The sequence below is a fragment of the Coloeus monedula genome, assembly GCF_965178545.1.
Source record: "Coloeus monedula genome assembly, chromosome: 17".
Classification (NCBI taxonomy): Eukaryota; Metazoa; Chordata; class Aves; order Passeriformes; family Corvidae; genus Coloeus; species Coloeus monedula.
Window position 1 is genome coordinate 10,207,143 of NC_138797.1, and position 69,553 is coordinate 10,276,695.

At 50.2% G+C, this 69,553-nt stretch overlaps 3 protein-coding genes across 5 annotated transcripts in view; 2 read left to right on the forward strand and 1 right to left on the reverse strand.

Annotated features, from left to right (window-relative positions):
• Nucleotides 1-1,413: 1,413 nt before the first annotated feature.
• On the reverse strand, nt 1,414-4,045 carry PPDPF (pancreatic progenitor cell differentiation and proliferation factor). The gene is made up of 5 exons (XM_082293077.1): nt 3,906-4,045; nt 3,038-3,126; nt 2,189-2,263; nt 1,928-2,024; nt 1,414-1,728 (listed from the first exon to the last, which is right to left on the reverse strand). Exons 2-5 carry the CDS (start codon nt 3,090-3,092, stop codon nt 1,617-1,619), a joined length of 339 nt encoding a protein of 112 aa, XP_082149203.1. The 5' UTR covers nt 3,093-3,126; nt 3,906-4,045; the 3' UTR covers nt 1,414-1,616.
• A 12,159-nt stretch (nt 4,046-16,204) lies between these two features.
• EEF1A2 (eukaryotic translation elongation factor 1 alpha 2) lies at nt 16,205-30,979 on the forward strand. Its single transcript, XM_082292934.1, has 8 exons — nt 16,205-16,339; nt 17,846-18,068; nt 22,145-22,324; nt 23,362-23,658; nt 27,804-27,954; nt 29,334-29,590; nt 29,677-29,911; nt 30,632-30,979. Exons 2-8 carry the CDS (start codon nt 17,925-17,927, stop codon nt 30,757-30,759), a joined length of 1,392 nt encoding a protein of 463 aa, XP_082149060.1. The 5' UTR covers nt 16,205-16,339; nt 17,846-17,924; the 3' UTR covers nt 30,760-30,979.
• A 12,733-nt stretch (nt 30,980-43,712) lies between these two features.
• KCNQ2 (potassium voltage-gated channel subfamily Q member 2) overlaps nt 43,713-69,553 on the forward strand; it is a gene marked incomplete at both ends in the record, with an annotated part of 64,554 nt that continues 38,713 nt past the window's right edge. For all 3 annotated transcript variants that reach the window (XM_082292643.1, XM_082292644.1, XM_082292642.1), the window contains 3 exons: nt 43,713-44,008; nt 67,592-67,682; nt 68,531-68,657. In XM_082292643.1, the coding sequence (XP_082148769.1) occupies nt 43,713-44,008; nt 67,592-67,682; nt 68,531-68,657 (514 nt within the window). The remainder of the gene's footprint in view (nt 44,009-67,591; nt 67,683-68,530; nt 68,658-69,553) is intronic.

A 69,553-nucleotide genomic window follows, 5' to 3' on the forward strand; every position in this document is an offset into this window, starting at 1 on the left:
TGCAGCCTGGGGGTGAGCAGCACCCAAAGGGCTTTGCTGGGGCATGGGAAGACCCTGGAGAGGTGCCTCAGCCACACTTTGAACCAGCCTTGCCTGCTCTTTCTCAGAAAGGGTCTATTTTATCTTTATTTCCCCATGTTTAGGGAAGTTTAAAGGCTGCCATGTGCTTCCTGGGATGTGCAGCCCTCCCAACAACAGCAGTTTGCTGCCCCACTGGAAGTCACATCCGATCAGTTGCTGCCATGAACATGGGGGGTCACCCTCAGGGTGCTGGCAGCCCCTGGGGTCCAAACTGTTCCAGACTGCTGGAACCCCCCTGAAGCCATTCTCCTTGGATGCACACACTTACACAGGGGGAGCAGAGGTGCCAGTGCTGCTCTGGCCCCTCCAAGGCACAGGGGACACAGACCCTCTGCCCCAAAAACAAGGACCTGTGCCTGGGGAAGCAGAGCTCAGTGAAAAGCTTACTCAACACTTTCCACTGTCAGAAACAACAGAGCTGGAAGTGACCCTGGATGCCCCTGCAGAGCAGACAGAAAACAGAGCAGCCACGTGCCCCCAGCTGCTCCCTGCCCTTTTCCCTGCCTGCCTGGGACACCAGGAGGGAAAATCATGGCTCAAGGGTCCCATGGCCTCAGCTGCAGCCCCTGGTGCACGCAGGGACAGCCCCACTCCTCATGCTGTGGCGAGAAGCAGAGCAGGAACATTTGGCACCTTTAAATCAACCTCTGCCAAGTTTTTTTTACTTTCCAGCAGGAACAAAGTTGCTCCCTTCGTGCAGGCACCTGCAGGCTCTTGTTTTCCCAGCTCTCAGAAGGATCAAACAGCCAAACTGAGTAATTTGAAGGCAAAAATCAGGCAAAACAGCACTCGGGGCAGTGCAGCACATGGGCCAGCTGGGATCCAGGGCTGCCAAACCGAGTGCAGCCCCTGAGCTGCCATCCACACCATGAGCTCTGGCCCGATATCCAGATCCACAAAATGCATGTCCTGAGCAAGCCTTATCTCTCTCATCATTATGGAGGCGTCACTGTGCACCCAAATCCTCCCCCCAGCCCCAGCCACACCTGCTCAGGCCCTGGCACTCGCTCCTGCCCCTCGAGGTACCAAAGCAGAGCAGGGCAGCCACGTGTTTGGGGAGCAAAACAAGTTCAGTGCCAGCAGCGGCAGGCTGTGTAGCCAAGTAAGGAGAGAAGAGGGTGAGGGAAGGCGTTTGCAACACCACCACAGCCCAGCCAGATCCTGCTCACGTGCAAAACACACACGGCCCAGTGAGTCAGGCTAGCACGTGGTATCTGGCACCACTGCATCCTGCTCTGCGGCCAGGAGCCGTGCTGTGTCCTGGTCCAGCCCCACCAACACCCCCAGCACCGCTCTGCTCCCCCCTCCACAGACAATGAACAACCCACAGCGTTTTAAAAGGCTGCTCAAGTTTATTCGTTGCCATTGTACAAGTTTAGGAAAAGCTTTGGGAGGGCTTAGTTACACTGGGAGAGAGTAAAAAAGGCCGGAGTGGAATCGTCGGGGTTGCTGCACTTCTCCATCAGAAAGCAGCACCTTTTCCTTGGAGCAGCCAGCTACTCTACAGGGGCGGGGGGGAGCAGCCGCCGACCCGCTCACACCGAGGGCCCCGCGCTGGACTCGCTGACGTGGCGCCTCCGTCCCGCGCCCGGGGCTGCCACCAGGGCACAGGCCATCGGTCCTGTGGCCACCCGCAGAGCTCCCAAGCTGCAACACAGAGCAGAGAGAGAGTCAGCAATCATGCCAACCCCGAAATGTGGCGTTACTGCTCTGCATTTATTCCTGCAGCCCTGGGCATGGACATGGCCCATTGGGTCAGAATGCACCTTCGGGGATGCAGCGGGGATGTTCCCAAGTGCCCTGGGTGCTGCATTGGTGCTCCCCTGTGTCACCTCTAAGCACTCACCTCTCCTGGGACTCTGACACCGTTGTCATGGCTGGGTGAGTCGTCTTCCCAAAGAAGAAGCTGGCCCACCACTGGCCGGGGTCAGACTTGGGCAGGTCTGGGGAGCAGTGCATGACAGGGAGAATCCAGGTCACTGCAACCTGGGCAGCCCCATGGCCACCCCAGCCTCATCCCACAGGAGAGGCTGGGTCACCTCCAGTAAGATTTCCCAAAGAGGGACTGGGAGCAGTGTCTCCCTGGGCCAGGACAGGTGACACTTACCCAGGCCATGGGGGGTGACCTCCCCAGAGTACTCTGAGCTGCAGGAGCTGGTGCTGGATGTGGAGCTCAGGCGCCCTGTGGAAAAATCATGGCCATCAGAACCACTGCTGAGCCATGGTCATGCCACAAGAAGGAAAGCACAGCCTTGGCATGGCTGTCCCTGGGTGCTATTGCTCAGCCTCATCACTAACTCGCTCCAGTACTTGCCCAGTTTAGGGCCAGGCCAATAAAAACCACTAGGAAGGGAATACTGGGGAGATTCCAAGAGCAGGGAGCAGAAAAACACCTGAACACCTCTGTAGGAAAAAAACTGCAACCCCAAGGACATAGTTTAGTGGCTTTGAGAGGCCTCTGCAGATGAATTGAGGCCACGAGGATGCAAATTCCTGTGTATAATCCATGTGCTTTTAGTACAACAGCTACGAGCTTGCTGCTTGTTTCAGCTCAGGGGGAATACTTTAATTCCCTCTGGTTTAAGCAATCCATTAAACCAGAAAGTCTCCCCTGGATGAGGTACGAGGAGCTACCATTGCCCGGACTGGTTTAGCAGCTCATTTCTGAAGCAACAGTGCAAGGTGAAACCATCCACTCTGGCCCTTACAACCCTCGTAACAAGTGAAGGAGATTTGAGCCCCCTCACCAGCAAGCCCAAAGGGGGGCTTGGGCAGCAGCACGGACACTGCTGGCTGTCCCCTTTTCTCAGCAAATGCTCACATGGGGCTGCAGCTGAAAGCACAGACCTGAGCTCAGCTCCATCTCTGCAGGAGCCACATCCCCCACACCTGGCAGAGATCCCCCATATGCTCACCCACCACCCCAAGCCCACGCCGGCCCCCAGCCTGCCCTTACTTCTGCGATAGTTGTGCGTGGCCATGAGGGAGCCGCTGGATGGAATGGATGCCATGGTTCCTGATCTTGGTTCTTGTGCAGATCTAAACCTGAGAGCACAGAGGCAGCTGTTAGCACCCACCCCTGCACCCCCGAAAGCTGCAGGGGTGTAAATGGAACCAATATGACTTCTGGAGAAAAGGGATGTGCAACCCTGCACTGGGAACGGTGGCTGGTGCTCACTGCACGTGGATTAAATCCACAGAGCTCCAAGAGCTATGTGCAAAACCAAAATAATTCCCCTCATCCACAACCGCCTGCCCAGAGCACAGTCTGCACAGCCCCTTCCCGACCCCCCTTCCTTCCAGGGTGTTTTTCTTGCAGAAATCCAGCTCCCCTCCTTGGATCAACATCTGGAGTTACAAAATCCCAGGCGGATGTTGCATAAGGAGCAAAGAAACATTCAGCTGGGGCACATACCGGGGCTGTTCCTGCAAGGAGCTCCAGCCCCAGCCTGTCCTCAGCAGCCGGTACAAACCACAGCCGGTACATCACCCACAGCCGGTACAAACCTGCCTGCCTTTAATGTGGTGAAATGTTCTGAACTGGGGAAGTTTTTTGCCTCTTCCGGGTACAAACCACCTTCCTGCCAGCAGCTGGCTCTTCCCACAGTCTGACCCCTTCTTCCCCCAGAAAGCTCTTAAAAAGGCTCAGGGGGCCAAATGTCCCAGCTGCCAACAGCTGGCGGACACCGAGCCGCATCCGGGAGAAGCAGCCTTTCCTCAGCGGGGAAACCGAGGCACGGGCAAGTCCCAGCGCAGCCCCCTGGCAAAGCAAACGCGCCGATCGCTCGCTCGGGGCCGCCCCGTTCCCCCCGCGGGCAGCGCACCTGGGCTGTGTGCGGGGTCCGGCGTGCGGGGTCCGGCGTGCGGGGTCCGGCGGGCAGGGCAGGGCAGGGCAGGGGGTCCGGGGCGGCGGCCGCTGTCCGCTCGCACCGCACGGCCTGAGCCGCGGCGCTGCCGCTCCGCCCCCGCTCGGAGCCTTTATCCGCTCCGGCCGCGCCCTCCCGGCGGCCGCCAATGGCAGCGGGGGCGGGGCCGGACACGCCCCTGCCACCCGAGGGGTCGCGATTGTCGCGACGGGGAGCGGGGACAGCCCCCCAAAGCCGCGCGGACCAGCCGCGGAACGGCCCAACAATCCCCCGGAGAGAGGGGATTGGAAATCCTGCCCGCCCTTTGCCTTTGTGGTGGTTCAGCTCCCGTTCTGAGCTGGTGAAGTTTTTTTTTTTTTTTTTCTCCTTTCAAGCGGTGCCGCCTTTTAAATGAGGGTAAACGTGAAAAATAAATAAATACGGATTCGAGGGATTCCAAGCTGGCTGGGCTTTATCAGTTTTGGGAAGGAACGCCTTATTTCAGAGGATAAGCTTGCAACAAGGCCAAAGTACAACCTGCACCACAGTCCAGCTCCTCCGTGTTTGGGCACCGGTGAACAATCCTGCTCCATAAATCACTGGTTTTGTGGGATGTGAGTCTGGGAGAGACAAGGCAGTGGATGTGTGTACAAGGAAGCAGATCTGTGTAAGAGGAACGGAAACTTCACAGAAAATTTCTTTCTGTATGGAATGGAAATGGGGTTGAGAACGAAACACTCGGAGAGATGCCAGAGCCTTGGGGTATCTCTGCAAAGGCAGTTTGGTACTTGATATACCTAAAATGTTACTCATTTTTTTCTCCCCTAAAATTCAGTAATGCTCCAGTGCACAGCTCTGCAGCCCAGCATACTGAAGATCTGCAGTAAAATCCTGCACTTTGAGTGCAGCTGTGGAAAAGAGCATTTTTTTGGGGGGTGATACTTTAACCATTTCAGGGATTGGAGGCAGAAGGGAGCCCACCTTGCAGCCTGGGGTGGTTCTGGCACAAACTCCCAATGCAACAAGGTTCACTCCTCCCCCAGTCTGTGTTTTTTCTCATTAATCTGGAGTTATTCTTTAAGCACCAGAATGAGGAACCAGTGCCAGGGGAGGCAGCCCTGGGTTGCTCCAGGGCATCGATCTCCCTGCTCAGCTCATGGGGCAGTAAAAGGGCCGAGGGTGTGTTTCTCAGTGGGGTATGACCACCCCAGCATGGGGACACTCCATGTGAGCCATGTCCCCAGCTGACCCAAGAAGAAGGCCACACTGTCCACTGCCATGGCAACATCCTGTTCTACTAGCTAAAAAAAAAAAAAAAAGATCTAGTGTGGAAATGTGGAAAAACCCACAAAAACCACAGGACTTTGTGTTGTAACACCTGCTATTGCTCATGGCTTGCAGCAGCAATAATCTACCCTGTATTTGGCACAAATTGTATTGTTTGCTATGACAGTTGTCATGTTCCAATTCCAAAGCGCAGGATTTGACTATTCTCTGATTGTCAGTAACATAAAACAGCACATTAGCTTTATTTTACTTGTTTTACAGAATTCCATCACAAGGTAAAATCAGAATCTGTCCCATTAAATAGGCATTGAAAATCTGGACAAAAGTCTCAAACCCATGAAACAGGTGAAAGTTTTAACATCAGATCACATGGTTTTCACAATTACTTTGGATTAATTTTAGGATTTTTTTCTGTGCCTGTCTGAAATTTCCTGGGTCCCTCATGACTGATCTAAGTAACTAAAATACTAAAGATTTATTGCCATAAAAGGATTTCTGTTTTCCAAGTGATAAGAATTTTATGACACGTATTGATCTACTGAGGTGGTAGTAGTCACTGAAAGATGGATCTTCCCATTTATTTTTTTGTCCTTTTTGCTATTATTATTTTATTGAGAACATGTGAGAATAATTGGCACAAAACCTTGAGATGCTGATAAACTGATAAGCCGTGCACATATCCGAAGCACTAGTTGATCAATGTATATTAACTAAGGTTACTTGGACAAGGAAATTTAATACTTTCCACATCTCCTCTTGGAAATAAATTTAATAGTCTATCTCACCTCCCATGTGTGTCCCACTAATCACCCTGTAATTTTTTTTCCCAATTAATTACAGCCTTTTAGATGATGAACGGAGTCTTTCTCATGGGGACATGAAGTCAGAGTATTGTTTGGAAAATGCAGCCTTACCTACAGATTATTTCTAACCAGATTTTTCCCTGTGTCTCACTCATCTCAATGCATATTTGGAGACTCCAGAATTTATTCCAAGCTAGTTTACAACTAAATTAAAGGAGGGGAAGGAAACACCAGAAGGAAGATTTCATGCAGTTTGTTAGTGTAAGCTCTGTTCTATTGAGTATTATTCCCTTGTTTTTGGGGGTTTAATGATCTTTATTGTGATTTAAGGAGGAAAATGCACAGGATTTTTTTCTGTGTTCTTTCTCTTCTGTTCATGTGACCTCCCTTCCTCATTTTTCATTTACAATGCTCGCTCGGAGAACACACAACAGTGGCAACATTTAGGAGCAGGGAAAGATTTTAATTGTAGTCTTCCAAGGCAATGACGACGACGAACATAAACCGTTCTATGTGAATTATGTTACAGCAGAGAATCTCACTGAGGAATAATGAGGAAGCAAACAGAAAATATTTGCAGGAAGGGAAAATTGGAGACAGACCAGATTGCAGATTTCTGTAGGATCTTTTTCCTTAAGCCATATCCCAGCCATGCTACAAATATATCCTAGAGCAGGAATTAACTGCTTAAGGAGGTTGTGCTAATGGGGATGGTTTTAAAGCATGAGAAATTTTGCTGTTTGTGTTTCAACACCAGGGAAAGAGGCATCATTTGGAGTCCACTAAAGTAGATCTTCACGCAGACATCTGACAGGCATGAATATGTGGTGTGCATAAATAAATGCATACTGTGCAACAGAATTCTTATGGAAATTGCCATATTGCAGACAATATATTTTAAAAATACTCAAGGTATCAAAAGTGCATCACCTCCTGTGCTGTTTAGCTGCTCCTGGGATATTGGGGGAACGTTTGACATCTCAGTGTTCCTAATTCTGTCAGTGGGCCCCACTCCTGGTGTCACTGAGTCCAGCTTTTGACCGTCACAGGTAATTTTTCCCTTTAGTATTGAATTACAGGTCTGAATTTAATTTAGACTGCTTGTGTGATCAAGTTCATTCAGTGTGGGCTTCACTTAATAGATGGGCCAGGGTTACCACATTGATTTGCATAGAAATTAGAATTGATCAAAACTAAATTATTGATTATTTCAAGTTGAAAACCACCCTCTTCAACCTTGCATTCCCATAGAGCACCTCCTAATTGATGAGCTTTTATCATTACAGAAGTGGTAACGTAATAAATGCAGGTAGGGTGGGATTTTCTGGTCATTTTGAACATTGTAGAATGGATAATGTTTGAATCTGAAGAACTTCCCTTTAAATGTTATGAAGACCTGATACATTCTGATATTTTCAACATTATTTGGGAATGAAAAAGGCTTGATTTTCTGCTTCACATTAAAAATGTGGTTTCCCATTTAAAAATTAATCAATTAAGTTTTTGATGTTGGTATTCATGTGTTCTTATTTATTTGAACTTTTTGTGGATATTTTTGCTAGTAATTCCATGGGAAAGTGACCTTGTAATTCAAAGGTACCGTATATTTGCTACATTAAAAGTGAGGCGCTGCTCTGTTTGTTGCTGGGTTGTGTTTTCTCTCAGGATGGCACCACTGAATTTTCTTGGAGAAAGTTCCAGTGTTGCAGTGTGGGGTGGAGGGTGCAGCTCAGCACACCCCGGCTCCTGCCGGACACGGGGAGCCATGAAAAAAAGGGGACAATTCCATCCGGGATGCAGGCTGCAGGAAAAACCCGGACTGGACTTTTCCTGGAGTACGGAATGGGGAAAAAAACCCGGACTGGATTTTTCCTGGAGTACGGAATGGGGAAAAACCCGGACTGGTATTTTCCCAGAACACGGAATGGATTGGGGAAAAAACCCGGACTGGATTTTTCCCGGAGTACGGAATGGATTCTTGGGAAAACCCGGACTGTTTTTTTTTTTAAAAAAAAAGTAATGGGAGAAAAATCCGGACTGAAGATGATAGTACCAGTTACCTCTCAAACTCAGAACAGATTTTCATTCCCTCCTCTCCCTGCACACCACAAGAACTCATCCTCAGAGCTGAAGAAATCGACCCGGTTTATTTGTAACATGTCCCTGGAATGGAATTTAAAGATTCCGAATATTACTACCCTGACTACCTCCCACTCCCATTCAACCTGTGGGACCTGAAGCAGCTGGGCATCTTTGTCCATGTGGAAGGGGAAATGGATTTCTGTCCCAAGCCCACGGGATCTCTAGAGTAATACATCGAGTGCCTGGTGCAGCTCATAAACAAATCAGAAATTGCATACCAGCATTTTGATTTAAAAATGCGTTTTTGGGTGATCAGAACCAGTTCTTAATGGTTTAACAAACAGGAGTGAAACAACCCAAAATTCCCCATGTATGTAATTTGCCAGGCACAGTTTGACAAGCTCCCAGTAATGGCTACATGTTTTCTGCACAATAAATACCAGCCTTGGAGTCACACTGTTACTTCTGTTTGGAATGGCGCTCCAGGTGTCATTCCAAAACTGCCACTCAGCCCCTGGGGACTGGCTCAGGTGACCCTGCCTGGTTCTCTCTGCTACCCTTGGCTTCAGCTGGAGCAGAGGAGACCGACACTGTGCCAGATGAGGATTTTTGGAAGGGCTGTTTCTCACAGAGCATCCAACAATATTCTCCAGGCAAATCTTCTCTCCATGATGTAAACTTCATTTCCCATACATATTTACATAAATTTGCTGGTGTTTCTCTGAAATTTCAAACACAAGGTAATCTCTGTGATGGGACACAGCTCCTTGATTTATTTATTTACATTACATTAAGCAAAACAGAAATGTGAGTGCTCCTCACAAGATTTTTTTAGGACATCATTGAGGACACAGGGATCTTTACAGAATTAACTCAGACCTTCTGCAGATTCCTCTGCCCTCCCTGTAGTTTTGTGGGATTAAAACACATCCATGCCATTGACACCTGTCTCATTATCTTCAAATGGCAGTCCCTGGACTTATTACCAAAGTAGACAGGTTAAAAATGATTGTTGAGGCTTAACTATTATTTGATTGCCAGTAATGTTTATCAGTGCTCTTTGCATTTGAACTGACTCAGGGGAGATTGCAGGGGGCAATAACTGGGCTGATCTGGCTCAATGCAACGTAATTGCAGGGTCACTCATGAGGTGTTTTCTATCATGTCCTACAGTGTAAGACGTAACCAATAGCAGTATTCTGTGATCATCTTCACCAGGTGTTAAACTGGGTGGGGCAGTGATCGGTATCTCCTACCATGACTCATCCCTGATAAGCTCCCTCCAGGTGCTATCTTTGTTCAATGGGCAATCAAGGACCCACCACGTGACTCATAGAATGACATCATTCCATTGTGAGCTGCTCCGCCCAGGGGGAGGAGCCAAGCATTCCCACCTGGATATAATCTGGGGTTTGAAACAGCACAAGAAGCCTTTACCACCTAAAGTCCTGCAGGATAAGAGCTACTACTGGGCTGTCTGGTGGAGACCAGGCCCTTCTACAGGATCCCTGCTACAACAGGACCGCTTCATTTGGACTGCCACCACCACCCTGGCTAAGAGGGTGTCATGTTGCATCCTGACCCTGTCAGTGTTTTTGTTCTATTTCATTTAGTTTAATTTTCCTGTTAAATTATAATTCTGGCTTGCAATCTGCCACTGGTTTGTTTTCAAACTGGCACATTATCAGTTTGTTCATAAAGCTGGAAATACTTTTAGGAGTCTGTGGTAGTGCTGCAGTGAGGCACTTGACCTGAGAGTAGCCAGTGGAGGTGGAAAGGCCATCCCAGCCCATGCACTTGGAGAGCACTTAACAAAAAATCCCTCTTTTGTTTGTGTGTGACTGTGGGGATATTTTCATGCACTGAAAAAAAAGTAAGTTTCCATGAAGAGTTCCCAGAAAACACCTTATATGATAAAGCTTTAAACATTAAAACTGATGTATAGACACCAACCCTCCAATAATCTCTCTGATGTTCTCTCTCTGATTCTGTCCACAGACAATGCCACACGGTTGTTAGAAAAACAAAGAGGGGGAGAAAAGGAAAAAAACCAAGGGCATTTAATGATGAATTCTAAAATCAATTTCTTCCCTGTCCTGTCCTCCCCCCTTCAGACACTGAATTATTTAATGAAAAGATCTGAGGGCACATGAAACACATTACAAAGGATGATGTCAGCTGGGGTCTCCATTACCACAATCTTCTTGTGTGGTTTTTTTCACTGACAGTCTAAAACCCAAACTAGCCGTATTATTTGATGGAGTTTAAAGAAGCAGAAATTTTCAGGGGCAGGGATAACAGTCTTGTTTGTAATGAAAGATAAGCTAATTTCCTTTGGAGTTTTTAATTGCAAGACACAGGGAAGCGATAAAACAACATGAACAAATGGTCTAGAAAGTATTTTTTTGATTGGGTGAATTTGTGATGCCAAACTGGTGGCAGCAATAGTGGATCAGGGGAAGAAGGAGGAGTTACTGGGCCAGAATCTTGTTTAGACAGTGCATTTTTGGGGCGAAAACTGCAGACTGGTTACAGAACACTTGTTCTGATAAATCAAGTTAGGAGAGCCTCAAATATAGAACAGTGCTAAAAGAGTTGCTCTCCATGTTACCCAGCTGGGTTTCTAAAGGGTAACATATCCTCTCATCTTTGATGCTGTAACAACCCTCAGCTTCCAGTGCCATCAGTGGAGACACTCTGGTGTGTGATCTCACTTAAAGATACCACTGGTGTGTTTTAAATACATTGGAAAAAAGAATTTGACTTAGATATTTCCCCTATTTTTATTGTGTATTGACATTAGGGGTCTATTATCAGAAATTTAGAGATATTAGAGCTCTAGGTAGATCCCGTTTCGTGGAAATGAGAAAGATATAAAGATGCATTTGACTTTTTTTGAGTTTGCTTTATTTAATATGAATTGTTCTCTCTATTCCTATTGCTGGGAAGATAGAAACTTTCTAGTGAGCTGTCTGTGAAAGTCAGCAACATTTATGAAAAGCAGGCAATGTTCTGTGTAAATTATTGAATATTGGCACACACCTGGCTGAAAAGGTTGAACTAGAGATGAACTAGATCTACTCAGAGGTGGGATGAAGCCATGCCCACTCCGCCTGCAGATCTAAAAAAGGCTTAATTTATGTTTTAGGCTCTATCCCCCAGTGTAGCCTCTGTCCTGGTGTCTGTGCTGTCATGGCCACTGATGGGAAGGGCTCTGCTTTTCCTGATGTCTTCCCTGGAGGACAAACATAAATATTGTGGGAGGTCTGCATAAATAAATACTTCTTTAAGCCCAGATAAATTAAAGAATAAAAATTCATGGAGTACAGTTATGGTCCAGAGTCAAGTCCATAAGTTTAGTGATAAATTTTGGGGTTTACCAGGGTAAAATGCTGCCTGAATTCAGAGCTGCATTTGCTGCACAAACCAAGGTCGTGCAAACGTGGGAGACTGATCTAGTTTAAATCTGGCTCATATATCAGTAACAGAATTGTTAATTGACTACAGAATCGTTTATAGCCACTTACACAATATCAAGGACTCTGATACTAAATTTACAAGTTTGTTTATCAGGCTGGTGAACAGGAAAACCCTTTCCTTGGAAGCTACTGCAGTTTTAAATGAATTCATTGATATAAAAGCTGCTATGTCAAATTCTCAGCAATACACTCCAGTTCTGCCTAAGAGAATGAATCTGTGCCAGTTTACAGTGTCTGAGACTTTGGTCCCATGAGTCCATTTTTAGATTCACATTTTGACTATAATTGTGTTTTAAAGTGTAAGGCAGAATATTATGTGGCATTTTCTTCTACTCTGTTAAAATGATCCCAGTATAATGGAAACAGGGGGAAAAAAAAATCACTTATTTAGGCAGTTTCCAAAATTGCAGTTCTGCAGAAAGGAGGGAAGTGAGTAGTTATATTTAAAAACATTGGTAAATTGTCAGGAGCACGGATGGAAGAAGAAATGGAAGCGGGAATGTCTGCACAGCTTCAGCAATGAATCTGTGTTTGTGGGCACTGCGCACACGTGCAGAGCCTCCTGTTGGCACAGCCAGCTCTGTGCTCTGGCAAAAATGCTGTGGGTTTGGGAAAGTTTTGCTTTGCATTACACTCACTTGACTTTACTTAACTGTGCACACATCAAAACCTTTACTCCTCTATCTAACAGAAAAATGACTTTGAAATATACACAGTCATCTTTCTTGGGTATGTATGAAGATAACGTCAAGCATTGTGGTATATTAATTTATGAATATAATTCATCCAGCTGCACAGTTATTTATTACTATTATTATTATTAATAATTATGTGTGTATAGCTGGAAAAGACAGGAAGGCTGTAACTGCTGCCTCATGAGAGATGCTTGATCTTAAGAATTTGATTAGACCAAGATGTGTGATATGAGAAAGGGAAGACAGACAGTGATAAATAGATCTGATGACAGAAAGGCTTTAATAATGTTGATGGGGGAGAAATGTCATTTGTTTGAGATGACTGCTTTGGGAGCACAGGCTACTGCAAGTTCCCTTGGCAGGAGCTGAGCTCGTCTGCTGCTCTCAGTGAGCTGTGGCTATTCAGAGCAGCAGTTTACATTAGAGCACATCTGGATATTCAGAGCACCAAGTCTACATTAGGGCACATCTGGCTCAGCTCTGCAGTCTCCGTGTGGTCATGGGAGCTGAGATGGGCAGGAATGTCAGGAAAGGGCAAGAAAGGCTGTCCAGGTTAGACCAGCCACCCAGAGGAACCTGCATGGGCCCAGAGGCAGCCCTGTTTGAAAACAGACTGCAGAATTCCTGATCTCACATTATTTAGCTCTCTGAGAGAGAAAAGAAGGTGTGGAAGCAGAAAAAAAAGAAGCAAAGAGGAGCTTCACAGCAATAAACCACTCTCGGACAACATTTTGCTTTTATATTCCCCCTGCAATTCAGAGATATCACAAACACCTCATTGAAATTACATCAAATGTAATGCCGTGATTTACTTCTGGCTTAACTCAAGGAAAATATTTACATTTCATGACAGAACTGGGTAAAGTCTCAATAACACTTAATCTATATTAATTATAATACCTATTTGCTGTGTTTAGACTTTTAGGAGAGCATGTGAGGAAATAAACTGAACTTAGTGCTGGTGCAAAGTTATTTATCTTGAATTCTTCTTTATGCAGTAAAAATGGAGTACTGTAGGACACCTTTGGTCTGCTTTTCTGATGGCTCTTGCATGAGGCCGGGCTGTGCTTCTTCCTTTCAAGGACTGTATCTCTATTTCTTTGCATAGAAAGAAAACAGCAATTTACAGTCATCCCTCTGTCCAGCCCCAGCTTTTCACTAGTGAGAGCAGAGCTTCTGGAGTAACATCCAGGCTGGCATTCCTCATGGCTGCCATCTACCCTGCCCAAACCACCTCCTTCAGAGGAGCCCTTTTATAATGAGAAACACACAAGTGCTCAGTGAACTGAACACTCACGGGCAGAAACACCCCCAGAGCCAGGCAGGCAGCCTGGGGTGTTCGCATCCCGGATCCATACAAATTACCAGCACTGTGGATTATTCCCTCTCCCAGTCACACTGTGTGGGGCCTCTTGCAGAAAAAAATAAATTCCAGTTGTTATGTATGGGCAAATTGAAATTTTAGTACCATTTAAAGCATCAAATCTCAACTCGGGCTGTGGGGCTGGATGGGGTGGAGGTGATGATGATGATGAAAGGAGTAAGAAGTCCCTGCCATGTTTGTGTGCAGCCTGCCTGTCCCTTCAGGGGGAAGGGGGATTTCTGTTTTTTTGAGTCACCCTAAATCATTTGGTGGTGGTTTATGGGGAGGGTGAATCCAGCCTAAATATGATGTAGGGGAATTGTTTCAGCTGGGCCGTGGATCTGACGGCAGATGGAGGGAGATGAGGTGCTAAACTTCAGCCACCCTCAGATTTTGCTTGCTCGGGTCTCTGTTATTTTACACAGCTGAACATTTAAGGGCAAATTTACACCATTTTTGTGAGGGAAAATTATTGCACTCAGGCGTGGCAGTTGAGCTTGATGGTCCCCAGGGACCTCATGCATTCAGTGAAGTCCTTTGCCCCCAGTGCCAGCCAAACCTGGGCACACAGCTGTGGCTTTAAGCCTCTCGGGGCTGGGGGTAAAGTGGCTTAAGGGAGCTGGGATTAGCCAGGTCTGACAGCCCTCTCTCCTACTCACGTCCTAGACTATTTATAGGCTGATGGGCCGCCAGGCTCTATTTCAGTGCAGAACAGGCCACTGCCCAGTTCCCTTCGTCCTGCCTGGGAAAAGGGGTGGAAACTAAAATTCTGTTTGCTGGAGAAGGAAAGGAGACAGGAGCAGTCCATCCCACGCTCACCTGGCAGAGGTGACCAGGATTTACTCCATCCCCATCTTCATTGTAAAACCCAGCCATTACTCTGCTGAGGGCAGTTCCCAGGCTGCCTCAGCCCTTGTGTAAAAAAAGGGAAGAGCACAAAAATATGGATAGGAGGGATAAGGGATTTATAAACCTCTCTCTCCTCTATGTTATCATGCTTGCTGTTCATCTCCAGCCCATCCAAAACTGTGGTAAAGCTTCTACCCCTGTCCCAAAACTAGGCTGGGGTAATCTCTTTAAATCTTCTTAGAGCCTTCTCCTTGGAAGTTTCTTTTTATTTTTCCTGGCATTCAGTGCATTTTATGTTGTGCAAGGAATGCTTCATAAAAACAAAAGATAGCTTGACTATCATATTTCTAAGAAAATACCAATGAGCTATAATATTCATTAAAAAAAGCCTCCCTTTAAGCACTAATGAGAAGTTAGGAACATTTTTATCCACATAATGAGTAAGTTTTTAACCCTCAGTCTAGGAAGGTAAGAGTATCTTCATAAGGGTATCTAACTGAGCTGTTACATTCACTGGAAGGATGGTCTGGGCCATAAAATTAGTCTGGATTATTTCATATCTTTATTCAAAATTAGCTTTCTTTTGACCTATATTTGGCTTTGGGACACAGAAAATTTTGGATTGGCCTTGGAAATGCACAGCTGACACAGATATGAATATTCTGACCACTACATATTGTTGTTTTTATGCAAAGAAAATGTCGTTATATTACTGAAAGAGATTACTTATGGTTTCCTTGTCCTCCTAGGACTTGAACCCCACTTGCTGTTAAATGAGATGATGTTGATAAACCACAAATTCTTGAGCAGCCCCAGTCCATGTTGCAGGTGCAGAAATCTGTTTTGCTCAGTTTGTCCCTTGCTTTGCCACTTGCTCCTGGGCTGATGCGTTCCCAGGGAGGCAGAGATGTGGGGCAGTGCCCTCAGCATCTGCCCATGGTTGTGTTTGTGCCCTGCAGGGACCCCTCTCCTCCCAGCCCCTGTGGGAGCACAGCCCTTCTGCACCACTGGCCCCAGTGGGGGCAGAGCAAGGGATGTGGGATTTGGTGGCCCCCTCCAATCCCAACCCTGTCCCTTCTTTCCCAGGCTGCCACAGGGGGTCCAAGCCCCCCTTCCATAATTTCTCCTGTCTTCCAAAAAGCCCTTGCCTCCATCTACCTGTCTTCCCCCCTTCTCTCTATCTCTAGTCTCCCCATCTCCTCCATCCCTTCATCTCCCTCTCATGTCTTCATCTTCCAGCTCTCCTATTTCTCCATCTTTTATCCTCCCATCTTACCCCCATCCCTCTATCTTCCATCCTGCTTTCCCTCTGATTTCAGTCTTCCCATCCCTCCATTTTCTATTCCTCCACCTCTCCATTTCTCCTCCATTTTTCCCATCTTTCCATCCTTCTGCCTCCAATCTCTCCACCTCCCTCTCACGCCTTCATCTTCTGTCTCCTGTCTCTCCAGCTTTTATCCTTCCACCTTCCTTCCCTCTCTCCATCTTCCATCTCACTGTTTCCCTTTGACTTCAGCCTTGCATCTTCCCATCCGTCCGTCTTCCACCCTTCCATCTCTCCCCACCTTTCCATTTCCCCCATCCCTTTATCTCCCATCCTTCCACCTCCCTCCCATCCCTACACATTCCCTCCCAGTCCCCCGTCTCTCCCGCCTCTCCCTTCTTCTCCTCCTCCTCCTCCTCCCCCCGTCCCCCCCGCGCCTCCTCCTCCTCCTCCCCCGCCCGGTACCGCATTGCCGTAGTGCGGGGGGGCCGCTGCATTGCGCTGCCGCCGTCGATAGGTGGGCCCCTCCCGCGGAGATAAAGGCGGCGGAGCCCAAGCCGGCAGCCTCTGGCCGCCCCGACCGCCGCCCCGGTAAGAGCTGCGGGACCCCGGCGGGATGGGGGGGGGACAACCGGGGTGCGGGGGGGGTGTCCTGCCTCAGGGGCTGCGGGGGATCAGTGCCCTCCCCACCCCGTGCGTGGGTGCTGTCAGCCCCTGGGGTGGGGGGTATCCCGAGAAGGGAAAGGCTGGGGCTGGACCATTCCTTCATCCCGCAGGTGCGTCTTCCCGCAGGTGGGAAATAACACGCAAGCCGTGGTGCTTCAGAACATGAAAATCCTTCTAAAGGTTGTGCATGAGGAGGAAAACCTGATAATCCGCCCGAGCTCCCCCCTTGTTCCCCCCACCCTGCCTTTAGAATCATAGAATCCTCGAATGATTTGGGTTGGAAGGACCTTAAAGATCATCTCGTTCCAACCCCCCTGCCATGGGCAGGGATGCCTTTAGCTCCCTAGGGAAGAAAAAAAAAAAAAAAAAAATCCCCAATTCCCAAAGAGATCCTGCATCCCCCCCGTGTGCCAGGGGTCTGCAGGGGGGAGAGGGACCCGCACCCAGGACTGGGAGCTCCGGGACCGGGCATCACAGTGGAGCCGCAAAGCGGCCAGATCCGGGCTGGCTGGGTTCAAGGGCAGGAGGGACGGGACAGCCGCGGCTCCTGCTGCCCAGGGAAGCTTCTCGCTGGGAATGTTATCATCCGCATGACTGAATCGCTATTAGAGCAGCAAACTCCTCCTGACCTCCTTTACTTCTATGGGCAGATTCGTGAAATTGGATTTTATTAGACGTCAGATTAAAGCTCCTAATTGTGCCCGGTCTGTGTGCAGCTGCAGAGTCATGGCAACGCCGGGAGATGCCAGGACAGCTCCCCGGATACATCCGTTTGCGTTTTTAGCCTCCTCCCTCTGTTCCATCCAGTTTCATGGCAGTAAAATATAATAACCCCCCCCAGTGCAGGCTCAGAGGAACCCTCGGCAGCCCCACTGTTGGCAGCCCTGCTTGGGGGAGCAGGCGAGGGCTATTTTTGTCCACCCCATTTTGCAGACGCCCTGTTGCCACCTGAACTGTGCCCAGCTGGGGAGTGGTGAGGGTAGCCCGGGAGGACGGGCACTCTCGGCTCCTCCCAGGGCACCCACGACATGGAGTAGATGCCCTCGGGTTTGGAAAGAGCGAGAAGGCAGCGGAAGCAGCCCTGAGTCGCAGGGAGGTTTTCCAGGGAGGAAGGGCACCTTTGAAGCATCGATGACGTAGCCCTGGGAACTGGGGGTCTCCGCGAGGGCGATGGAGGGCAAGATGCCGAAAAACACGGCATCTTGCTGAGACTTGGAGGCTGGACGTGGCAGCCCGAAATAGCCCGGCTGGCCTCCTCCGGGGGCAGGCTGGCTCTGACCCAGCACGGGTAGAGCTGCCAGACGAGGCCGGGCACCCCCGGGCGCGTTGGTCCAGCGGGAAGGTGGGGCGAGGGGAAGACAGCCTTTCCCGAAGGGCTGGGAGGGGGCTGGCACAGGGGGGCTCTTTTGACGCCTGCCTCTTCCCCCGCAGCCTCCCCCAAAAGGCAGCTGCGTTCCCACCGCCCTCCCCAGCGCCGCCCGCCCCGGCCAGCCCCGCGTAGCCCAGCAGCATGGGGAAGGAGAAGACGCACATCAACATCGTCGTCATCGGGCATGTGGACTCTGGGAAATCCACCACCACCGGGCACCTCATCTACAAATGCGGGGGCATCGACAAACGGACCATTGAGAAATTTGAGAAGGAGGCTGCCGAGGTGAGGAGTCCGCCCCTCAGCCTGCCCCCAGCCCGCATTCCCTCCCGCGGGGATGCTCCACGCTGATCCCCACGAGTATCCCGCAGGCAGTATTCCCCTTTTGCTGGTGCTGCCCTTCTCTTACCTTCTATTTCTCCCTTTGTTCCCATCTATTTTTCTCCCTCTGCACCCCTGGGTCTTCCCGACTTCTCTGGCCTTGGGAAAATAGGCCATTTGGGCGCTCGCCACCCTCTTTTCCGGAGCTGGGGGACTCCCAGCTGCCGGCTGTTAATGAGGGCAGGGGCACGGCGAGGTCTGCAAGATGGGTTAGGGAACCAGCAGTAATCACCAGGATTCTGGAAAAGCCACAAATCATGGTGCTTCAAGGCATGAAATTCCTTTTAAATACGGTGCACGGGGGGGAAAACCTGATAATCCCTCACTGCCGAGATCAGGGCTGCCTGAATTTCACTCCCAAGCATCAGCTTCCAGTGCCTGCTGGGGACAAGGTGCAGCATCAGCTGAACCACTCATTTGATCCGGTTGAAAAACCCCATTCCCGTTTTCCTCAGGCAGATGGTCTGGTGTGTAGTTTGATTGGTAGCCTATGCTACAGAAAAGCTGGCTAGAAATCTGAGCATTTAGGTTAAATTCTTTTGTTTGACCCTTATAATGGGGGCATTTGTAACAATTTTATCGTGCCTGCATTTAGAAGCTGTCACACAGCAAAGCACCACCCGATACCTGCAATGTGGCAAAGCCCGAGGTTAAAGAGGAAGAAACAGACTTGGGTAGAAAAATGTGAATTGGGAGTACTGAGAAATTAATGATGGTAAATTCTAGAGAGGTGGGTGAGCCGGGAACAGCCTGGCTGTGTTATCCATAGGGCAGCTCCTGTCACTCAGAAGATGGCTTGTCGTCATCGCTCTGGGAATCTTTAATGCAGATACCCCTCCTTCCTCTTTTTTTTTTTTTTTTTCTGGTCAAGATCCCACATTTCAGTGACCAAAAAAAAAAAAAAAATTTACAGAGCTGCCACTCTTGATGTCACACTTTGCTGTCTGTCTTAACCTTTTTAATTTGCTGATAGCATCTGAGCTAAATCCCTTATTTTCCTGCCTTACTTTCAGCCTTTTTTCCCCATCCTTGAGCAAAGAGCCTATTCCTTCATACAAAATGATCCCTTTCCCTTGATTTAAAATGATTGCTGATATCCTTCCATAAATTCCCCCCTTTACCTATAAGGTCAGATAAGGCATGATAAGGTTATCGTCGATGTGATTGCAGTGATTTTAATTGAACAGACACTTTCACTGACTTGCCAGGATCCGCGGGCACCGGAGGCTGCTATTAATAGCCTATTGACTGAGCTTACAGACTCCATTTTCTGATGCAGGGCTGGGGAAGGGTTTGCTTCCATTAGGTGGCATTCACAGGAAATGGAGGCCTGCGTGCACCCAAAAAGCCAACAAAAAACCCAGGGTCTGTTATTTTATTTAAGAGAAAAGAGTGAGGATTTCTCCCTTTTTTTTTTCTTCTGATTCAAGGGCAGAAGTAACAGTATCTCTGAAAGAGGAGTTGTTCTGTTTTTAAAAAAAATAAATAATCAGTATTTGTGGCCTCCAAATAGAAAGCTGTCCCTCCGCTGGGGTTTGATCAGGGAAAATCAGGCTATTTCTGGCACTGAACAGGGAAGGTATTGTGCAGAGCTAGATAATACCCTGGGTTTTTCAACACTAGCTCTGGGTAATTGAATACACCCCGTGAAAGGAGGGAAACTGCATGCTAAATAAAGGATCTCATTTGTCTTCACGTTACGTGTGATGCCGAGCTCTGGGGGGGGTCTCACACGTGATGAGCAGCTGGTTGTGTGTGTGGACATGGCTGATGACAAGAAGGTGCTGATTCCCACTCATGTGCCATGGGAGAGCCAGGGGTCCACTCTGTGCCTCGGTTTCCCCTTCCAGAAGGGAGGGAATAGGCTGCTGATGGGGGAGAGGCTGCGGGATGTGCTGATTGACCTCCTGCCCGAGAAGAGCCCATTGTTAATGCAATGCACAAATGCACCATTCCCTGCTGTATCTCCATCCCCAGCAGTAAATGAGCACACTCTGATGACTCCTCCCTGTTCCCTGGGAAGGGGGAGTTTGATGTGCATGCTGGAAAGGGTTAACTTGGCCCCATCCCTGGAAGTGTTCAAGGCCAAGTTGGATGAGATTTGGAGCAACCTGGTCTAGTGGAAGGTGCCCCTGTCCATGGCAGGGGGGTTGGAATGAGATGACCTGTGAGGTCTTTTCCAACCCAAACCATTATTTGATTCTAAAAACCTCCAAGCTCCTGCTCTACCCCCTCCCTAAATCCAGTGTCAGGAGGATGCTCAGGAGCAGAGACTTGATTCTGGATTTTTCCATCCCAGTGAGAGCTCATAGCTTCCCAGCGGAGATGGGGCATCACCTCCTCGACCTGGCATCCCCTCTGAGGAGGGGAAGTCTTGCCCCTGGCTTTAGGATTTTGCCTGTAATCCTCCAGAGCAAGCTGCAAAGTCATCGCAGCACTCAGCTGTTATGAAACAGGCTGTCACCATTAATTCCTTGTGCTGGCTGAAACAGGGCTGGAGTGTGGGAGATGGAGCAGACCAGCGCCCGGGCATGGTGTGGGCAGGCCAGGTTTAGATGTGATGCTGCCTTCTCTTTCTTGGGGAGGCTCATCACTGGAGTCTTTGGCACCTGCCATTGGGAAGTGCTTCCCTCTGACCGGTGATTGGTAATGGGCCAGAAGAAACTGTGGTTGCAGAGAACAGAGGGATGGATGGATGGGAGCAGGGTATCACAGCTCTGACCTTGCATAGCAGTAGACCATTAAATCATCTGCAAATGATCTAAATTCCTTTCTCTACCTTAAAACTCCCTTGCATCTGAGGCCAAGAGCTGAAGGCCGCAGCCCATTTTAACCCCTCGCTTTGGCCAGGCTCCTCTGACTGCCCCAGCACACAGCGGGGTCAGCAAGGGTGGGCTTGTTGTGCCCCATCTCCACCTCGGCAGGATCCCAGCTCAGACTGGGAGCATGACCTCCACGCTGGAGGGAAATCCAGCTCTCCCTGGTGCCATGACGTCAAAGGGCTCCAACCCAAAGGAGAAGGCACTTCAGAAGTGCCACTGTGGTTTTACCAGGGAATGTGCTTTATCACTGGCAGAAAGATTTACTGGAGCTAATCTCCCCCAGCATGATTTCCTGCATTACAATGTTGGCTGAGATTTTGGCCATTTGGCAACAACAGTTGGTCTGGCTGCAGCTCACAGTAGCTTTTCCTGTGAATTTGCACACTCTGTGGCAAAAATCAATCACATTTCTATTCTGCTCGTAGCAACCATCCCTCATTTCATTTTCTTTTAACCCATTCCACTCCTACACCCCTGCCAGTTTTGGGCTCACTCATGCAGCAATGCCCTTTCCCCCTAACCAGCTGCCTCACAGGTCTGAGTCATGGATTAAAATCACAGAATCAGAGAATCATTTAGGTTGGAAAAGCCCTCTAAGATCATTGAGTCCAACCATTAACCTAGCACTGCCAAGCCCACCACTAGACCATGTCCCTTCATGTGCATCTCTGTGAAACCATGGGAAATAAAACAAAATAAATCCCATAAACAGACCTTTTTCAACAACTCCATTAAGGTGAGGAGATGGGATAAGTATATAAATATCCTCTCAGAGACATCTAGTGTGACAAGAAGCAGCTTTCCATGTCTCTGTACAGGATTTCCCAGCAGCAGTGCAGTACCCTGGTGTTTCATGGAGGAGACCTCATGGGTTGCTGCCTTCAGGTCCTGCCCATCCAGCCCTACTCACAAATTCACTTCATGGCTCTTCTTCCAACCTCTCCTGCATCCTGTTGAGGAACATGTTGAGAACAACATCTCCTTTCCCCTGTATTTATTAGTAAATAGACCACAGCTCTCACTGAATTTAGGGAATTTTGCCTTTAATGTTTGCAGTGTGACCCTGTGTGAGCTTGGGAAGTGCCCTGATGGGTGGGAGGCCATCAGCAGTGCTGTGGGCTTGGGTTTCTCACTGGTTCTTACCTCTGTGTTGGCTAGATGGGGAAGGGGTCCTTCAAATACGCCTGGGTGCTGGACAAGCTGAAGGCCGAGCGTGAGCGTGGCATCACCATTGACATCTCGCTGTGGAAGTTTGAGACCACCAAGTACTACATCACCATCATTGATGCCCCTGGCCACAGGGACTTCATCAAGAACATGATCACTGGAACCTCCCAGGTGAGAAATGGGGCCCAGGGGGCGGGGGGCTGCTGGAGGGGGGAGGCTGAGCCTTGTTCACAAGCCCAAGGTCACATAGGTGCAGTGGGAGCCCTTTTGGAGGTGGGGAGTTGAGAGAGAAAACATTGAGGAGTGTCCAGCAGGGTCCACCCAAGAGACTGATGGCACCAGAGACCCAGCACACCAGGGTCCTGCACCTCCCTGGGTGTCTGGGACAAAAGGTGTCTTTGGGCACAAAGAGGGGGTTTCTCCATCCCATTTCCACCCACATGAAAAGGTGGGATGAATGTGGCCTGCCTGGGATCTGGGATACTGTGAGCTACAGGCCTTTGTGTGAGGGTATCTCCACATTATTTTAGCCTCAGCCAAATGAGATACACAGGAAACTTCCAACAGTCCACTAGGTTTTATTGGAAAAAGGAGGCTCCACAGATCTTTTCTCCTTCCTTTTCCTCAAAACAGCTGTCTTTGTCGCACATCATATTGCCAGATCCAATGGTCTACCCTTCCTGAGTAGGGTGGTTTCCTTTCATTGCACTGTGGGACATTCCTGCATCTTCCTGTGACTGGTGGGTGCTGGGTGAACCCCAGCACATGCCCAGTGAGATTTCCATTGAGCTGCCAGCTGGGCTGGGCATGGCTTTTTGCCAAACCCAGGCAGCTTCTGCTGTGTATTCTGGGTACAAAAGTAATCTGGGGAACAGTTTCCATGGCTGGAGCCACACCCATCACCCAGAGAGGATTTTTGTAAGACTTCAGGGGGGTTTTAAATAAAACCTTGTCTGTAGATGATCAAGATGAGGTCCTGGTCAGAGTCTTGCATCCAAGAGGGATCCACCCCGTTTTCCCACTCACAATGCACAATGTGGGTTTGGCAAGTCTGAAATAGCACAGCTGGGTCAGTTTTGAGGTGGATCAGCAGGATTATGGGTAGCAGCTGGCAGGGAGTCATCTGGAACTCCCTCAAAGCCCTCAGGGGTGTCACCAGGGCCATGCTCTCTGGGGACAGCAGCAGCTCATTTGCTCTCTGCCCCTAGGCTGACTGTGCTGTCCTGATCGTCGCTGCCGGTGTGGGTGAATTTGAAGCCGGCATCTCCAAGAACGGGCAGACCCGCGAGCACGCCCTGCTGGCTTACACCCTGGGGGTGAAGCAGCTCATCGTGGGCATCAACAAGATGGATTCCACAGAGCCCCCCTACAGCGAGAAACGCTACGATGAAATCGTCAAGGAGGTCAGCGCCTACATCAAGAAGATCGGCTACAACCCGGCCACAGTTCCCTTCGTGCCCATCTCGGGCTGGCATGGAGACAACATGCTGGAGCCCTCTCCCAATGTAAGTGTGCCTTGTGTTAGACTTCTCCCCCCACCCCGGCGATCCTGACCCGGGCTGAAGATGAACTCTGTGCTCTGCAAATGTTTCATGTGCCCGTTGTGCACAAAGGCCCATGCGGCAGCACAGATGATGTGCCATGGAGCTCTGCTTGGCCCCAGGCAGGATGAATGGGCTCACTGTTCATGGGTGCTGTGCCCTGGCCAGGCACCCCAGCAGCTAAACATGAGCATCTTCAGGAGATGATCTCGCTGGCTTTGCTTCTGGGCCGGGACTTGAAGTTTTTGCCTTGTCAGAACTCACAGTGACGTTAGAGCAGCAATTGTCACTCTCAGCAGGAGCAGCGGGTGTGTTTTTAGGGCATTGTTTTCTGAGAGGAATAACACAGTCTGGTGTCAGGCTTGGAGCAGCTCCCCCCTGCAGCCAGGCTCCCTCATGCTGGGTCTCAGTCCCCTTTCCCACTGATGCTCTGTGTCACTGTGATGGCCAAACCTCCAGTTCCAGTGCTGGGATCTCACTCCCAAAGGTGATGTTTTCTTGAGGAAGTACCAGGTTTTCCATGCCAAACCCAAAGTTCCGTAGAGCATTCATTTGGGGCTGCTCCTTTTCCAGTTGGTTTTTACTCCCTCTGTGATGAGGATGGTGGGGAGACAAAGGCAGGGTGCTCTGGGGGGGGGCCTGTGCCATCAGTTCACAAAACAGAAGGAAGAGCTTAGGAAGGATGGAGGTTTTGGCAGACAGGCTGCCCATAACACTTGTTATTCTGACACTGGTTTTGTTGGAGAAAAAGCTACCCCAGGGTTAGTCTTCCAAAGAAGTGATGGGCTGGAAAGTCCTGGCCAGAGGAAGGTCCTTGCTCTTCTGATGACTTCTGAGTGACCTTGAGCAAGTTGCTCAGACCCCAGGAATCTCTTGTGAAACCAATGGGAAATTTGATGCTTAGGGGGACTTCAGGACATCACCTGTGGATTACAGGGCAGGGCTTTGTGACAAGGGAGGCAATCCATGAGTCCAGCAGCAACTGAGGGAGGTCAGGGATCACAAGCCTGGGTGAGGGGAATTCTGCAATGCAAGCTCACACAGTCACAAAACACAGCTCCTGCCCTGCACAGGAAGGGCAGCTCACTTGGGATAGTTTGGAAGGAAGGAATTATCGGGGTGCTTGGGAGATTCCTGTTCCCTGAGGAGCAGAGCTGGGATAAAGGTCAGCCACGGCCATGCCAAACCCAGCCCCATGGTTCCTGGGTGCCTCAATCAGGCAGGCTCCAAATGTCAGCAGCTGCTGGGCTGGGAAGATGATCCTGAACAATTCTCCTATTAATAGGCTGCAGAGGGGAGGCACAGAGCAGGAGGGGCTCAGTGAGCCCCTTCCTCCAGAGGGGTCTCAGGGCAGGTTCCCAGTGTAATGTGCTGCCTGACAGAAGGCAGGGGATGAAATAGCTCTCTCCTTTGTCCTAAGGAGGCAGCTGGCTTCTGGGTGCTGCCTGAGCTGGGGAATTGGGAAGAAAACCTGGCCTGGTCTGGAACAGCATGAGCTCTGCTGGAGAGGGTACAGGGACAGACTCCTCCTCCCCATATTGCACCATCTCTAGGAAAGCTTAAGCAGGAACCTGGTGTAGATGTCTCTTCTCTCCTTCCTCGCCTGAAAAAGCTCTTGATTATTTTCACTTGTAATTTCTGGACAGGTTTCACTGAAGCACAAGGCAGTCAAGTGACTTGTCTGTCTGTCAGGGGACTTATCAGAAAGTGGGGATTAGAGCCATGATGTCCCTGCAGCTCCTGTTGCCTCTGAGCAAGGGGGGTGTGGTGGTATGTCAGGCCGGAACCAGCTCTGTGTGGGAGACTCCAGCCCACATCCCTGTTGCACAGAATCCCAGGGCCAGCTGCAAAAAAATGACAGCTGGGCCGTGCTTCCATCAAAGTTTTGCACTCGAGAGCTTTTTGGGAAATGGGGTGTTCTGTGAAGCAGCTTTGTGATGCTGCAGCTGGCAGAATGGGGCCGTTCCATGTGGTTTGGGAGACTTTCACCCCATGGGATGCTGCAACCCAAACACACCCAGTCTCTGGTGCTAGGGATTGTGGTGGCCTGGGGCTGCAGCTTCAACACTGGGGTGCGTGGGTGGGGGTGTTGAGGTGCTCATGGGCTGGGGAAAGTCAGGGAAAGGCAACTGCTCTGTACAATAGACTTTGAGTGTAGAAGAGCTGGAGCTCAGCTGTTATTTTGGGGGACCGGAGCCTGTCTACCTGCAGGATTTGGTCAGATCCTGCTTTTGCCATAGGAGTGGTGGAGTAGGAATTGCTCTTTGGGAAGCAGATTTGGGGAATACATGACAGTGGTTTTATTTGGGTGGCCATAGGAGGCAGCACAAACCAGGTTTTACAGATGCTTTTCACCCTGAGGCCATGCTGAGGTTTCGAAGAGATTTGTTCCCGGAAGGTGTCTAAGTCTTTATCTGATTCTTGGCTTGTCAGAAGTTCCCTGGAGAGAGGGATGGCTCTGACAGCCAGGTGTCATGGGCAGAGGTGGTCATTTCCCCATGTGCCAGAGCTGTGTGGGGCAGAGGGATGGGAGCTGTGGGCACTTGGTGGCTGTCATCCTCGAGAGCAGAGCCCATGGGCAGGTGGCCATGGGGCAGCTGCTGGCACAGGTCCCTGCCTGGCGTTTGGGCCCTGCCACAGCAGAATGGGGGAAGGTCTGAGCCATCCTGCACATGACACGAGGCTCCCTCGCTGCCTGGATGGAGTTTTCATTTTGCCAAGCTATTGCCTTGGTGCTGGGTCTGGCTGCAAGGCAAGAGCTGCAGTGCCCTGGGAAGAACCTGCTGCAAAAGTGTCCCCAGGCTCCTCCTGCCACTGCCACCAAGAAAGACAAGTGGTGTCAGACATGACCCTCTGAAGGGGGCTGACCTGAATGCTTTGGATGCAGGCTGAATTCCCTGGCTGCGTCCAGTCTTTCCCTCTCTCCTTCCCAAAGCTGGTGCAGATTGCAGGACAGGAAACCACCCTTGGCATAGCCACATCCTCCAGGGATGGCTGTGAAGCTGGGGGCACTTTGGGGGTCTTGCTTCACCCCAGCCCCCCATGCCCACTGCACTGTGCCACTGGTGTTGGTAAGGGAAAAAAGCCACGTCCACAAAGTGTGTGATGGATTTGGGACACACGGGAAGCATTTGACTCTGGAATGGGAAAATACTGTCTAACCCTCTCTGTGCAGAGGCAGGGGAATGGCCTTGCAGACTCTGATCTCTGCTTGTTGTATTAGGGTTGTCTCAGACCCAGGACTAGATTTTTCTTGCTAGCAAGCTCCAGGTGCTGCTACAACATCCAGATGTGCAGCATCATCCCAATAAAGCACTGCAGTTCCCTGCATTAAACCATGGCTGCTGCTGAGCACATTTCCATTCCTCTCCACCTCTTTCTGGCCAATTTTTAGTTTCAAAGGTCCAACTGAGGTCAGAAGAAGGGGACATCTATGAAAAACAATCCTGCCTCTCAGCAGCATCCTCCCAAGCCAGGGGTTTAGAATCCAGACCTTGGGGGGGTGATAGCAAGACTGAGTGGGGAGAAGTGTTTGTCTGGGGCTCGCCTTGAAGGAACTTGGTTCCCAGGACTGAAGGTTGAGCACTTTGTAGCTGGGACTTGGCTGCAGACCCTGTGTTCCCTGTGCTGGAGGCAGCATTCCTGGAGGCTGGGATCCAGGCAGCTGGTGCAGTGCCCATGGATTGTGATTGGAAGTGGGGCTGTAAGTTTGCTGGCTTTAACCACTTCCATCCTTTTTCTCCCATTAATGGATGTCTTGCTCATTTCTAGAAGACAGAGGGAGAGATTGAGCAAAGGGGGGCAAATAAGCCTGCGGGGATGGTGGAGTGGAAGGAGCTCCCCAGCCCCCTGGTAAAGCCAGGACATGGCAGGACTGACTGTATGGAGGTTGTCCTGATGGGACATCTCTCTGGGTTCACCTCTGGGTGCTGAGGACAGGCACACTCAGTGAATGTTGTAAGTGTTCAAGGCCAAGCTGGATGGGCCTTGGAGCAACCTGGTCTCATGGAAGATGTCCCTTCCCATGCCAGAGGGGTGGAAAAAGATGGTCTTTAAGGTCTCATCCAACCTTGTGATTCCATGGTTCTCTGTTGCTGCTCTCTTCCCAGATGCCTTGGTTCAAAGGCTGGAAGGTGGAGCGCAAAGAAGGCAACGCCAGTGGTGTGTCCCTGTTGGAGGCCCTGGACACCATCCTGCCCCCGACCCGCCCCACAGACAAACCCCTGCGCCTGCCCCTCCAGGATGTCTACAAGATTGGAGGTGAGCCCTGCCACTCCTCTGCCTTAACTGGAGTCTTCATTCTATGGGAATTTGGGAATGACATTTCCAGGTGTTGGGAAACCGGAGAGATTTGATTCTTCAAACCAGAGATAATGTTGGAGAAAAGGGTGGTAGCTGCAGGGCAAAGGCCCCATTTGAGCCTGGGCTGTCTGGGGTGGAGGGGACATGCCCAAAGGTGCCCAGGGACCAGAAAGGACCAGCAGGTTTGTGAGCTGTCCCCAGGGAACACATGATGCCAAAATGGCTGCAAATTTGTGTGTCCCAGAGATCATGGCTGGCCAGGCAAGTTGGAGGCAGCAAAAAGCATTCTGTGGCCCAGATGAGGGACAAGACCAGCAGGGAGGGCCGCTGAAGCTGGTGGAGCTTGGCTGTGACCTGCCCAAGCTTCCCAAATGCTGGTGTCCATCACTGGCACGTCCTCCTGCTGAGCTGTGCCAGCCATGTAGGGAGCGCCGTGGCTGACGCGTGTCCCCTTCCCTCTGGAGAGGTGATGGGGGCACTTTGCTCAGCTATAAATACCCTGTGAGCTCTCTGACCTGCTGGCATAAGTGGACAGCACTGCTGACTCCCTGGGGGCTGGATTAGGCAGGCACAGCCTTCTCCAGCCCATTCCCACACTTTTCCAAGGATACATGCACTGCAAGTGTTGAACATGGGATTTAGCAGGGTTTTTTATGCAGGCTGCTCTTGTTTGCAGTGGAGATGAAAAGTGGTTAGAGGTCTGTGTCCTCCCCTAGCTCAGCTGGGGCAAAGAGATCTGGTTTTACCGGGAGGCAGGTCCTTGAGGAGCTGAGACACCGTGGGAAGAGGGAAGGTGGAGGCAGCAGGGTGGACGTGGAGGAGCAGATGGGTCCAGCCAACCTTCTCAATCGCTTCAATGTTGTTTCTCTCAATCATTCTTCACCTGCCTCCAAAGGGGAATTTTCCCAAAGTCTCCTGGTGACACAGGCTGTAAAAGATCCCAATCATTTTCTGACCCTCATTTTCTGTCACAGCTGGTGGTGTGGCCGTCAGGGATGCGTGCAGTGTTGTTGCACGCATGCTATGATGTCCCAGTCCTCCATGCAGGAGATGCCACAGCTGCTCCAGGAGAAGAACTTTTGGGGCATGTGGATTGAGCAGGACTTTCTGACTGTGGGTTACTTCTTTTTTACAAAACTTTGAGTAGGAAGGATGGACTCATAACAATTTTCAATACCCCTGTGTTGATCTGCTGAAAACTGGGGGTTTTGGGCAAGGAGCAAACATGTTCTTTGGTGAAAACCACCGAAGATGTCTTGCTTTTGCTGAATCCAGGCTCTGGCCCAGCTCTGACCAAGCAGATTGAACTTTGCTGCACTCTGTCCTTGTCTCTGCAGGGATTGGCACAGTCCCCGTGGGCCGAGTGGAGACTGGAATCCTGCGGCCTGGCATGGTGGTCACCTTTGCCCCTGTGAACATCACCACTGAGGTGAAATCCGTGGAGATGCACCATGAGGCCCTGAGCGAGGCTCTGCCTGGGGACAATGTTGGCTTCAACGTGAAGAACGTCTCGGTGAAGGACATCCGCCGCGGGAACGTCTGCGGGGACAGCAAGTCGGACCCGCCGCAGGAGGCAGCGCAGTTCACATCTCAGGTGAGCAGGGCTGGTGATGCCACCATGCCTCGTTTGCCACCATGCCCAAGCTCCCAGCCTTGCCATGACACTGCTCTGTCCCTCAGGTGATCATCCTGAACCACCCTGGCCAGATCAGTGCTGGCTACTCGCCCGTCATCGACTGCCACACCGCACACATCGCCTGCAAGTTTGCCGAGCTGAAGGAGAAGATCGACCGGCGCTCCGGCAAGAAGCTGGAGGACAACCCCAAGTCCCTGAAGTCGGGTGATGCAGCCATCGTGGAGATGATCCCTGGCAAGCCCATGTGTGTGGAGAGCTTCTCCCAGTACCCACCCCTTGGTAAGGGAATGGCTCTTTGGAGGTCTCCTGTGGAGGAGCATGAGGGCTCTGTGGGTGCAGAGCTCACATCAGACATGCTGAGCTTCTCCCAGCTGGATGGCGAGGGAGCTGAGGATGTTTTGCTGCTGCCCCATGTGCTGGTAGGCTGGGGTGGGGCAGGCTCTCTGCCGAGCTGAGTTTTCAAAGGCTGGGTTTTCCCTCTGGGAGCAACGAGGTTTCCTTCACAGTTACTAAACCCTGATAGTTTCTGAACACAGAAACATTTTTCCAGTTTCCTCCTCTCTGCCCTAAAACAACTAGTCAGGAGAAGAAAGAGGAAAGTTTGCTCAGTGGAGGCCACCTTTTAAAGTAGGGAAGTGCCATGCTTGAGTTCTAGGATGGTTTGGATTGGAAGGGACATAAAAAAGCCATCTTGTTCCACCTCCCTGCCATGGTCAGGGACACTTTCCACTAGATCAGGTCGATATTGCACATCTGGAAGCTTCAGCAATGCTGTGAGCTTGCAGAGAAGAGATGGGGTTTAAGTTTAAAAAATATTAATTTAAATAGAGGGGAGCCTCAGTACTGGTGGTCAGAGAAAGGATTTATAGCTCAGGAACCTGCTCCAAGGGCAGGGGTAACACATGGCACCATGAGTGGGGGTGTAGATCCCACTACCACTCTCCCAGAAGAGCTCAGCCTCAGAGTCTCACTCGCATTCCCCCTCTCTCTGTCCCTCAGGCCGCTTCGCTGTCCGTGACATGCGGCAGACCGTGGCCGTGGGCGTCATCAAGAACGTGGAGAAGAAGAGTGGTGGAGCCGGGAAAGTCACCAAGTCTGCCCAGAAGGCCCAGAAGGCTGGCAAATGAATCGTGGGCTCCCAGTGCATCGCGCAGAAACCATCCCTGACACCAGGACGCTGCCGCCGTCTCCCCCGGGCGCACGTGTGCACATCAGCTTGTAAGAGTTTATATGTCAACGACTGGATGCTCACCATTAAGGTCCAGTGGAAATTCTTTAAAAGGAAAAGCATGTTCCAGCGTTTGTGAGGCTTCATGTTAATTTTACCAATAAAACTGGTGCAACATCCACAGTGGAAAAAAAACCAACCCAACAAAACCAGACAAAGACCCCCCTCCCAAAAAAAACCAAAACAAACCAACCAATCCAAAAGGTGTGGAGCTGTGTGTGTGTGCATCTGTCATTGAGAGGGGCTGGGTTGGGTGGGGATTGTGTAGTCCCACCTAGAGTAGATGGTGGGGTCGGCACAGGAGGGCCTGGGATGGAAGTAAGGAGGAAGGAGGACAGTTGGGAGCCCATATTCAGGGCGTTAGCCAGCACCCAGCCCTTCCCCAGCTTGCACCCCTTGACCCGGGTGATTCCCCCAGCCTGAAGCAGCGACAGCTCTCACAGCAGTTGTGATACTCTCCTTAACCAGCTCAAGATTCTAAAATCATTTTCCAGGACCTTTATTATGTTTTTTTTCATGCAAAATAGGCTTAAATTGACCTCCTAGTTATGCCACTGAAAGGAAGGAAAATAGAGCACCCCATGTCTCCTGGAAGGGCGAGCTGCATCACTTTCGGTCTCTGTCATACCCCATCATCTTGGGAACAGTGACTGAGACTGCCTTCTCTCCCCACCTGCTGCTCTGTCCCCAGGATCCCCCAGCCCTTTCCAAACAACTCAACAGCAACATTTCTTCCTGCTTGAAGCCCAGACATGACTCAGGTCTCACAAGAAGCCCCAAAACTCATGGTCTTCACCCAGGGCAGTGTTTTGACTTCCATCACAATCTTGCAGCCCCAGGCAAGGTGTGCACCTCTCCCAGCTCCACTCAGTGCAGCTGTCCCAGTCCAAAGGGCTGTGGGTGCTGAGTGGTTAGGATTGACCAAAAAGCAACAGCCAGGAGCTGTGAGGGGAAAAGAGTGGGAGCACTTAGTGTGAGGAGGAGCAGTAGATGGTACAATGGACCAGGCAGAAGGAGGGAGGTGGTGTGAGAGTTGTGCTGCCACTACAGCATTGTGGGGATGTTTCCAAGGGCCATTTCCTCCCTGGAGGAGGCATTAGCAGCGTGCTGGGGCATCCTGAGCTTGTCTGTGCCTCTGACTTGGCTTTCAGGAAGAGACAGTACTGGCAACAGGTGGCCCTACATAGTCTCTGTGAAGGGCAGCATCGTGCGAGGCCCTTCCCAGGAGAGCTCCAGAGGCACAAATATCATCACTGCTGTTTGTGTCACAAAGCCCTTAATGATCCTAATTAACATCTGATGCTCTGCAGCACTGAGTGTCCCCAGGCAGAGCCTCAAGGAGCTGACATCAAGCTGAATTACAGAGAGCTCTGCATGAACTCACCCTGCCTGCTCCCCAGACACTCTCCCCATCCCATGTCCGGGTCTGACAGCCACGGACATGGACCGGCTCCCTGGGCTAAGATCCCCAAAACTGTGCACAGGCCACCAAGGCTCCTCACCCCTCTCCGCACACCCTACATCCACCAGCTTCATCCACAGAAACCAATTTGATGCCAAAGGTCTTTGCAGTACTGGGCTCTCTGAAGTGCTGTGTCCTTGGCATTCCACAAATTGGAAGAGGATCTGGGGATCCCTGCGAGGCACAGCACAGCCACGGGGGAAGGCTGTTTTCCCACTGATAGTTTAATCTCATCTTCCAGCTCCTCCTGCATTTCCCAGTTCCCAAGGTGTGTTTTCCCTGAGACAACTTGTGCCTCTTCCTGGGTATTTGCAAGCAGGAGAGCATCCTCATGTGCATGATTTTCCTGCATCCTTAAAAGCAGCACCAACAGGAACTCCTGTGGGAATATCCCTCCCACGCTGTTCAGGAACGTCCAGCTCCCTGGTGCCCAATGGAAGCCAGCTGCTGGCACAGCTGGAGTGAGCACCACCGTGGGGTCGGAGGGGGGACAGAGAAGAGCAGGAGCAAAGTCTGCACCTCTCCTGCTATTTTAAAAGCAAATACAGGCTTGACAAAACCACGGCTACGTTTCCATAGAAATATGCCAGGGGAGCTGTGAAAGATACTCTGGGAGCACTGCACAAGTGGTGAGGTAATTAATGATGGAACTGCAGAAAAGCAAAAATATAAAGCCAGAGGACTTAACTCAGACTTGCTCATGGCTCAGAGCAGGGCCAAATTTTCAGCCTCATTTAAGTGTGGGTTGGCACCCCAAGTGATCTGCAGGAGCAGAAAGAAGAGATGGTGCCTGAAGTGAGATCTCAGCAGTAGCAGCAGCGTCCCCCATTTTGGGAGGTTTGGGTCAGGATCTTTAGCGAGACAGAATTAACAGAAATATTGTGATTGAAACCCACTTCAAAGCATAAGCATTTTCCCAAAAGAAAAATATGCTGCATTCTTGGGCATTTCAACACAGTATCAGTGAAGCCACAGCCTGCCTCCAGCCAAACCTTGGGTTTGAATCCCTTTTGGATCAGTGTTTTGGGACTGGATCAACAACCCACCACGTGTAAATCATTGCCTGGCCCCACAGGGCTTGCAGGCAAACAAGCAATGGTGCCCTTAGTTTGACATGATCCACTTTGGGATCCTACCAAAATGATAAGCAACCCAACAGGCCCCTGAACTGGACCACAGGTGGATTTTGGCAAAAAATTTTGAGCAGTGAGCTCAAGCTGATTTTGAAACTATCAGCACCGTGTCAGAGCAGGTGGGTGTACATGACCCATGGCAGGTGATAGAGCTGTGGTGGTGAGATGGATTTCAAAATACCAAATTCTCCTCCAGTTGCTCCCTGCCATGGGCAGGCATGCTGGGGCAGGCATGCTGGGACCCCACAACCCAGAGCTCAGAGGCATTTTTTCATAGCAACATTTATTGTTTTGGAGTCATTTTCCATCCCAGTCCTCCCTGAAGGCGTCGCGGTGGCTGCTTCCCGTCGCAGACTCATCGGTGCCATCTCGTGGAAACGGGGACAAAGTCCTCCTGGAACAGCTGCCAAGCAGAGGAAATCCAGACCCACGTCCCTGATCCTGGCAAGGCAGCACGTCCAAAGCAAAAAGAACAGCCCGGGGAGACGCATTGAGGACCAGAGTTTGCAAATGTGATTGTATTTCCTGAAATTAAAAACTGGTGGGAGGAAAATTACTCGAGGTTGTAGGAAAGTCAAAAACCATCAGGGCAGGCTCCACTGTACAGCTGGGGATCAGCTCTTCAAGAGAAGAGAAGCCAAAGGACCTGGAAGAAGAGGGAAGAAGAGAGAGGTGTGTGGGGCTGGATGCGAACCAGCACCCAGTTTCCCAAAGGGACATAATCTCCACAGTGCAGCACAGCCTGTGCACAGCATGGCACCGATGCCTTGGTGGGGGTTTCTGATGGAGAAGGGAAGATCCCTGGAATGGGACCATCCTTCAGGTGTGAATGGACACCTCTGCCAAACCCCAGCCTGGTGCTGGCTGCTCTTGTAGCATCCACCGGAGATGAAGGAATGAATACTTCTTCTTTCCCACCTCTACCCTCGTGTCTGGCTGTGTGCTGTTAATAATTTAAGGTAAGTTTTCTTAATCCACTGGAGCTGATTGGCTGACTCAGCAGGCATTTGGGGCTGCTCTAAAAAATTTATAAGGCTTTTGCAAGATTGCAAGTGGAATCCAGGCTGCAGATGCTGAGCTGGGGGAATTCGAACTGCCTGGTGCCCTTCTACACTTGGAGGGGAGTTAAAGCATCAGCCACAACCTCTTGTCAGCCTGGGCAGGTCCCTGCAGAGAGGGGGCACAGGCCACACGTCACTGGCATGCAGGAAACCTCTCCAGTCAGGGCAGTTGCTCTCCCATGGCTCCATCATCTGTCACCAGATTTTGCTGAACCCTAACCCCATGCAGGCAGTGAGGTCCTGCCTGTCTCCTGATGACTCAAAAGTCTTGGTGGCACCTGGAGCATTTCAACAGCATTTGAAGACACACCGCACTAAGGGAGAAAAGCAAATGAGCATCTCCTGACCTCCCATTCCGTTTCTGCTGCCTTGGATGTCAATGTCACTGAGTGCCAGGGAGGCCAAGGTGCCCTTCAGCCCAGAATTCCCAGAGGACATCACCCAAGGGGGTTCTGCCATCGCCTGCTGGAGATGGAGATGCTGAATCATCTGTGGTAGAGGTGGGAATGATGCACATGCAGCACAAAGTGACTACACGACCTCAGAAAGTGACTTCATCACTGACTGATGTCTTTCCTTGTGTCCCAGCAGGTGCTTCTCTTCTCGTTGGGAAGCTGCACAGCACATTCCACCTTGCAAAGCTGCACTGCCAGTGGGCAGCTCTCCATCCAGCGTGGGTGTGAATCACCTCTGCTCTGCTCTTCAGCCCAAATGTCTGGGCTTGGCCTCTTCCTGAGCAGATCCACACAACGTTGGGCACTCAGGTCTGAGCAGATGGGGCTGGGGCCATCCCCACAGCCTAGGCAGTGCCTGGCCCAGTGGGGATGAGGAGCTCTCCCTGGGTTTAGCCTCCTTGGGGCTGGACACAAATGCCTCAGACTAAACCTTCTTAGGAAAAGAGGGTGGGCCAGACCAAAAGTTGGGGCAAAAGGCTGATCAGGGCAGAGAACATCCTATGCCTGGGTGGGTCTCATCTCTCCATCCTGCTTCCATCACACCCCCTTGACAAAGTCCATCAGCCATCCTTGGCCCCAGAGGTACAAATTCAGAGAGGAGGGTGGCAAACCAGGCCCTCCCCTCTCCCCCCTGGCATTTTGTAACATGCCAAGGAGCAAACCTGGGAGTTTTTGACTCATTTCCTTTAACCACCTCCCTCTGCATTCCCCCAGTGTGAGATCCACATTTTCAGGTGCATCTGCAGCCAAGGGAGCGCAAAGCAGCAGCTCTGGCCAGGGCAATGCACCACGTCCCATCCTTCTCTTGGCCTGTGCCCTACTCTGTGCAGAGATATTGCTGAGCTGAAGAGAAACTGGAGATGTAGCACAGCCCAGGATCCAGCTCCGGGCCAGACCCTGCCCTTCTGCCTCGGGTACCATTTGGCCACCACTCCGATGTTTTATGTAGAGGTACAGCAGCATCTTCAAATAACTCATTTCAGCTCTGCTCACAAACACTCCTTTGCTGCCTACAAATTTAGGATGGGCTGGTTTTGCTTAGTCTAAATGATTTGCAATCATCCCGTGTCTGGCACTATTCTCGTGCCTTATATCTGCTAAATGTTCTCTGCAGTCCCAGCCAGCCACAGCCGAGCACTAGAGTGATGAGTCTGGAAGCAGCCAGGCTTTGGGATGGGAGTACAAGTAGGGGAAAGAGAAGACGAGGATCCCCGGATATCAGCTTTGTGGGGATGTGATGGGTGTGACAGCAGTTACTTCGCACAAGCTGCGGGTTTCTGAGCTGGGTTTTGGTGTGGGGCGGCAGTGCAGGGGACGCAGGAGTGTCTGTGCCAGCTCTGCCACCTCTCACACATCAGCGGGATGGGAAGATCCTCTCCAACGCGCGCCAGCTCCTGGGACACAGCCTGGAATTCTCCCCCGGCACCGACCTGAAGGACTGCGGTGACACGAGAGGGCGGCTCATGCCGGGCGGGAGGCGGCTGTGATTTAGGGGGCCGCCCCGGCCCCTCGGATGCTCCGAGTGGTTCCCATTAGAGGGATGTCTGGGAGGGAAGCGCTGCCGCAGGTCGATAGCTTTGGTGTCCTCCCCGCCCATAATCTCCGCGGGGACCACGGGGGATGTGCAGGAAGCGGGGACAGGGAGGGGCGGCTGAGCCTGAGCGCGTCTCCCGGTGCGGCTAAGTCCCTCTCGCGGGGTGGCCCGGGCAGCCGGGCTGTGCCCAGCTGACAGCTCCTGTCAGGCTACAGACACAGCTCAGTTTTAAAGCTGCCTCCCTTGCTCTGCCCGCACACGCAAGCGAGCACACAGAGATGCTGAATGAGAGGTTTTGAGGGCACAGCCGGAGCGTCCGGATGCCCAGAGGACAGAAACAGCCTTTGGAGCAGCGTGAGCAAGACAAAGTTGCGAGAACAAAGCAGGGGCTGCATGAAAATCAGGCTGGAAGTGAGGAAATGTCACCCTGCAGGCACAGCACCCGCATTTTTGCCTGGGGGAACGTGCCCAACGTGCTTGATCCTGCTTTGTCCAGCACCAAGATCCCGAGATGTTTAGCAGGTGCTTCCCAGACAGGATCCAAAGTGAGCCCACAAAGAGGCAGTTTCATGATCAGTAGAACCAGGGGTGTCCATTTTCACATGGATTTATGTTTTGAATAATGTCCTGTGGGTTCTCTGATGTCCATTATTATCGTGCCCATGCATCACCATTTCCCGCAGTGAGGAGATTTCTGCCCTCTCTCTCATCACATATTCTCACTCAAAGCCATCTGAAACGTCCCCCCTATCTTTAATAAAGAAGATAAAAATTGCCCAAAAGCTCTGCAGTTATTAAAGGAGGGGAGGGAGATGCAGATGAACATACACCAGCTTTCCTAAAGACCTCAGGTTAAAGATAAATAAATCATAAACCCTTGCCCTTTCACGTTCTTTTGATTTCCCAGGTGTCCAGGCTGAAAGACTGAAGGCAGCCTGCAACAAAAGCCCATGGTGCAGAGAAACTACGAATTTAGTTACTTCAAGAGTTTTTCTTTGCAGATGACACATGGTGTGTGCTGTGACAGAGGCAGGAGCATGGAGACAGCCACGTCTGCCTGGCAGCTCCCCAACAGAATACTTCCATTTTTTAACCTGAAACGTGGATCAAAAGCAACCCTCCTAACTAAAATCAAAATCTAATATTCCTTCTTTAGCATTTTTGGAATGGAAAAAAATTACACGGAAGAAATGGAAAGCAGATTTTTTTAGATTTGGAAGGGTTTTTTTTTAATCTCTCTCAATAATGAAGGGGTAAAATAATTCACCTTAAATCTTTTCAGTATTTTAGTAATTGGGTTTGGTTTTCTTACTTGCCACATCTGGAGATTTTGACATTTCAGCAAGAAACAAAAAAATTGGGGAAAAAAAAAAAAAAAAGCTTTTGCAACAAAAAAAGAAAACAATTCTTTCACCATGCAGGTTTAGAGCTTTTGCATCTCCTCATGCTGCTCCCCTCCTGCTGGCAGGGACCCTCTCAGCCAGCACCTTGTACCCCCTTTCCCTGCTCTTCTCTAAGGAATACCCCATCCCTCGGACAAGATACAATGGGATTATCTCTTTCACACACCCCTTGTGATCCAGCACAGCTCCCCAGGTGCTGTAACCCCAACAGAGCTGGAATCCCCTCACATCCTGCCCCAGCATCTTGTGCCCTATACACCAACCCCCTTTTTATGCCCCCAGCACCTACCAAGGTTGGGCTCTAGAAGGTCCCTCCCAGCCCAGGACACCTGGGACCATTTGGAGCCCATTTATTTGAGCTGGTTTCCCTTCCATGGCAGGATAAAGCGCAGAGCAATCTGATGTGCCCCTCCTTGCAGAGATGATGTGTCAGAATCAGCTATTTCAGTATGGGCTTGTTTCTTTTGGATGACAACCTCCAGTTCCTAAATATTCATGCAGGTTTTGATTCAGCTTTGAAGCTGGTGGGAGGCAGGTGCTTGAATGGGAACAAAGCACCTAATGGGCTTTATGGGACTGAGTCCCAGCCAGGATGCAGTTATGGTTCTGGGAGGTGCTTTACTGGGAGCAGAGCCAGTCCTTAGCTGGGTTCCAAGCTCCTGAAACCAGGCAAGGCTGGAAGAGCTCCCAGGTGAGACCAAGTTTAGTTTTGTTGCTGTAAATTGGGTATTGTGGAGAGCCCAGCGCTGGTTTGGAGACACGGGAAGGGGGCTGCTGGTGGGAAATCTTCTCCATCTCTGAGTGGTCATCCCCAAGGAGCTTGTGGTGGCCATCAGGGTGTGGGAGGAGGTCCTGGAGCAGCCCTGTCATGGGGAATGAGGTCTAAGAGCACTGAGGTGATGGATATTTGATGGTGTGGCTTTGGTCCTTGTGGGTGCAGGAAGAGGCGAAAACCCAAGGAGGTCAGGAGGAACAATGTGAGCACTGGGAGACATGAGGGATGACTAAGAGAGCTAAATTTACAGAGTCTGGGAAAAGGAAGGCTCAGGGGCAACTGTGGTCACGGGCTAAAAATACCTTCAAGGTAACAGTATAAATGAAGAAAGGGAATTACACGTGGTCCCAAAGGAGGCGAGGGCAGGAGATGGAGCTGGAGGGCAATGACAGAAGCCATTGGCGCAATGGAGAGTAGAGATGGGGAAGGAGACCTGGCCAGTGGGGAATTTGCCAGAAGGGTTTGTGGCGGCTGAGCAGAGCAGAAGCAGAGCAGTCAAAAGGTGACAGGGAAATGGGCTGGGTGCTGGTCCCTCCGTGACTTATTTTATGCTTTGTGGGTGCTCTGAGAGTAACACAACTTAACTCAAGAGAATTCACCTTAAGTTGGATTTTTTTCCACTTGTTTCTCCTTCCACATGCCCAGTCAAGTAGATGTTCTTTCCAGAAACTGGTTTTCTTTACAGTCAGGCCTCCACAGCACAAATTAATATTTAGATCGCAGCAATTTTAATCACCCTTAGAAAGGAGGAATATAAATTTCTAGTTAAGAATGGAGTGTGTGTGTCTCCTAAGTCAGTTCAGTGTAACTCGGGGAGATTTCTGTTCGTGCAGTCAGACACTTCCAGCTGCAGCTCAAGCTGATCTCATACAGCAGGATTTGTCGTGGGTTTTTCTGGAGCAGCCTCCAATGAGGTCAGTGCTGTCTGAGAACAGGGCAGGAAGATGGATGGTGGCACAGAAATTTTGCATCCAATAAATATGTAATATAAAATAAGCAGCTCTGTCAGCAGCAGGATGAAGGGAGCCTGGCTTCTTCTTATCAGCATGTTGCTTGTAAATTCTGATTGAGGATTTTTTTAGTGACTGGGAGGGGTGGCCTCCTCATGGGTACCTTTTCCTGTGCCTGGTAAAGATGAGAAAGCACTTTAAAATCCCCTTTGGAGGGGAAAGAAGGAGACATTGGGGAGCCTCTGTCTATCAAGGCTTTTAATGAAAATTGATAGAAACTTAATTAGCATTGAAACTGATGACTGTCAGATTTGATTTGAACTGGAAAACCATCTGGTGCATCTTCATTTCAGGTGATTAAAAAAAAAGTCAAAAAAAATCAGTGGCGATACTATGGTCGTGACTGATTGCCAAGAGCAGCCTTTGCTCTCTGCCCAGTTTGAGCCCTCTTGCTCTCGAGGTGAGCCTTCTGCACCAGTGTCCTCACCACCGTGCCAATCCTCTGCAGCTCTGCCCACATCTCCCCCTCCCAAATGTGGAAGCTTTGGCTGAGCATTGCCTTCTATTCTAGCCAGAAATGTCACACTCACCTTTCTCTTTTGGAAATCTGTATTTTAGAAATCTAAATTGTCTCCATTTGTGCACGTGAATTATCTTCCCTGCAGCATTTTTTTCTCTGAGGGCTGCACCTTATGCTGGAGAGGCATCCCTTTCCAGGTTGAGTTCCTTGTATGAACCAACCTCTCTTGGGTCAGGGCTGCTGGTTTCAAAGCCAAAACTGATTTGGCATGTGTTGGGGAGAGTCAAGCAGGGAAGAGACATGAATAATCAATAGACAGGGGCTCTCAGGGGCTGTTTCCTGCTCAGAGAAGAGGATGGGGTGGTGGGAGGTGAGGGGGAGCTGAAGCAGAGTGAGATGGGTGGACACTGGGTGCAGAGAGACCGAGCTGTTCGTGTCTTTTCCCTTGGCAGGTTAGTGCTGCTGGGATGTTGCAGCATCCTGTACGAGGGGAGGTAAAGCCATCTGCTTTAGGGTTTGAAAATAGCTCTGGGAGAGAGTTGTGAGTTACAAAACCCAGGCTATGGGTAGCACAGTTCACACAAACCACCAGCTGGGTGGGGATGGAGAAAGGGCTCCCGTTCAGTGTTTCAAGCAGAAATTTATCCCTGGAGTCATTCTACATATTTTTTACACCAGTCATTTCTTACTACATCTCAACAATTGCCAGGGGACAGAGCATGGACTTTCTGCATCTTAACATGGATTGATGGATTTTGTCCTACCTTCAGGGTCTAAGCTATCTGCCATGGTGTTTGTGTTTTAAAGCCATCACGAGTGTTGAAAGCAAAGGACTGACTCAGTAATTCTGTTTGTTTGTGGAGACATAATGTCCTTGGATCAGATAAAAGCACCTTCCCACTCCTGCTTTTATATACCTCATTAATTCCCAGTGTTAATGGCTGTGTCTTGTCTTCTGCCACCCAGGAGAAGTAGCACACAAGTGACTTCATCTCTGAAATTACCTGCTGCAGGCTCCGTGCAGGACATCACAGCTCAGTAGGTGTTTGTGTCCCAGCTGTTCCCAGAGACTGCTGCTCCTCTCAGGGCGGCAGCTGGCCAGGCACTGGAGACTGGATCAAGGAACAGCTCCTGTGAGCTGGTGGGGTGGGAGGTGGGGCGGGAAAGGGGAAAGCCATGTGCTTCTGAACACTCAACTACAGCTGGCGGTGCCAACCCATGCAATAGTATAAAAATGGAGTTAGAGATGCCCTAAGAGACCGAGGTGAAAAGAAAGAAAGGGTGAGGCTAGAACAGGCCTTCATCCACAATTTCAGGCCTTTTCCATCTCTCAAGGACGACTCTGATTACAAAAGGAGGCAATCCTTGATGCCACTTGCTCTCAAGGCTTGTCTTTGTGGATTTGCTTCCCTCCCAAGCAAAGCAACAATCCCTGACAGTCCCTACAACCACGCCGTGCCTTTCCTCAGCTCCCCCATGCCTTGAAAAGGGTGAGATCCCACCCCTTACCTTTCCCACTCTCGATTTCTGGTGGTCTCAGAGATGCAGGATACCCAAAGCTGTGCTGCAGTGTGACACTGCAAATGGCCAACTAATGAGGCAAAGACGAGTGCTTGAATTCAGATTCTTCTTTAGGGCTCACAGAGTATTTGTAATCTTGAATTTGTTAATTGAAAATTGCTTCCTTTGTTTGTTGTTGGCCTTTTTGTGGAGGGGGATATTTCCTGCTTTGGGACTGTGTCACTGGATCTATAATAATGCACTTTGTACATTAGTGCCAGGCACATTTGTAATTGGCCACCCTATTAAAGAACACTAATGATCTTACAAGTGTTCACAAATAATGAATAGAATGGCCCCTCATTGAATTGAGCAATTTATTCACTGACATACTTGCTGATCTGTTTTTCCAGTATTTAACCCAGCTTTAGTTTTCTGTCTGCCTTGCAGAGATGGCTTCTCTTTCAGCCATGTGTTGGAGAGAATATGGGTCACAGGAAACGTTCTGTTCATACAAAATGTAGGGCTGCTCCACGCTCGCTCTTCTCTCAACGTGCATGACAGGGTTTGGGGAGTGAGAGGCAGCAGCTTTAATCTCAGTGCTCCTCTTATCCATTAGTTCTCACTGGGATCCTCCTGAGGAATTAGGAGAGGACCAAAAAGCCAGGACTTGCGAAGTGTACTCTAAAAGGTTATGTTGGTTTTCTCATTTAAATATGAGTTTCAGGAAAAGCTGGTAACAGTACAGACTGGCAGGATTGGTTTTCCAATGAAACACAGCCCTGGGTGGCTCCTGCAGCCATAAAACTCGGGGCCACCATTTTCCTGCTTCCCTACTAACATTGTGTGGAGGTATTTGTGATGAAAGGAGCAGCTTATCTGAGCTTGCAGTTCATTTTACATACAAAAAGTTTTGTCCTGAAGCCTTGTTTTACTTAAGAAGAACATGCAGAGGTGTGCACTTCACAGACCATTTGTGATTTTTTTGGGTTGTAAGGGATAGAACTGTTACTGGGAAGGAGCTGATGATCTTTGGCTTGATTTTATTTGATTGCTGGTCTTCCCATTGCACTGCTAAGAACCCATTCCATGGAGGATAATTATGTGGGGCAGGCAGCTCTGTCATATCTTCTGCAGTCTCCCTGTCTTCTCCTGAGTCCTGTGAAGGTGTGTCAGGAGGAAATATTCCTTGGGGCAGAATCCAGCCATGGTGTAAGGGGGAAAAATGGTGCTACTGGACCATAAATACTGGGGTGTTAAAGAGCTGATTTGTGTCAGCACATCTGGAAATGGACTTTCTATGCTGGGAGTTTGGCTTCTGAACCCCTTGGTGACCACATCATGATGGGGTTTCAGTGTGTGAAGGAAGCTGAATTTGGGCTTCCAAGATGATAGGTTGGGCCTTCGGGAAGCATGGAGAAAGGGAATGACTTTGCTCGCTGGGATTTGTGAGAGGTGGAGCAGGACAGTTGCCGAGTGGGCTCATGAACATGGGGCATGGATTGGGTCCCTCCTGTGAAGCTGCAGCAATGTCTGCACTTGCTGCCTGTGGGACCACGGGGATGGGCATCCCCTCCCAGGGTGCTGCCCAGCCCTTCCCGGGGGTGCAGAAGGAGCCCTCCCCGTGGTGATTTTGAGGGGGGTGACAGAGTCTGGTTTTGGGAGCGGACACTGGGTTGGGGGCAGGGGGAAGATGTTGTATCTTGATCTGAGAGTGGGATGTCAGAGCCCGCTTTCGGAGGAACCTACATTTGGGGGAACAATGCCAGACCCTGATTTTCTTGAGGGGCGCGGCCGGAGTCGCTTTTTTTTAAAATTTTGGGGGGAGAGGAATGGCAAACCCGGATTTTTGGGAGTGGAGGCAGCGCGAGAGGCAGCTGCCGGCGGGGGATGCCAAGGGTTAAGGGGGCGGGCGGCGGCGGGGCGGCGCTGGCGGAGCCGATTGCAGCGGCTCTTGCGGCTTCGGCTGCGCCGGGCGCGGAGCAGCGGCGGGGAGCGCGGGCGGAGCCCCCGCCGGAGCCCCCCGCCGCCCCCGGCCCCGCCGTCCCCCGCCGCCACCATGGTGCAGAAATCCCGCAACGGAGGCGTCTACCCGGGGCCCGCCGCGGAGAAGAAGCTCAAGGTGGGCTTCGTGGGGCTGGACCCGGGCGCCCCGGACTCCAGCCGGGACGGAGCGCTCCTCATCGCCGGTTCCGAGAGCTCCAAGCGGGGCAGCATCCTCAGCAAGCCCCGCTCCGGGGTCTCGGGCAGCGGGAAGCCCCCCAAAAGGAATGCTTTTTACCGCAAGCTGCAGAATTTCCTCTACAATGTGCTGGAGAGACCGCGGGGATGGGCTTTCATTTACCACGCATACGTGTGAGTAAAAGGGTGGGGGGCAAACCTGATTGCAGAGACCCCCCCCCCCCCCCCCCCCCGTTCGGTGTGCCCTCCTCCACCCCCTCAGCCCCCCAAATGCGCCGGAGAGGAAGGATGCTCCAGCTGCAGAGCGGGTGCGGGGAAGGGATGCCGGGTGCCAGGGCTGGTTGGGGAGCCCCGGGGGATGCTGCGGGGGGCGGCGGCTGAGCCGCTGCCCCCCATCCTCTCCCAGAGCAGTCGGGCCGCCCGGCCGGGTCGCCGCTGCATCCCGCATCCCGAATCCCGCATCCCTCGCCCCAGCCCAGGCGGTGCCCGGGGACGGGGCGGTGATGGCCATCCGGGGAAGGGGGCGGGGGGGAAGGAGCTGCCCCTGCAGAGCTGGCGGGTGGTTCCCAGGAGAGGTGCGATGCAAGGAACCCCTGTCGCCCCCTGCCCGCTCCTGCTTGCGGGGGAAGGGGCTGCTCATGCGGTCGGTGCAGGGGGCTGGAGCAGCGGGAGTGATGGGTAGCGACTGTTCCTCCGTCTTGCTTGAAATCACCATAGCAATGCTGTGAGCAGAGGAACAAAAAGCTCTGCTCAGGCACCGTCTCTCCTCCCCCCCACCCCCCAGCATCCTTCCCTCCCCGGCCCCATCTTTGCCTTCTGGCTGGCTGCAGTCGGTTTGGGTCTGGGCTTGGTTCTGGGGCTCTGCTCAGGGTTCTGGAGGTATTTCTTGTCCCCTGTGGGAAGCGTCTGAATGGGAGATGTGTCTAGAAAGAAATGCTAATCAGTGTCTGGGGCTCCCTGCCTGTACGGCCGAGCGGTAAACAAAGGAGCATCCCTTGGGTGTACATCTCCCCCCTGGTACCCGGGTTTTGGGCAGAAATGGCCCCGCTGACCCGCGTTTGGCAGAAGGATTCCCATCTCTGAAGCGTTGCTGCATAGGAGAGCAGATGACTTCCCGTTGTTCCCAGGATTGCGAAGGGAGGGTCAAGATAAATCTCGGTGTTACTGCAACTCCCTTCCCTCTGGGACTTTCCACAGTCCCACTGGGCTCTTCTGCAGGCCTGGGCTCAGGCTGGGATGCTCCTACCCTGGTGCCAATATTTTTTTTGTTTAGTTTTTGTATTTTTCCTCACAGCCAGGGCCTCTGCCAGCCATAGCAAAAGGATTTTTGGGGATTTTTCTGGTTTTTTCCCCCCTCCATCCTTTTGCTGTTATGCTGCTGTAAGATAAGGAGTTGGGATGTGTCTTTCTGCTCCTCAGCCATTTTGTACAATGAGGCCTTCCTTGGAGGTGTTGGTGGGACCAGTCGGAGAGGGGAGATCCTGGCTGGGTGGAAGGGGGAGCTTTGCTGAGCACTGCAGCGAGTTGGGGTCCTTGGGGAAGCTCATCCCCCCAGGGAAATGGGAGAGGAGAAGAGAGAGCATCTGTGGAGCTCAGTTGCAGCTACGATGAGGAGTGTGAAGTCCAGCACTGGGCATACTGAGCACCCTTCGTGCTGCCATCCATCCTCTGGAGTTGTGGGTGGTTTGTGTCGCAAAATCTTCCAGAACCATGTGGAGGGGCCAAATATTCACATTATGAGCTGGGTTATTGCCTGTGTGTGTGCACTGAGGGTGGGGACGTTGTGTGCAGCGTTAAATGCAGGTGAGACCCCAGCTGGGGATGCTGGGGTGACAGTGACAGAGATGGAAGGGGCTGAAAGCCGAATGTCAAGCAGAAGGTGAAGCTTGTCCGTGAGGGCTTTACAAACATCTTTGGCTTCTTCAGCTGCTCTGTCTTAACTTCTGACCTGTTTGGCTCTCTGCGGCGGGGTTTGCTTGGGCAGCCAGGAATGCTCCCAGGGCAGGAGTAGGGTCACCCTAAACTTCCCTGTTCCCAGTGCCAGGCTGTTCCCAGTGCCCCCTGGCTCTCACCATGTAGCTGCATCCCCCCCAGCCCAAGTGCCTGCATTTGTTCTGGGCTTGTGACTCCACTTGTATCCACTGTGACACCACAGGAAGCCGTGCAAAACCAGCCTCTGCCCCCACCCCTCACGTACCTGCTGGGAAATGGAGGCTGAATTCAGGGCTGAAGTGGTAATTGCACCAATGTCTGTGAAGCGGCAGTGATATCATTATTTTTTTACAGTGCATTGGGAAGTTCTATGGACTCCCGTGTCCTGTACCATACACATGATAGGTTTAGCCTTGGCAGTTTGCTGATAAAGTGTTTGGAGAGCTGAAGGATATGGGAAACTTCACACAAAGTTACCAGGATAAGCTCCTGCATCAGTTACCCCCCCTTGCTGCCCGGGTGAGTGTAGTGTGGCCTGTGCCAGGTCTGTGGGTGTTGGAATGGGTTTTGTAACTGGAAGTCAGTAATGCAGACAGGACAGATAAAAAGCTTATTCAAAGATGTGGTAGGATGTCAAGATTGCCTCAAGGTCACAAAGTTTGTGTGGAAGAGCTGGAGCCATTTCTATGTCCCGATAACCAGTGCAGTGCCCTACCTGTGCTATTGGGGCCACTCTGTCTCCTCCAAACCCCATTTTGTGCCAAAGCCTGGAGCACAGAAGTACCTTTAGCCCTCATCCTGCAGGAATGGCAGTCCTGAAGAAGACTGTGGATGAGAATGCCCTGTCGTGCCACTGTCTTGGGCTCAGTCAGCCCCCCCTACTACCAGCACCGCTATTTCCCTGCTCCTGCTGCTCACAGGGACTTTCTTGCATGGAGATTTATTTCCAGTGTGAGTGAGTTTGTGATGCTGCAAGGCTGGGGTTTAGCTCGTAGAGATGCTCACAGACTCAGCTGCCTTTCCAGGCATGGAGCTGCTCCGGGGCTGCTCAGGCAGCTCCCTGCATCCAAAGCCAAGACAAAAACTACTGGGACTCTCCCAGTGTGGAGATGTTTCAAGAAATATGAGAGGTGCCTCTGGGTAAGTACCTCTGCTAAATTCCTGCCTGCAGAGGCCCAGGCTGGTTCTGCACCGGGCCACTGATGCTCTGCCTTGAGATGCCTGTGCAGGTTGCATTTATTTCCAGTGCTGCATCCTAGATCGAATCCATCTGATTTCATTCCCCACCTCTTCCTGCTGTCGATCATCCCCTTTCACAGCATTTCATGCATAAGAAATCAGGGAAATTCAAACCAGGGAAGCTCTCACTCCCCCAACCCCGGTTTCATCTCAGATGTTGCCTCTTTAAAAGCGCCGTTACCTCTGTGAGCAAAAGCACAGTTTTATATTTCTGTGTCATGATTCATTTTTGTGCTTAATAGCTCTTCCTACACTGACACAACTGGGTGACCTGCTCTTGGGAGCTGTGTGTGTGATATATATGATATATTTTGCACAACCCCATGGACAGCTGAGCCTGGTGGGCCCTGTTTTTGAGTGTAGCTAGAGGTGCTCTCTGGCTCCCAGAGGTCTGAGCCTCCCTTATCTCTCACCTTCTTCTGATATTTCTCTCAACATCTTTCTATTCCTCCCCATGGGTTTTTTTTGTTGTTGTTGTTGGTGGTTTTTTTGGCAGATCCTTAACAATGCAGCACATGGCTTCATTCTGTTCAAGGCTGAGCTGAAACTTGAAAAGTTGAGCTGTGTTTAAAGAGCAGGTCAGGCTTTTTGAGGGGTGCAACAGCACTTAGATCTCAGGGTAGCTCTCTGTACATGTGGGCATTTGGCTTCCAAAATTTTTCCATTTTATTACTCTGAATAATTTTTTTACCCTTCTAGTCCTTTTGGCTTGGTTTCTGTAACCTGCCCTGTGCTCAGGAAGGGCTGTAATACTTGAAAGTGATTTTTGTCCCTACCTGCCAACTTATTTCAGGAGGGATGACTGTTCTGTGCCAGCCTTAGCAATGTACTTGCACTGGGCATCCCCATGGTCTGAGGTGTCTGGAGACACATTTGCTGATCCCTGGGTGAGCTGCTCATGTTGGGTCCCTGAGCTGATGAAGGGGCAGCTTTTGGAGCAGTGGCACGAAAACAGCCTGGATTCAGGCACTTTTAAAGCTGTGTGCTCAGGAACCAACATAATTCTTGCGTTTCCTACTTAGAATTTACAACCCTAATGCGTCTCTTTAACTGTGTTAAAAATAGTTTGGGTGCATTTTTCATCTGCATACTGTGCACCATACATTTAGTTAATTAAGCAAGTGCATGGACTTAAATTATAATAAGGAGGAACATTTCCTCCCTGTCTAATTCTATTAAAATTTCCTTGTACCATCCCCATCCCATTTGTTCTTCCCTTTTCACCCAGACAAGCCACCTCTCTCTCCAGTGTCCTGCCTGCATCCTGGCATGGCCATGGCTGGCACGGGGGGGAGCATGGATAGTGGATGAGGTGCTTCCTTGGAGTTCCAGGTTTCTCTTTGCAGAAGTGGCCTCTTTTGTGACCCCTTTCACCCCTCAGAACTGATAAAAGCATGGTTATTTCACATAGATCCATTCCCAGATAATCTCTTACATCAGAATTCGGGGTAAATGTGGTCTGACAGTCTCGATTGTCCATCCCCAAGCCCTGAGGAGTGGTGGTTCATGGGCAGCCCTCACCCACAGCCAGGGTTGTTGTGGGCAGGTATGATGCCACCAGACTCAGCCCATCCACCAGCGACGTACAGGGACCTCTCCTGGCTTCTCCTTCCCCCCTCCAGGTTGAGCGGGATGAAGGGGCCAGTACAGATCTCCCACAGGTGCTGATCTTAATGGACCTGCTGGGCTCTGACCTCCACTGCTGCTGCCCTGAGCTGTGGGGTTGTGTCCACCCCAGGGACCAGGGGACCTTCCCTGTGGGATGCCTCACGAGCTCCTCTCCAGCTGCTTACTCAGAGCTTGGTGGGAGCAACCTGATTACAGTCGCTTTAATGTGTCACGTTCCAGCCATCACATTCGCCCCACACTGACATTAAGGAAATGAAAAACAAGCTGATCCCCTGGGTGACCTCCTCTTTGTGCTGCAACACACCTCAACTAGATGAGTCTCGCTATGGCTCGATGTATAAAAGAAAGGAATAACCCAAAAGGCAAGCCCCAAATCCTGTACTAAAGGGAAGATGGGCATAGCTCAAAGAGATATGGTAAAAAAAAAAAATCAGGTTTCTTGATTTGGTTTTTTTTGCATTTCAGCAGAAGGAAGGGATGACAGGGTGAGACACGGTGTCATTCCTTTGGCAAGACAGGGTGAGCAGGGCAGAGGGTTTGCCTGCCAGGCATCAATGGTGCTCACAAGGATACAAAGCATGTGAATTTAGTGTTTGGCTTCTGGGAGTTAAGTAGCAAACACTTAGCCCTGTATAACCCTTTTTAAGGTAGCCCAAATGCTCAGTTGGTTTCTTAGTTCCAGAAGAACAGATTATTCTTTAAATAGTGGTGACAAGGAGATGTGCCAGTCCCTTTTCCTGCCATGTAATCTCCTCTAGAACAGATATGGTAGAGCTGAGTGGTTCCTACAAAGGGTTAATGGCCTGTCCCTGTTGGTGTGATGGCCCTGTATATCAAAGAGAGGGGTCTCCAACACTGAGCTACACATTTCTTTAGAGTAATGCGGTGATTTTTAGCCCCCCATGATCCTAAAGGAACCGCATTGCAAAGCCAGATTGTTGTGGTGGTCTGAACTGGGTTTCATGACTGTGTTTAGAATGCATTTAGAGTGTATTTAGATGTACTTGAAGGGTGAGCACATGATGGCAAAACCAGGTAGCACAGAAGGACGGTGGGTGCTGGGTCCTTCACCACCATGTATTTAAATGCCTCCTAATCAGGTTACAAGACAAAAAGACTTGGGCTGTTCTGACAGTCACCTGTGACAAAAGATGATTCCACCAGAACTGCAGGAGTAGATCAATGTAAATTTCAATGTAAATCTTTTCTCCCAGTAAGAGCAAGCTGTGTGATGAGCAAGTTGTGTGAACTTGCTCAGTTCCTGAAGCTGTGGTGACCTCGGCTCCCCACGTGGTTCTTGTGGCCTTATCCTGGGTGAGCTGCAAACGCAGCCTCCTGTGACACTGACAGCAGAGGTGTCTTGGGGGCGTTGTGTGCATTTATTGTGAGGCACTGAAATAATTACTCAGTGTTTGATGGGGAGTATCTCACACAAGGCACTGGCTGGGATGGCAAGAGCTGCTTCGTTACAGCCTCGGGGCTTCTTGTCTGTACAACTGCCAGTAGATGAGCAAAAGCAGAGAGTTCCTGCAGAACTCTCTGGTCTCTCTCTGGCATCGCTCCAGCATCTTAATGTGCTTTTTAGATGTGTGGAAAAATTTTGGTGTTGGTGAGCATCCATCCAGTGATTTTTTTTTGAGTGGATTGGATATCAAAAGCAGACTTTTGCGAGAGAGGAAGCAAGAAAACCTCTGGAATCTTCTCACCTCTTGCTCTTGCTGCTGTAGGGCGGTGATTCAAAGCTACATCAGAGTCACTGGGACTGCTGGGTGCAAGCCCTGTAACTGAGCAGTCACTTGATTTGTCTTGGGACCTATAACGTCCAGATGTTTAAGGCGTAGTGGGCTTTCATTGTGAATGTGGTGACACTCAGATACATGCTGGTTTCCTCGTGGAAATCCCACAGGAGCCTCAGTGCAGGCTTAGGTGGGCAGGTTTGCCATGTGGAGGTGTCCATTTCTCTCTGTTGATGGCAGAGGGAGCTGAAATTCCCTTGCACACCTCAGTGAGAGCTGGGTGGGACCAGTCCAGGCAAGGAGGAGAGAAGACAGAGCCTGGCAGGATTTCAAACTGAAAACCAGGAGTGAGTTGAGGCATCTCCCACCTCCTGCCACAGCCTGTGGGAACTGGGGTGTTCAAAGCCAGAACTACGCTGTGGACACCCCACCAGGTAAGGTGAATGGGAGAGATGAAGCTGATCCACACTGAAATGGGATGACCTGGATCTGAGATCCACCTTGGAGAATGGAACTTTCATAGCAAACCCCGATCAACTCTTGTGATCTGCAACACAAGACTGGGAGAAATCAGAAGTAATCAATCCTTATTGACACTGGTTGTAGTTCCTAAGCAGCTCCAGTTGTGTTTCAGAGGGAAGTGCCCAGTTGCCATCTTCATTCAGGGGTCCTCCTTTTTTTACTGCCTCCCACGGGAGGGTGGGACAGGGAAAAGAAACGAGAGGATAGGCAAAGGCAGAGGGAATGACTGGGTTCGGAGGCAACTGCTCTTCATCTGAACTTCCTGGCAGTCCATCGTGGCTGGTGCTTGGTCTCTTCAGGACAGATCTTGCCTTCGGGAGGGTCTTTCCCAGGCATTCACAAATTCCTCATTTGTAAACAAACCCTGATCTCCGTGGCAGTCCTGCTCTCTCGTTTAGAGCTCTGCCAGCCCTGGGGAGGTGACAGTATGGGAGCAAATTAGGGCTGGGGTGGCAGCGGAGCTGCTGTCTCGCACTGCAAGGGATGAGCACAGCAGGGCAGGCACTCCTAATGCTGCTCCCACAGCGAGCCCATCACTCTCCATGAAGTTATCATGATGCCCAGGAAAAAAATAAACTCTCAGAAATCCTTACTCAAGGGTGGCTTGTGTACCCCTCGTGTGTCTCTTGTGTGAGGGCAGTGGTTTGTGTTTGGGTACCTGCAGTGTCTGTTTCTTGCAGATTTGGGTTGATGTGGTGGGAAAAACTGATATGGGGTGCAAAGGAAAAAGAAAAAATCAGTCAAAGAATAGTTAAAATGAATAGAAAGGGGAAAAGATTGTTCTATTAATATTACAGCAGTGTACAAGCACCCCTAAAAGGAGTAGAAGTCTACAAGGTTCTGTTCTGTCCATCAAGTCAAAAAGAGCCAGTCCCTGCTGAAAGACTTGGTGTATTGAGCAGTCAAGACACAGAAAAGGTGTAAAATAGCTGTTGGAGCTTTGCTGGTAGATGTTCTCTTTGCTCCCCTTCTCTTTTTAACGACATTTCCTGTTGCCTGATTTGCTTTTTGATTGTTGGTTGGTTTCTGTCTGGGCTCCTTGGGTTTGCAGAGGAAGGTGGGGTTGGCTTTGGCCAACCTGTGGCCTGAGAACCTCAGCAGGGCTAACGTTGGGCTGGGAGGATGAAGGTGGCATCTTCCCAATGACACGGACCACCTACAGAGGGATGCTTTGCTGTGATCTGGCTGTTCATTACAGATGCAGCACGTAGAGGGCTGTGAATGGGTCCTATTGACTTTGTCCTGTTGGAGTGTGTTACATGTGGCAGTGAAATGACAGCTCTGGGAGACGTTCTCCTGCATGTTTATGGGTTTGTGATCAACTCAGAGTCTCCAAGTGGCCATCAATTGAGTTTATGCTTGCTGGGAGGTTTGTTACCTGATCTGAAGAACATAATAAGGGATGTAAGAGCACTCCATCTTTCACTCAAGAGGAGAGCAAAAGAGGTAAACATAAATATCTGTATATTATAGCTGGACAAACAGGGAGTGAGGCTCTGTTGCCTCCTGCCACTTCAAGCCATATGGTGGCTAAGCCTGAGTGCTTCCCGGAGGGGCAGTAAAAACTAAAACATCTCCCCAATAACAAGGACTACTCAATGCTCTGGAGGCAGGTAGACTGCAGGCAGGGCTTAGGCTGGTGTGACCATTGCTTCAATGCTGGACATTGTTATTTTTCAGTGGTTACTCATCCTTCCTCTTCCTTTATGCCTGGCAAGGCTGGAAATGCCAAGTCTTGCCCAGCTGACCTCTTGCTAGGCCTTCCTCCAAGTTTGCTGGGGTTTATTAGCAGTGATTTGTGCTTTAAGGACTAGTGAGATTCCTGAGTCATCCCCTTAGGCAGGGAGCTATTTATTTCAGTGTGTGTGTTACACTCCCTGGGAGTGGGTGTCTCTCTTCCGCTTTTGGATCCTGCCCTGACACTATATAAAGACTCCAGGCTTGAATGAGCAACAAAACCAACCCTCAAACTGGCTCCATCCTTTGGAAGATCGGTGCTACTGATCCCATCTCTCCTGGCTGAAGGAGCATGGCCGTCTGGAGCATGGGTAGGAGCTTGCATGGGATGTTTGTCCATCTTGGGGTGTGGAGCTGCTGGGACCTCTTGTGGGGACCCAGCACAATGGCTGTCCTTGTCCAGGGGATGCTCTTGCTCTGCAGTGGCTCATGGCTGAGGGGGAGGTGGGATTTGTACCGTCTTTTTCCCCCAGAGGTTGCTTTGCTGGTGCTGTTGGGTTTTTGATCAGTGGGAGAAGGAGAGATGAGGTGAGTGTATGTAACAGTCTCCGTTGGTATTAGAGCTGGGACTGGAGGTGCCATGGGCTAAGGTGGATGGGCTCCTCTGAGACAAAGCCAGTGCAGGAATTTCATTGGGTCATTTTTCCCGGGATGGGCCTTTTCAGACACAGCCCACGGCTGCAGAAAGCTGCCCTGCTGTGAATTTGGGGGGGAAGGAGGGCCCCTCACGGAGCACCTCTCTGGGAGATGCACAGAAGCCAGCATGCTAATGGCAGTGTTCATCCAAAAGCTGACTTCACACCCAATTAAGCATCACCCTGAGCCAGAGGGACAAGTCCTCATGTCCTTATGTCTTGAACTCAATTGCTGGCACTTCATGAGGGCTGTGTCTCCATAGCCTGAGGGAACGAAGCATTTAATCCGTATCAGCACTAAAGAAACTTGGTTAATGTGATCTCATGGTTTGGTTCTTGTGGATAGGGGACACACATCTCTGTCATGGTCTTTTTCTTAGTTATGGCTATTCCTGTAAGGAAGGGAAAAGACTTAGACAGAAGGAGAATTTCCTGAGCTCTTTGGCTGTAATTTATCAGAATTTTGCACTGAATTTTTCTTCTTTGCCACATTTTCTTCTTATATCATCTAGACGTTTTTAATGCTATTCTTAATTAGCAGCTTCTCATTACCGTGCCAGCTAATGATGGGATAGGAAGAATTTCTGCACTGGCCTTGTGTAGCTGATGATGTTTTTCTTTTCTGCAACAGAAAACAGATGTAATTCAAAACCTTCTCTGAGCTGCCCCTCCAGGCCCAGAGCCTGTGCTCCCCCGAGGCAGTTGTGGCTGGTGGGAGCATCTCAAATCATGTTAAATGACACAGAGAGAGTTGCTGGGGCTTAGCAAGGGAATCAGTAGATTAATGGGATAAATAGAATCATAGAATTGGGTTGGAAGGGACCTTAAAGCTCATCTCGTTCCACCCCCCTGCCATGGGCAGGGACACCTTCCACTATCCCAGGTTGCTCCAAGCCCCATCCAACCTGGCCTTGGACACTTCCAGGGATGGGGCAGCCACAGCTTCTCTGGGCAACCTGTGCCAGGGCCTCCCCATCCTCACAGGGAAGAATTTCTTCCTAATATCTAACCTAATCCTGTCCTTTGTCAGTTTAGATAACACCATGTAGGTATGAAACTTGGTTTTAAATTGGTGACTGTTTTAATCAGTCTTAGTATGGGGGGAATAATTTGAGGTTGCAATTATAGGGAAAGTGTCTGAATAAGACAAGGGAATGGGACTCTAAAGTTGTTTCTATCCTACATGTTTTACCAGGAGCTGGGAATGTAAATATCTCAAATAAGTGGGACACATCCCAATCTCAGGTTTCCACTCAAGCTTTGGAACAGCCAAACCTAGGAGACCTGCTAATAATTCAGGGTTAGATCTTGCCTGGACTTGATCCATGCATGTGCAAGAACTCGGGCACCTGGGGAGCACCTCCATCGAACCTGCCATTTTTGCTGCCCATCTTTGCAAGCAGCCGCCTGTGGGTGTGTGTTTGGCAGGGAGCACCTGCCCAAACCCCACCCTGCGCTAGAGAAAAAGCTGAACCTCCATGGAGAAATTCATGAAGGTAATGAATTGCCTCTCCATCTGTTTCTGGGGAAGCCCATCTGCCCTGCAGCCACATCCCTGCGGGATGTGTTGGGAAGAGTGGCTGGAGTCAAGATTGACCCTGCCATGGCATTCCCTGCTGACTGCAGTGGCCTGGTGGGATGTGCATCTCATCTGGGAAAAGCAAGGGCTGGTAAAGCCCAGGGAAGCACCACAGGCCTGATGGGCTTGCGCACTTATTTTCCATTTGCTAAAAGACGGCAGAAATTAAATGAAGATTAATTAAACTTTTTTTTCCCCCTCCTTCCTGCTTCCTCTTGCTCTTTGCTGTTTCTAGGGAAGACTGAAAATATGTGCTGGAGAGGAAGCTCAGCTCTAAGCATCCTTTCACGAGTGCAGCATATGGCCCCCATGGGACTGCAGGGAAAGGCCCTCTAATTATGGGGAATGTCCTGTGAGGCTGGGTTACACAACCAGGATGGAGCTGCTCCTGCTTTGGTTTAGCAGCAGGCTGAGGATGCTGTGACTCCAAATACTACCTGGCTGTTATCCATTCATTGCTTTGTATCACTGTTGGTGTCCTGAGCACACAGCACAGAGCACGCGCGCGGCTCCGAGCCAAGCGGGAGGTAGCAGGAGCGTGCGGGATCATAAAAGGGCCATTGGATATTTACAGTGCCCGCTGACATAATTCCCAGACAGCCCGAGCATATCTCGGAGCTGGCTGATGAGTCGCCAGGGAGATCTGGCTCCGATGCTACCGAGTGAAGGTGACTCCTGCCCGGCTCTGGCAGGAGCAGGATGTCCTGGTGGGGGATTCGTGCTGCGGCGTCTGCTCGCGGGCTCCGCACCGGCTGCTGCCGCTGGCTCCGGAGCCAAGTCAGCATCCGGGAGAGGGGTTTAAGACTGTTGCAACTGCCTTGAGCTCTTACCTAGGGGAGGACCAATCCCTTGGCTGTGGTGCTGGGCATGGCCTGGGGTCATGTGCTGGAGGACACTGCTCCTGTGCGCTCCCGGGTGGCTTTGTGCTGTCGCTTAAGATGCTGTGTTGGCTCTGGTCCACGTGAGCCCTGGTTGCTGGTGTGCTTTGCAGTGGTTTTGTGCCAGGCTTTGTGCTACTCCAGAATGATTTATTGCTTGCTGAGGGTCATGGACATATCTTGAGCTAGACCCGAGATTAACCTCAGGTGTGCCTCTGTGTGCTGGGGGGAATCATCACCCCGTTTTCCAGTTGGGAGCTGAGGTACAGAGGAATTCAGTGACACAGGATGCCTGCAGCATAAAAATCCAGCATCCCTTCTCCCCAGGCTGTAACCCTAGCCTCTCCCTCCTCCAGCTGCAATAACCGTTTCCCATACAGACAAGGAGCCTTCAGGATGTATCCTTGTCCCATCAGGCCTTCCTAGGTTTTGAATTATTAAATATTGTCTCTGATCTCCATTATAAATGTTTTTAAGGCATAGTTACTTATCAGAATAGAAAATGCTCTGGTTTTGGCTTCATCTGCTTATGGGATTTACAATAAATGAGAACTGTTTAAAAAAAAAAAAGGGGCTGAAGGTGTTCAAGGCCAGGTTGGACAGGGCTTGGAACAACATGGTCTAGTGGAAGGTGTCCCTGCCCATGGCAGGACGGTGGGAACGAGGTGATCTTTAAGGCCCCCTCCAACCCAAACCATTCTGTGATCATGAGAGGCTTAGGTGACAGGGAAACACAGAGAAGTAACATCTTTTCAAGAGGATGTCCAGTTTTGTCCCAGTGGGCACTGGTTTGTGTCTTCTGTGTAAAACAAAATCCCATGCAAATTCATTAGTGTTAATAGGCTGAAGAGTGTTTGTTGCCGTGACTTCCATGGTGCCAGATTATAAACTGTGCTCTGGGAGTGCTCCTTCCCACATCCCCATCACCTCCTCCTCCCGCAGCTGACAGAGGCCTTGGTAAACCAGCCTGACCATGTTAGAACAGTTACAAGGACTGTACCTCTGGCTTAGAGGGAGCTAGGAGAAGGTGCAGATGCAGAGCAGGACACCCAGGGCCAGCTGCAGATCCAGCTAGCTGCTGAGCTCAGTGCTGGTTTCCCAGCTCCTGGAGCCTGCAGTCCTGGCTGCGGATTGCTGTAATTCCCAAGGTCAGATTCGTGCTCACTGCTTGTAAGGAATGGGTGGCACCTGCAGCTCTGCAGGAGATGGTTTGTGCAGCACAAACCCAGCCATAGTCGTGCTGTTGGTCATTCCCTTGCTGCAGCAGGGTCTTGCCCCACAGCTGGGCACAAATGTGTGTGTCTGTACCAGGCACCTGCAGCATCCCTGAGTGGAGCTGCTGGATGTGACCCAGGCAGGTGATTCCCTGTTTTTTTTCCAGAGGAATGAACTGTGGAAGCTGGCTTGGGACTAAGCTGGGAATTTGATGTGGGATCTCACTGCTGCCAGGCTGGCTCTGATTTCCTCTGGACCCCACGGGAGAGGCACCATCTCCTTCTCGTGTTCCCAGGCTAAGCTGCAGCAGCTCTCCCAGGCAGCAGTACAGCTCGATGCCGCAGGGCTGGGGGAGCTGCTGGGGGACTTGGATCATGCCTGAGAAAAGGGAGTTAAAAGCAGATTTTTGCAAGCCCTTGCCTGCCATTTTAAATGAGAAGGATGTTTCCCTGGCAACGAGATGGATGCTTCCCAGCAGAGCATATGGCTTCCATCGACTTTGATTTACCAGCGTGTTGAAATGGCAGCTAGATAATCTCTCTTCAGCTTTAAAGTGTCCATGCCCTGTGTCCCTGTTCCTTAGGAGTTTTTAAAGGGTCCAGCCCCTGCAGTGCTGCCCCTGCTCCTGTCCCAGGGCTGGGGCTGCTGGTGTCCCATGCCAGGGCTGGGTCTGGGGACCTTTGCAAGGAGGGACCTGCACAGAGGACCTGAGCATCACCCGGAGCAAGGAGCTGCAGGGTGGGAAGGAAAACCTTCCCTACCTCTGCTGCCGTTGCCCAGGCGAGCAGCTCCTCCTCCTCCTCAGAGATTATAATCCACAGCTCTCTCTTCCTATTCTCCTCCCTGCTTTAAATCATTTTTAGATGTTTTCCACCTTTCACCACACAATCATCTGCCTCCTGCAGCTTGCTATTTATTGTTGTGTTTACTGGCACAGGGAAATAAGTAGAGGGAACAAACCTGTCATTTGCTGTGCGGGGGAACACGGGGGAGCTGCTCTCCGGGAGCTCGTGGCTTTCCCAGGCTGGCTGGTGTGTGCCAGCCCCATGGAGCTCACATGGCAGCCTCCTCTGAGGGGCAAAAACAGAGGGGAAGAGGTTCTTATCCTCACTGCTGCCCATCACTTTGGAAAACTCGATGAAAACCAGCCAACAGGTCCAAATTTTAGGTAGAGGGGCAGCCAGACAGGGCAATCGTTTGAGGTTCATCCATTGCTTTAGGAGTCAGGAGATCCACAGAGATTTGGTCACCACCTGATTGGCGCTGTCTGAGCCTGATTCCCATCTGCCCACGTCATAGCAATGAGCAGCAATGAGGGACAGGGGTGAGGTTTGGGGACTGGCTGGGTAATGTAGCCTTGACTGAAATGAAAAGGTTGTGCTGACCTGTGAACTGCTGCACTGCAGGGATAGCTGGGGGGAACACGCATCGCTCCTCCCCTCTTCCACTGATGGAAGTTTTGGGGGAGCTTTGCATGAGGTATTGTCACCTCTTTTGCAAGAATCCCGGTGAGCACAAAAGCCGTGATCTGCACATGCTCGCTCTCAACGCCCAGCCCTGCTTGCAGCAGCCCCCCAAAGCTGCCCAGCTCAAATGAGGCTCCCTCATTAACTGAGGTTGCCTTTATTTCATCTGGCAAGGATCATGGCTTTCCTCCACATCCTGGGCGTGCGACTCTCTGGGCAGCCTCTCCCTCTGCAAACGGTTCTCGATGTGTGAGCTGTGCTCACCTGCTCTCCCATCCACACCTGGCCATCCACCTGCAGAATTCGGGTTATGCCGGGGAAGAAGTGAGAGGTGATAGAAGTGATTAATTGTCCTTTGGTGCTGGGGATTAATTCATCAGGTGCAAAGAGCTGGCACCGTCTGTGCAGGTATCACGAGCTGGCCGATCTCTGCTGTGAGCCAAGGAGGTGCCGATGTGGGTGGTGGCAGGATGATGTCCCCATAGCTCCTGGGGAGCACACAGCTGGCACAAATCCGGCTGCTGCTCAGAGAAACTTTGCTGATGGAGAGGAAAAGGTGGAAAAGGACTTTTGAATTCAGAATTACAACTCCTGGGAGACCCAAAATAGTTCTGTTAGTGGTGAAGTTAAGCAGGGATTGACTGGCAGCTGGCGTGATGTTCTCCCCCCTCTGCAGCATAACTGGGCTGGTTCAGCAATTTTTTAGGGCTAAAGAGCACTGCCTGCTTAATGATGAGCTCTCCAGAGATGCAAGTTTGTTTTGCATCCCTTTACCCTGGGCAGCTCCTCTGGGCTGCCTGTCTGCATGGCCCAGGTGCTGCTCCTGGAAAGAATGTTCCCATCCTGATGGGAGCAGCTTCACAGACATGGAAAGCAGCAGGGCCATGTTCTGCCACCTCTGCCGTGGAGGATGATGACAGCCTACCAACGTGGGGAAGGATGCAGAGCTCCAAAACTGACCACAGGCCCTTTATTTCTGGGGCTGGACCCAATCCTGCATTTTCTCTTGTGCCAAACTCAGGTGTCTCTCAGGCATCGCAGGGTTTGGAGCCAGCTGAGCTGGATCCTCTCCTGGGGCAGTGCAGCCGCCTTGGCTTTCAGGGCGTTATTCCTGATTTGTGCTGGAGTGGGTGAGAGGGAACATCAATCCTGATTATTGTGGCATTCCTCTTATTCTTCAGATTACTTTTTTTTTTACATAGCTTGGGGGTCATGATCTTTTGGGAGCTGAAATCAAAAGGCTGTAAGCCAATTCTTTTGCACCTTGGCTGTGAGCTCCTGCTCACTACCTGGGACAAGAGAGGTAAAATTAAACAGATGTTGAAATTACCAACTTTTAGACATATTCTATGGGTAGTTTGCAAATACTACCTTCTTTTCCCCAAGACTCTGTTAATTAAACAAACCAATGAGCAAATGAAATTAGCAGGGCTTTGGTAATCCTTGCATTTTACACTTTGGTGTTATCCATTAGCCTCTGGTTCTCAGAAACCACATCCTTGTCTTCTAATTGTCAAGGAATGTAGCAGGGAAGGGACCCTGGGAAGTGACTGGGGCATCTGAGTGCCTTAGAAATTGTCAGTATCTCAGCCATTCTCCTTCACTCTTATCTGGGAGGGAGCCCAAGAGCAACAGTTCTGGGGTCCTGCTTTTACAGGAGCACAAGCCAAGGGCCTCACCCATGGGGAGACAGGGGTTTTTAAAGGTAACACAAGGATTTTGAGCCATTTAGTTGCCTTCTGTGGGTCTGGGACAGTTCAAGTGGCTGCTGAGAGCTGCCAAGCTCCTGTGGCAGCAGCTCCCTGTGGGTGCTCTCAACAAGGATTTTTGTTGCTGAGGTGCTGGAATTCGTGGTGCTGTGGAACTAGTGCAAAGTCGGAGGTGGGGAAGTGAAGCTGAAGGAGCTCAGGGGGTTGGAGCTCGTCCTTCGTGGGCAGGAAACCTCGGGCTCCAGCTGAATAGCTGCTTCTGGGACAGACCTTTGAAAAACCAGCTACTATTCCTGTCTGCCGCGGGAACTAGCCCGATTGGAGACAATCTTCCTATCTGCAATTAGACCAGAGCCTATTTTTATATATCACATTCCCTCGAGGAATGTTTAGATGAGATGCAGCATTACACTTTATAGGGACAGCTTTCTTTTAACCCAGTTTTAGAGCTCACTTAAGTCAGATCGAGTGACTTGCCCAGGTCGGTCAGAGGAACTTGACCTCAGCAAGAGGAATTTCAGTTCCTGCACGGTCCAACCATGCAGCATTTCCTTGGCTTCTGAAATTTATTTTTCTTGAGGTGTTGTAGAAAAGCAAGACTTAGGAAACAGAAATAACTTGATCTTCATATAGGGATAAAGGTTAGATTAGGAAGGTTTGTATTTCTGTGCTCACTAGCAAGGATTTCTCCAGGGTGGGGAGGAAGTAGAGGCTCTTTTGGGGGAATACCCTGTGGGATGAAAGAGAGGCAGTGCTCAGATTTCAATCTGAATAATATGGGTATTGCATGAGACAGCAACTTTCCCTCACATTAAAATCAATGAACATGATCTGAATAAATGCCTGCACAGACATTTTAAGAATTACTTAAATGTCCAATATTTTATACTCTTAATTTACCTCCCAATGCACTGTAATTACACTGTGGGCTTTAGGATTCTCTCCCATGAACCATTTCTGCAGCTGCATGAATATATTTCTCCCCACCAAATTTTTTGAAAGAAAACCTCAGCCCAGCAGAGCTGAATCCCAGCAGGAACAGACTCTTCTGGCAGGTGCACAGGCTTGATTAATACTTTGGGTTTTCCTCCAGACATCTGGCTCCTCTGAGGCTGCGTGTGCAGGGCGAAGAGAATACGCAGACAAGCATTTCCAAGTGATTCATTCTGGGTGAGGACAAAGCAGAACATTGGAGCTAGAACTTTGCATGCAGTCATTATTATTAATAAGGCTTTTATTCAGCCTAAGTTAAATGATTAGAGCCAGCCTGTAAAAAACCCAAGCAATTCCTTACATTTAACTCTTTTTCCCACTGTAAGCGTTCAGATCTTGATCTCCATTCCCTGGCATTTCCAGATGGCTTTTGTTCTTTGAGGCTTCAATCCAGAAAAGCTCTTAAGCTCACTCTCGCTCCTAAGTGTGAAGATAAACAATCCTTTGCTGGACTAGGGATAAGTTATGTCATGCAAACCCAATTTCTGCTCAAATTCCTGTAGTCCCTGGGTTTGGATCAGGACTCTGGCTCTGGCACTCCAGACAGATGATGCCAGTTCTGTTCTCTGATTGTTACAAGTACAGGCAAAAGGCTGGAGGAGCCCTTGGAGTGGAAACTGATTTCAGAAGTGGTGGGTGTTGAAGGATAAAATGTATTTGAACCTATATCCTGCTCTTATTTCTGAGAAACGTGCTGCCTAAATAGAAGGAAGGCAGGGAAAGAGGTTTTATTGTGACTTGGTTGTGCAGCTTTGCCATGCTCTTACAGGGGGATTTCACAGATGTGTGGATGTGGCACTTGGGGACATGGTTTAGTAGTGGCCTTGGCAGTGCTGGCTTGGTTGGGCTCGATCTTGGAGGGATTTTTCAACCTAAATCATTCTATGATTTTCCTTCCCATCCCAGTGCCAGCCCTCTAACACGGATCTCTAAGAGCTGTTTCTCTGTAGCCGGATGAATTCTCACCTCCCAGCCCACAATCTAACTCCACAGCCTTCCCTGGAACACTGCTTTGGCCCTCTGGAGATGCTCCAGTGCTCCATTTAGCCGACCTGCTCCAGTGGAAGGTGTCAGCCCCAAGGCAGGGGGTTTGAATTAGGGGATCTTTAAGGTCCCTTCCAATGCAAACCATCCTACCATTCACACCACAGTCCTTAGTGCTCTTTATGGCTTTGTACAGCCGGGGGGCTCTTATCAAGGCTGCTCAGGCATCACCTGGGTGCACTGAGAAAGCACAGGAGCTGTAAATGTTGTCCCAGACAGGCCTTTGATAATGATTTATTAAAAAGTTTATAAACCATGACAATCCCTGCCTTGGAGCCAGCCAGTGTGTTTACCACAATGTTTCCCACCCGCATGGATGCTCAGGGATCCTCCAGGCTCATCCAAGGAGCAAGATCTCAGGACAGAGGATGGGGCTGGGCATGGCCAAGCCTGAGGGGATTGAGATGCCATCAGGAGTTATTTTTGGGAAGGAGAATGTTTATTGAGGTACAGCACCAAAAGGCAGGACTCTCCACTTCTATTTCCAGCTCTCCTAGTGAGAGAATTTGCCTTGGGAGATGATTTTGGCTGAGACCGAGGGATGTGGGAACCCGGAGTGAGGTATTTAGGCTTCTATTCAGCCTTGTAAATGAGCAGCCAGGTTGCAAGTCACAGCAGGATTGCTTACATGAATAAAGATGATGGATGCTCCTGGCTAAGGGTAGGTGCCATACGACAAAGTCTTTATCCCTGGAAAAGTCATGGCTTTCTCAGCGTTTTGCTTCTGACTCAATGGAGGTTTAAATTGAGCTGCAAATACTCCCATTCTGATTTCGAGGCTCTCTGAGCACTAAAAGGCATTTGACAATCTCTGTTTCTCTTTGGAGTGGATGCTCTTTCACCTTCACTTATTGTCATTTCTGTATTTTCCTGGCCTTTGATTTACATCAAAGTTTTAGGTACTTGAACTGCAGCATTTTACAGAGCCCACAGCAAATGGATTTACTGGGATTGCAGCTGGATTGCACATAAGCGTGTTGGTTTTATTTTAGCACAATTATCAATGCCTTGTTTACATCCCAAAGTAATTTTCACGTGTTTTAAATGTTTTAAGTTGCTTTTCATTGTGCAGCTCTCGAATGTCTGTAGTGAAATACTCCTTCCTTTCCAGCTTTGCCTCTTCTAATTAAACAAATCATTTATGTCCTTTCCCAATTCCAGGGAAAGACATCAAAGTGGGCAACAAGCACAGTGGCTTGTTACAAGCTTCTGTCACGTCCTCGTGTTGTATCCATCTCCATCACATCCAGGAATCCAGTTGCTAATTAGTGGTGCTCCATCAGAGGAACCCAACGTTTCTGAATGTCAGTGAATGTTATTTGAATATGAGTATTTCAGGAATAAATTTAGAGGCCTTTTAAAATTCTTATGTAAATGGGCATGTAGATTCCAAGGGGGTTTCTTTTGGAAGGCAAATTAGATGATTAACCTGAGCAGCTTTATGATGATTCCATCATGTGCTTTCACTGAGGAGGGGAAAAAAAAAAAAGGGAAGGACAATCTTTCCTGTTTCATACCTTTTTAAGTATTTTTATTTCCAAGGGGGAGTTCAGTCATTCCTTTTTCTGTTGCTAACCTGAAGCACAGTGGATATGAAATCTGGATATGCAGATTTTGTGCTGGGATTTAAAAATTGTAATAAGAAGCGTGCATGGGTGTTTTAAGTCAACATAACCTTTGGATGTAAAGTCAGACTTTGGAGGTCTTTGGATTTACTGGTATTAGCAGCAGTCAGATTTGCACAGCTGAGTCTTGGCTGAGCTTAAAGGTCTCAGCAACAGGCGTGGGGGATGTGGGAGCAGCAGGAGGTGCTGGGGGCCTGCAGGAAAGGGTGGTGGGTGACAAAATGCACTGAGGAGTCCTTCTCCAGGCTGGGGACAGATTTCTCCTTCCCATCACTCTGAGGAGGAGACAGTGGTCCCAAACCACTCTGAATCCTGCCTGGAGTTTGGGGGATGCAGGTGCTGACTCCAGCCATGCCTCAGGCAGGACCTGTCTGCTCAGGAGGAGGATATTGTCTTCCCTAAAGCTCTAAGCAGAATTGGCATCTTTAATGTAAAAATCATTAGATGGGACCTAATTAATGTTCCTTATTGCACATTAACATTTCCCAGAGTCAGGCTGCAGACGTAATTTTCTTTCATTAGATATGTAGCTTTAAAAATTAGATTCATCCCAACTGCTACACTATTTATTGGCTTGTTTCCCTTTCCTTAGCTATCCATTATTATCTGAAGCCCTTTCCTGATCTGTCTGGGTAGATTAGGTGGAATTAAAGCAGAGTCCAGCTTCCTGTTCCCCACTGCCCTCCCTCTGTGACAGCTCAGAGGATACGTGCCCTGATGTGCACGTACCTCTCAGCTTCCCTCTTCCACTCCTCCATCCAAAGGGGATCTGCAGATCCCTCAAGGTCTCCTAGGAGCCATATAGACCTCAACCCCCCAAATTTAGTTTCCTTGCAGAAAGGTGTCATTCTCTGAGTCTCCTTTTCCAGCCCCCCCAGAGGCTGGTGGGCCACATGGTCAAGCAGAGAAGCTGTGCATCACCATGGAGCTATTTTTAGGATGCTTGTGCAGCTCACCCTGTGCTGAGCCAGAGCTTGCATCCCTTGCTGGCAGGACTGCTCCTTTCCTGGTGTCTGGGACAGGGAGATTCCTTACCCATTGGGACTGAGCCAGGGGGAGGTTTTTGTCCCTGTGGGATTTGGCCATGGATCTCCCATGCTCCGCTGGAGAAGCTGGTGCATTCCCTGCTGCCTCCCGTGCTCGGCAGTGCTGTAATTAATGCTGGCCCTGCCAGCCTGATCTGCATCAGGTCCCCCTGGCAATGGAAGCCCTGGGGAGCCCAGAGTGGAATTTACAGCAGCTCTGAGCTGGCCCTGGGGAGCTGAGGAGCGCAGAGAGGCTGGGGATGAGGCTGCAGGGATGTGCTGGAAGGGGGAGAAGCAGCACCCAGGTGTCCAACTGCTCCAGTAGCATCTGGAGCTGCCCCAGCTCTCCCTATAACCACGGTTTGCACAACCAATCCTTGGGATTTGGAGTGATAAAGCAATTTCTGTTCCTTTTTTTTCCCCCCTGTCCCATCAGTATCTGTCGAATGACTGCTTAACATACAGGAATCCTCTTTTCAAGTGGGTGTCCCTGCAGGACTCATGATTTGAGAGTGCCTTCATTCTGGATCTACCCAAGGTGATCAGCTGAGCAAACACAGTGTGCAAGCCTGCTCTGATACTGGCACTTTGCTTTCAGCTCTTTCTCAGGCACTTTGCAGTGATGTTTCGTCACAAAAATAAATACAACTCACATTCTACTTCTTTAATCAGAAAATGTAGAATCCTCTTTTCCCTTGATCCCTTTCCATTATCTTTTGTTGCTGTTGTTGTTTTCCTCTTTCTTCTCTCATTGATTATTCATTTGTTTCTCACTTCAACATAGAAGTTTGCAGCAAAATCTGGGCCATTCCAGGAGTGGGGCTGCCTGACCCAGTTGCAGCTCCTTCCCTCCTGGAGTGTGGGATTCTGCTCCCCCTGCATGGGGTGGGCAGCAGTGGAGCCCCTTGCCCAGCTCCCAGGGCATGGCCCCAGCAGTCTGGAGGATGTTGGGATGGATGGAGTCCGTTTGACTGCAGGGCAGGTTGTGGTGGGGTTGTTGATGGCAAGGGTTATTTTAAAAGACCAGCTTGGGGAGAAAAGATATTGAAGTGGGACCTAGACAAGACATTGAGGGACATCATGAGTGGGATTGCAAGTGAGGTTTTCTTGCTCTCCTGAGGTTGTTTCAAGTGTCTGCACACGAAACCTGGTGTAGGAAGGGGAAATTTGCAGTGAGAAATCAGGCAATTTTCCTTATCTGCTTGGTGCTGGATTCATCTTGTGGCTGATAAAGTTCAGCCTTGGCTGAGATGGCTCTGAAGGTCCCTTACCTCCAGCAGTCCCTACCTCACCACCACGTTTCAGCCTGTGGTTCAAATAAATACTGCAAATCTTCCTATTTTTACTTGCTACTGTGACATTAATGGTCACTGCAAAGCCACAAGCACAACCTGGTGGTGTGAAACTCCTTTCCTTTATTCACCAAAAAGCAACAGCCCCCACTAGCAGAACCAAACCTTATAAATATTCACAATGCAGTTTGTAGGAATGTGAGACAAAGTCAGACCGATGAATTATTTAATGCTCTTAAAGAATGCAGCTTTTAGTTTCTCCTTGTGCTGGCCTACTTTATTGTATTAGTAAAACGATCCCAAGTAAATTAATTTCCCCGCTTTTGTTGGAGCAAGCAGTGGGCAGGGGTGGAAGCATCCAGCCTTGAGCAGATGCCAGGACACCTCGGCAGCTGCGGATTCAGGCGCCGAGTGTCAGGAGAGAGCCGAGCTCCTGTCACTCATTCAGTGCCCTTTGATTTACATCAGAACATCCAGCACTGGGCAGCCGTGATGGGGGCAGGCAGTGAGTGACAGGCTGGGGTGGCACTGCTCAGGCTGCTTTTGGGAGGCTGCCCGTGGATGTAGATGTCAATGAGAGCTGGATGCGTGCTGGGGTTTGGGCATCTCCCCAGTTCTGTGGTAAATGAGAGACTGAGAGAGCTGATATCAAAGTTGGGTCGTCCCGAGCTTATGGCAGGATGAGGCTTCTTTTGTCCATGAAGGGCTGGGACAGAGACCAGTCCAGCTCCCTCCCCAGTGCCAGCAGCACCAAAATCACATTCCCTTGGGCTGGATCAAACCCCTCTTCTATCCCATGTCTGGCCACAGAAGAGCAGAGTAACAACAACCCACCTCCCAGTGATGCTCCAACAAACCCAAAATGTCACCAGCCTTTCCAGCTAGTGAGGAGTTAATGTGGAGTACCTGCCTAAGAAAGGAATATTAAATCCACCCAAAATGTCACCAGCCTTTCCAGCTAGTGAGGAGTTAATGTGGAGTACCTGCCTAAGAAAGGAATATTAAATCCACCCAAAAATGTCCTACTCTGGCAAGAATTGCAGCAGCACTTCTGTGTGAGCTTTTGAGGATGGAAATGCATAAGTAGAGCATGAGTGGAGCTCATGCTCAGCCCATGCTCCTGCTCCTCAGCCAGTCTGGCCCCCTCTTACCCCAGGTAGAAATGTCCCAGCTCATTTGGATGCTTTTGGATGTGTGTTGCTGAAAGAGCTGACACTTCCTTGGGGAAAAAATGTCAGATGTGATCAGAGCTATCAGCTGGAAGGGGAACTGGATTGGCACTGGCCAAACTGGGGACAGTCCAGCGGGTCCATCCACACATAACTGTTCCAGTTAGCAAAACCGGGCACTTGACTTACCCTTTTTACCTGGTGGTGTAGCAGCAGTGCAGTAAATAGAGAGAAATAGACCCAAAATTGCTCTCTGAGTTAGCTGGATGAGTATGAACATTTACTGCCATTAAGACTGACCTTGTCTCTCTCTCCCTTTTTGTGTTCTGTAGTTTTCTACTAGTGTTCTCCTGCCTGGTGCTGTCTGTCTTTTCGACCATTGATGAGTACCAGAACAGCTCAGAAGGGGCCCTTTACATTCTGGTAAGTGGGGACTGACAGTGAGGTATTAAAGTCAAAACCACACAAATCCCTGAGACTGGGGCTGTTTGAGGCAAGAATTTAAGCTGTCACTTGTGAGAGGGGGACCACTGGGGCCTGTAGGTCAGAAGTGGGAAAAATTTAGGAAAAACATCCAGGGCTGCTGGATTCACCCATCTCCTCTCCTTTTGCCTGTTTTCCTCTTCCCCATTCCTGCCCTTCATCAAACCAAAAGGTGCTGCAGGCTAATTAGGGCTTCACCAGGTTTGACACATGAGAAAGGTGAGACAAGATCTCAGAGGGAAGGGAGCATGCACGGGATGTTCAGGTGGAAACGGAAATAGATGGAAAAAGCTCGCCTGGCATCAAGGGATGGAGAATCTACACCACCCCTACTCCAGCTCACCCAGCACACACAGGCAACCAGGCCAGTTTTCTAGGGAAAAAGCTGAAATCCCCTTTTGTCATCCCCTAGGATTATTCTTGTTCAGTGATTCCCATCTGCACTCTTCCCTCAGCACTAACAGATTTGAGTCCTGGAGACTGGTGGTAGGGAGACAACGAGGTGTTCATCAGTCCTGTCATGGGGGAACAAGCACAACATGAGGAGGTGTAAAACTCCAGTTCGTGGCTGCAACGTGCAGCACCTCTCACCACCCTGGGGAGGGGGAGGGAAGACACAGAAGCAGAGATTTGATGATCTTTCAAGCCTGGGCTCTCTGTCGAGTGGTGCAGACAGCTCGGTGATGTATTTGCTGAGGTGTATTTTTCTGAGGTTGTGGGTTTGTCCTGGGTTCCGAAGCGTGCTCTCCATTATCCTTTCCTGACTAATGGCACTGTCCCCCTCACAGGAAATTGTCACCATCGTGGTGTTTGGGGTGGAGTACTTTGTGCGGATCTGGGCTGCCGGCTGCTGCTGCCGATACCGGGGCTGGAGGGGAAGGTTGAAATTTGCCCGCAAGCCTTTCTGTGTCATCGGTAAGAGCTGAGTCCCTGTATGAGATTTCCCAGCCCAGGATGGCCATTCCAAGCACTTCCTTGCATGGTGCTGCAGTGTATTGCATGTATTTTGGGGGTTAAACTTCAGCTGCTTCACGGTCACCTTCAGGAAGAAAAAAACCCAAAGGCAGAAGTCCTAATCCATGGACATGCTTTTTTGTTGTTATTCATCACAGGGCTCTCCCTGTTTTCTGCTGACCTGGGAGCCATCCCAGCGCCCTGCATACCTCAGGCATCACTGACAGCTGTCCACAGCCACAGAAACAGGGTTTAGCCAGAAGAAGCTGAGCACAGGACCTGGAATCCTGCAGTCGTGTGTCCAACCTCCACACTGAATTGTTCCCAAGTCGTTGAGACTCCATGTCTCACTTTGCCTTCTCTGGTGCTGCTGAGCTGCCTCACAAGGGAGTTGTGAGACTTAATTAATTCTTGTTTGGAAAGTGCTCAGCAAATCTCCTGTGAGAGGGGCCATCTGGGCGCAGCAGTGATATTTTCTGGGATTAGAAATGGACAGAGTGGTCATGCTCTTCACTGTGGAGACTGCCTTTGACTGTGTGGGAGCTGGCAAGGGGCATGTGCAGGATTTCCGTTTATTCTACAGAAAAACACTCCTATAAAATTTGTGTAGCAAATCAGGGAAGAGGGAGGTTTATAGGATCTTTGACATATATTGAACTAGACCTTCTTCTTGGCCTATTCCTTGGACTTTCTTTGTCCATATGCGCCTTAGGATTACCGTGGAGGATGCAGAGATTTTCATTCCCAGTTTAGATGTGGGAATTCCCTGCTCTTTGTAACAGGCAGCTATGGCTGATGAAGGAAGGGGCCTTTGGCAAGGCTTTAATCCAGTTTTAACACTGAATCAGATTGAAATT

Excerpts from the sequence above, each read along its gene's own strand:
- PPDPF (XM_082293077.1), bottom strand. The coding sequence starts at position 3,092 with ATGGCATCCATTCCATCCAGCGGCTCCCTCATGGCCACGCACAACTAT. Across the intron at positions 2,025-2,188 it reads GGTCACCCCCCATGGCCTGG|ACCTGCCCAAGTCTGACCCC; the intron begins GTAAGTGTCACC and ends ACTGCTCCCCAG. Across the intron at positions 1,729-1,927 it reads GTGTCAGAGTCCCAGGAGAG|CTTGGGAGCTCTGCGGGTGG; the intron begins GTGAGTGCTTAG and ends TCTGTGTTGCAG.
- EEF1A2 (XM_082292934.1), top strand. The coding sequence starts at position 17,925 with ATGGGGAAGGAGAAGACGCACATCAACATCGTCGTCATCGGGCATGTG. Across the intron at positions 22,325-23,361 it reads TGATCACTGGAACCTCCCAG|GCTGACTGTGCTGTCCTGAT; the intron begins GTGAGAAATGGG and ends CTCTGCCCCTAG. Across the intron at positions 27,955-29,333 it reads GGATGTCTACAAGATTGGAG|GGATTGGCACAGTCCCCGTG; the intron begins GTGAGCCCTGCC and ends TTGTCTCTGCAG.